Source organism: Zingiber officinale, chromosome 6A (assembly GCF_018446385.1).
Source record: "Zingiber officinale cultivar Zhangliang chromosome 6A, Zo_v1.1, whole genome shotgun sequence".
Taxonomy (NCBI): domain Eukaryota; kingdom Viridiplantae; phylum Streptophyta; class Magnoliopsida; order Zingiberales; family Zingiberaceae; genus Zingiber; species Zingiber officinale.
Genome location: NC_055997.1, coordinates 90,407,155 through 90,479,243, shown reverse-complemented (window position 1 = coordinate 90,479,243; position 72,089 = coordinate 90,407,155). Strand labels below are relative to the sequence as shown.

General features: G+C 42.8%; 2 protein-coding genes and 1 non-coding gene across 4 annotated transcripts; 1 reads left to right on the top strand and 2 right to left on the bottom strand.

Moving 5' to 3' along the window:
• Positions 1 to 12,069: 12,069 nt before the first annotated feature.
• LOC121995021 (probable 3-hydroxyisobutyryl-CoA hydrolase 3) lies at positions 12,070 to 14,033 on the bottom strand (the record flags this gene model as incomplete). The annotated part of the gene is made up of 10 exons (XM_042548877.1): positions 12,070 to 12,368; positions 12,482 to 12,523; positions 12,613 to 12,714; positions 12,840 to 12,938; positions 13,055 to 13,115; positions 13,231 to 13,352; positions 13,460 to 13,545; positions 13,635 to 13,719; positions 13,787 to 13,870; positions 13,953 to 14,033. Coding segments are annotated over 10 exons (903 nt in total), but the record flags the coding sequence as incomplete, so codon positions are not given.
• A 4-nt stretch (positions 14,034 to 14,037) lies between these two features.
• On the bottom strand, positions 14,038 to 26,703 carry LOC121996890 (3-hydroxyisobutyryl-CoA hydrolase 1-like). Of its 2 annotated transcripts, XM_042551053.1 has the most exons (4): positions 26,578 to 26,703; positions 14,790 to 14,870; positions 14,342 to 14,410; positions 14,038 to 14,205 (listed from the first exon to the last, which is right to left on the bottom strand). In XM_042551053.1, the coding sequence occupies exons 1-4, from the start codon at positions 26,614 to 26,616 to the stop codon at positions 14,065 to 14,067; spliced, it is 330 nt and encodes a 109-aa protein (XP_042406987.1). In that variant the 5' UTR covers positions 26,617 to 26,703; the 3' UTR covers positions 14,038 to 14,064. The 2 variants fall into 2 exon arrangements, with proteins under 2 accessions (XP_042406987.1, XP_042406988.1); XM_042551054.1 differs by lacking the exon at positions 14,790 to 14,870 and having other exon boundaries at positions 26,578 to 26,679.
• Positions 26,704 to 40,862: 14,159 nt separating this feature from the next.
• On the top strand, positions 40,863 to 40,968 carry LOC121998824. The gene has a single exon (XR_006116616.1). It is a non-coding gene; the product is annotated as a small nucleolar RNA R71 (small nucleolar RNA).
• Positions 40,969 to 72,089: the final 31,121 nt, after the last annotated feature.

The following is a 72,089-nucleotide window of genomic DNA, read 5'->3' as shown; positions in this document are numbered from 1 at the left end:
GGGATATAAAAAACAGTTGTCATGAGTGGAATCTAGCAAGCCACCCCTTTAAGACTGAGTTAGGTTACTGTGGAAATGACTGCTTAGCTTCCCTTGAGATTGAGCACACCTTTGAGACCTTGGGTTAGTTGAGAAATATGAACCAAGTGAATGGTGAGTAAGTGCCTATCACTGGTTACTTGTCTTTCACTGGAAACATTAGGAATTCAAATTTGATGACGACTTGACTAGGACATGGATTGAAACTTGAAGGGTGTTGAGTTACTTTTACATTGTGCACAAGATTCTTATGCTTGAACCATACTTTACTTGTTTCCATGATCATGCTTGTTAATGAAACATTTTGATAGAATTAGGAAAGTGCACTAGGTTTTATGAATGTGTTGTAGAACATATGAATTTAGACTGCAGCATTTTGCTTGAGGACAAGCAAAGGTTTAAGTCTGGGGGTGTGATGTGCATAGATTATATACTCTTTTATGCATGTTTTTACGCACATTTACATACTTTGAGCATGCTTGATCTATGCATTTTTATACTTCCAGCTTTCCTTTTAGCATATTTACTCTTTTGGTTCGGAGATCTGCTTTTTGTGCATTTTCTGTACACAGGAGTCGAAATTGGTGAAGATTATGCGTCCTCGGGCAAGCTTGGAAGTAATTGAAGGGAGAGAGCATCAGGCCGTGTACCACACATGGCCGTGTAGTCTTAACAGGAAGGGAAGAGGACATGGCCGTGTGAATCTCACACGGCCGTGTCTTGATTTGAAGAAATCAGAGCAGATGCCTTACATGGCCGTGTGGATCTACACGGCCGTGTGAGGTTTCCAGAGGCCAAGCAGGTGGTGGCCGTGTGCATCACACGGCCGTGTGAAGTTTCCAGAGACCAAGCAGGTGGTGGCCGTGTGCACCACACGGCCGTGTAGCATTTCCAGAGAGCAGAAGGGTCTTGGCCGTGTGAACCACACGGCCGTGCAGCTTTGGCAGAGAAGGAACTGGACATGGCCGTGTGAATCTCACACGGCCGTGTCGTGGGGCCGTGTGGCGCCCGATTTCCTCCTCTATTTAAACCTTCCTTCATGAATTGAAAGGGGATCTCTCCTCCTTTAGGAGAAGACAAGATTTGGTGGTTTCCTCCCATTCTTGGGAGGATTTCTGGGCGATTCTAAGGGAGTTCTTGACGATTTCGACTCCGGAGCGAGGATTGGATCCGAAGACGAGGCTTCTTCGTAGATAAGTTTTCTCCTTCCCCTTTTCTTGGTTTCTTGGATTAGGGATTTAAGAAATGCTTGTAATCTTTATTTCTTCAGGTATTCTTCCTCGATTCATGGAGTAGATCTTGTATTCTAGGATTAAGGGAGTATTTGTATGATGGATTGATGTAATCTCATATGGATTTGCCATTTTCTTGTTTCAATGACATTGTCTTGCTTGTATCAATTAGATCTTGAATGATTAATGGTGATTTGTGCTTAATTCTCATTCTTGATTGATTGTTTGGATTTCTTGTGGACTTTGTAAAGATAAACTCTCACTCGATTTTTAAAGATAAACTCTTACTCAAAGAATTTTTTATAGAAATTTTTTAAAAGAATTTCAAATAATTTTTAAAGATTTTTTAAAAGATTTTTCAAATAATTTTTTAAAGAAATTTTTTAAAAGATTTTCAAATAATTTTTAAAGAATTTTTTAAAAGATTTTTCAAATAATTTTTAAAGAATTTTAAAAAGATTTTTCAAATGATTTTTAAAGAATTTTTAAAAGATTTTCAAATAATTTTTAAAGAATTTTTTAAAAGATTTTCCAAATTAAGGTTGATTGGGTTTAGTTGATTTTAATTAAATTTGATTAAATTTTTTAGCAATTTGAACTTATTTGAACCTAGATCCATCTCACCCGATTCTAAATTATCAATTAGGTAATTTTAAGTAATTTTGTGAGATGGTTATCTTTAATTTAGGTTATTTCTAAGTATTAATTTACATTTGAGTTAAACTTAGGTTTTCCAATTAGTCAATTAAATATGTCTTTCCATGATTGATTCTCAGGTCAAGGCGAGGCTCTATGCCTTCTTGGGTATGGGATCATCCACCCCTTCCTAGACAGATTCGCTCAAAGAAATATATATTTAATTTTCTTTTTGAAACCCCTAGATTTAACTAGAAAGTGTAAATTACGCCTAGATCCTTAAGCTATCCTAGTCTAAGCATGTATATTGGAAGGAAAATAAATAAACAAGCATCAATCAATTTTATCTATTTATTGAGATAATTTTTCTATTAACTCCCCATGGATCATAGCCTCGATATGGTCTATCAAGCAAATGGATTTGATCCTTGGGGACCCAATAGTGACCAGGTCCAACTTGATTAATCAAGTTTGACTTAGGGGCCCATGCTTGAATTATGTTTCTATTATTTCTATTTACTAGAGATAGATATGATTTATACTTACTTTTGATTCTGAATTCAAGTCCGGATTTGTTGTAAATGGCTCGCTGTTTTTCAAGAATCAGATCCAGATTCTTCGAACCCAAAGTGAACCGTTCCAACGTGTCTTTGAGTTCTTTAATTTGAGTTTTCAAATTGAAATTTTCTTCCTCAAGTTGTTTAACTTGAGTTGAGTTTCCAATTTGAACTGGCTCATTTAAAGAACTCAAGTCAATCGCCTCCTTAAGGGATGTTACCTCCTTTTAGAGTGACTTGACCCGAACGTTAGATTTAGCCAACTTTTTCAATAAATAAGGAACTATATTTTTTAAGTCGTCTAATTGTGTTTTGGCGAGTAAGGCACTTACAGTGGGGTTTGGTTCTTATGATCCGTTGCTTTGCTCAAACTCAGTTTTTGATTCGTTCTCGGCTTCAGTCTCAGACTCGGTCTCAGTTTCGACGATGTTTGCTTGCACTGGTAATGCAAGGAAGCTCTTCGGTTCTTCTTCATCAGTCTCGGATTCTTCTGACGACTCAGACCAAGTCGCCTTCAACACCTTCCTTCTTTTCTTCTTGTTTGGACAATCTGGCTTATAGTGCCCCTTCTGGTTACAGCCGTAATAGGTGACTCCAGACTTGTCCTTCGTGTTTGTTTGAGTCACCTTTTTCGACTTGCATATCTTTCGTACGAGCTTTATCAGTTCGGAAACAACTTCATCGTCATCATCTGCGTCTAATTTATCTTTGGACTTGGGTTTTGTTTTGCGCCTCGATGTCGGTTCGTGCGTTCTGCTGGTACCTGCAACCAAAGCAACACCTTTCTCGACCGGGCGTGCATTAGTCTGCTCATGCAATTCTAATTCAGAAAAAAGTTGGTCTATTTGATTGAAGAAAGGTCCTTAGAAACCTTGTAAGCATCAACCATGGATGCCCACAAGGTGTTCCTCCGAAAAGCGCTAAGCGCGTACCTTATTATGTCGCGGTTTTCTATTCTTTGGCCGATTGTGTGAAAGTCGTTTAGGAGGTCCTGGATGCGCGCATGGAGTTGGCTGGCCGTCTCACCTTCCTGCATTTTAATATTGTATAATTTATTTAAAATTAAATCGTGCTTACTTACTTTAGCATCGGAGGTGCCCTCATGCAGCTCGATTAGTTTGTTCCACAACTCTTTTGCACTTGAGAATGGTCTAACTCTGTTGAGTTCTTCTTTTGAAAGGCCATATTGTAGCATGCAGGTTGCTTTGGCATCAGCTTCCACCTTCTTCTTTATACTAGCATCCCAGTTGATGCATGAGACGAGTTCTCCGGCGCCGTCGCGTGGAAGCTCGAGACCGGTCTGGATAATAATCTACGTCTCGACTTGCGTCTTGAGGTGGTATTCCATCCGATTCTTCCAATATGCAAAATCATCTCCGGAGAAGAGCGGGGGGCGAGCAGTGCTAAAGCCTTCTTGGAGGGCCATTAAAAAAACTTGCACACAAAGAAGGAAAAAAAAGATGTACCAGGACTTGATCCTGGATTAGCAGTGCGGTAAAAAAAATAAGAAAGAAACGAACTCGAGTGGTGTTGCAACAACTTCGAGCAAAAATTGATTCCGAAAAAAAAATTAGAACGTAGCTATTAAACTAATTCTAATTGACTCCGTAAAACTAAAAGTAACCACGAAAAAGATGCGTGATTGGTGGTTGCACCCGATCAACGTTACCCCGCTCTGATACCAATTGTTGGATCGAGAAGCGCTAGAGGGGGGTGAATAGCGCTCGTGGCTTTCACTCGTTTCGGATTCGTAAAACTCGTTCAGAATAAAGCAGCGGAAAGATTAAAAGAAATAAGCACAAACACAGAAGACACCAAGGGTTTACTTGGTTCGGAGCCTTGAGCGACTCCTACTCCAAGGCCCGCGATCGTTGATCGCTTTCGGTGGGCAACAACCATAATATCGTAAAGTGTACAATTTAGTATTACAGTAAATGCAATAAAAGAAACTATACTGACAACTCAAAAATAGAAATCTCGAAGTTCCAGGTCGTCGGGGACTCGTCGTAGCTCAGCTGGATTGTCTCGTTGGCAGTATATAGCTCAAAGATGTCTTGGAAGGTGATTGAATGAAGTGCTGCTCGAGACTGCCTTTTATAGGCCTTTGGAGGCGCCTCCAATACCCCATGGAGGCGCCTCAAGCTTGAAATGTTATCCCGAATCAAACGCTACGATAAGACTCCGCTGCGTGTTGTTATCCTCGCTTGAGGCGCCTCAAGCACCCATCTGAGGCGCCTCCAAGCAGTAGTGTCACGCCCCCAAAGGAGTCCCTGCCTGACAAAAATCCGGCAGAACCTCCCCTGTACCGGTGACAATCTGAAGCATCACTACAAGCAAAATACATCAGCCACATGCGGCTGGAATATTTATATACACAACCACGCAGTTATAATAACAGCCCACACGGCTGGAATGAAACAATCACAACCACGCAGTTATATATAAAACAGCCCACACGGCTGTACTAAAAACCAACACAGCGGAAAAACGAAAACGGAAAGCCCAATACAACACAATCAACACACTGCTAGCCGGCTAGGCTTATACAACAAATACAACACCAAAACCATAAGATAGCCACATGGCTATACACAAATACAATGCCAAAAATAAGAGAAGAATATACAAAAGAAAACAATCACGATCTTCGGATGTGACGTAGGACCCGGCAGACAGGATACTCCGAGCGACACCAGTCATCTACAAGCTACCTGAAGACATAAATGTATACATGCGGTGGTGAGTATAGGTAACTCAGCGGGTAATAGAAAAGATAGTGCATGGCCTATAAACAATATGGAGATCACAAGTATACAGTCTCAGTAGGGAATATGAACATGGTCATACTATCATAATCAATGCATCTGAACATACCTGACATAATAACCTGACATAAACTGTACAAAGCACAACTAACATAATGACAGATACAAACCCAATCTGGAATCGACCCATGGTACAATGATCAGTAAACTCACCGGATCTGCAACAGATATACCGTGACACCTGTATAAGTACGATCGCATATACATGTAAAATAAATGACATGTATGCAGCATGGCAACCAAGTGCAACAATCATATCTCAAACAAATGCAACAACGACAATCACATGCAACTAGTAACTACTAGGCATGTATGCAAATGCAGATGCACCGCGCATCAAATGCAAGAATAATAATTGCGTATGCATGCTCCATGGTCACCCCCGCCACCTCTCTAGACACCACGACCCCTGTATGGCCGAGAGGCTTGGGTCTGTGACGACTGTACTACCCTCCAGCCCACTATATAGTGGTCGAGGCGGACAGTCCGCTAATAGCTATCTAGCTAAATAGCATCAGGGTCCCTGACTGCTCACAACGCCGGATCTCACTAAACCTCGTGACCGGGTGGCACGACAGGACTAGCGGCAACAGCTCTAGCTACCACTACCCATGAGTGGCCGAGTGTGCGGCGCTAAACCAAACCAACTGATGACTCTCTCACCACAAGGGAGACAATGGTCATCAGATGCAATGAATGATGAACATGATATATATATATAATCATCATCCATGCAACAACCCCAAACCTCATAAATACCTCCAACATGAGTATAATCGTCATGATACCTCCACATATCCCACCAAACATATGTATACAACTACACATGTATAATCAACCAATAATCCCCAATGAACATATCAGACATACATGGACAACCCCACATATACAATCAACATGTATCCTCCAATAAACACATCGGACACGTGTATAAACCACAGACGTGCAATCTACACACTCCTCCAAAAGTACATAACAAATACGGATATACACGCCACATGTAAATGCACGGTCAACCAGATGACTCCTCTACACATACCCACCTATGTACAGTCCACATCATATACCCAATCAGCATGATAATACCAGCCACCCGACAATCCCTACAGGATATACTCTACACGTGTAATCACCATAGAGTAGATATCAAGAGTTGAGACTGTATATGAATTAAATGGAACACCTCAAAGATCAAGCATAAGTCTCTAGCAGGAAGTCAACAAACAGATATGATATAAGGTAAAGCAGTCTAATCCATCGAATAACCACCATGCACTAAGTACAAGAAAATCTACATAGAGGTAAAGGAAGAAATACCCGCCTTTATCTGTCGATCGTGTCCAAAATACATCTCACGTCGTGATAATCGTCCCATATCAAGGTCCTGCATCAATCAATATATATATTTTATTTAGCTAAATTCACATGAATTAAAATAGCTAAATAAAATCCCCACTCAACTAGGATAACTCCACTCAAATCTGCTCTATGATAAATCCTCCAAATAATTCTCAATCTAACTCCTTCTAGATCCAAACGTAATCCACAATCTATTTATCAATCCAAAACTCACTAATCAACATATCTTAAATCCAACTCACATAATTCATCATCAATCAAAACTAACCCAAAAATCATCGTAAATCCTTTTAAATTCACTAATCAATCCACTATCCATCACATAACGATCTATATCAACCAATCTCTATCAACAACTAATTAATTTAAAACAATCTGATTATCAAATCCATGATTTACAACTAAGCACAGTTAAATCCACTAAAATCTCAATTCCAATTCCATCCCCTTTTTATAATCCTTCCACATGTTTCTATGTAATCAAAACTAGACAAAATCTAATAACCACTAGCAATCCTAACAATACAGATCCATAATAGATCAGAAGAAACACACTTATCTTAAGGGAGGCAACAAATCCAGTAGCTCAACAACCCTCTACTAACCTCTGCACGCAACCACCAAGAATTCCTACATCAATTCTGCCCAAGGTCAGTCTCATAGCTAATCTCAACAACCCAAACAAAGTATGAAATCAACCCATGTTAATCAACATTGAGCTTGACTTACCCTTGTACCATATCCAAGATCTCTCCTAGATGGAATACCTTGAATGTTCATCTCCTGGAGGACACTTATCTTAAGAGATGGCAACAAATCCCGTAGCTAACAACCAGCCAGCCACTATCCGGAAACTACAACAGTCAACCCTACACCAACTCTTCTAAGTATCAATCCAGAAAATGGAATCTACAGCAAAGGAATTGCAGAAAACCTAATCCACAATACAAACTCACCTCAACCGACCCTCAATTCTTCACCGAGACCTCCAGCAGCTACAAGAAGTGGAGATGTAGTGATCAACAACAGGGGAAGTCCACCAATGCCTTGATCCGATGAATCCCCTCAAGTCCAGATCAAGAAGAACATCACAAAGGGCAAGATCATTGAAATCACACAATTTCATATGAAGCTTACCTTGATCGGTCGCCTCCAATACTGTCGGCACTTCAATCCGGCTGATGTAGAGCAACCAGTCACTCCCCAGCAAACAAATTGATGAGGAGGAACCATCGATCGGCTAGAAACGCGAGTCAAGGCCCCTCGCTATGCCCTAGATCCGGACCCCATTGATCGGGTGCACTAGATCAGCCCAGAGACGACTGCTCAGCCGGAGGTGGCTGATACCGTCAAGATTCAACGACCCTTTCCCTCCTGGCGACACGACGAAGCTGAGATCGCTGGGGAAGCCGTCGGCGTCCGGTCGTCCGCGCACGAGAGAGAACGAACAGAGGATTGCCAGAGGGAGAACGCCAACTGCTCTCACCCAGCGGATGGAAATCTTTGCCCTAACCTCACGCGAAGGAAGATGGCCGGCAATCACGAGCTCGACGTCGGTGAGGCGAGAAATCGCCGGAGAGGGAAGTCTTCGGGCAGAGGAGTTGTCGGGGAAGAGGATATCGCGCGAGAATGGCTTCGGGAGATGAAATGGGAAATTTAGGGATTAAGGGTATTAATTAATTACTTAGGTCAACTTAATTAAATCCTAAGTTAACCTCTTAATTAACTCCCAACTTAAATGGGTATTCCAAACAGCTCCGCTTAACCCTACCGATTCATCCCCTTAAAACGAGTCATACGGACCCCGTTTAAATCCCGAAAAATTCCTAAAAATTTCTGAAAAATCCAAGATTTTTCGTCCAACAACATTTATTATTTTAATTTTGCGATATCTTACATTCTCCCCCACTAATAAAAATTTGGTCCCCAAATTTACTGATCAACTCAGGGATCCACACTCAAGGGTATCATCCCAGTATAATGAACATATCTCCAACCAAGATGGTCCAGTTCTGACTTCGGATTTTCGACCGGAAATCCTAGGTCGAACCGACGCCTACTGTTCCCTCTGCGGGGAACGCGCCCTCACCTACTCCTCTCAGGAGAGTTTACCTTTTGCCAGTTCAGTCCTCCAGATCGACTGGACTTTTGCTCAGTGTCCGATGCTTCCGGTCTTCATGCTGGATGTCCGGTCCTCGACCCATCCAGACTTCTACCCGGTTCGCGACACCAGGATTTTAACCTAGGGTTACCGCCCCTTAGGATTTTTGCCAGAAGCTCTGACCTGCTAAGACTTTCCGCATAGGGTTACCACCCCCTATGACCTAGGGTTACCACCCCCTAGGGTTTTCTCCTTGCCTAACCACAGCTAGGACTTCCTGAAACACTCAATCATACACATTAGATAGCAATTAAGCTTAACTTTGAATCTCTTTGCCATTATCAAAACTAAGGTTCGATCGTTGGTTGCTTCCCGCACCAACAATGAAGGATCTACGTTCAACATATTGCTTCTTCTACTACTCATATTCCGTGTGCTCAAAAGGAAGGCTACGAGGCGAAGTTTTGCTACCGAGGAAGTTTTAGGAAGGGTGTGCTATGCTCAAGACTTCTAGATTGGCTCAACAAAGTTTTTGTTTGTATTTCTTTTATTACAAGTTGTATTTACTTTATCATTCTTTTATACTTGTATTTGATAAAATGTAAGACGAGTATCTCTACCTCCAGAAAGTTTCTGAAAAGGAGACCACCAGTGGACTCATACTTAAGTGCGTAGGCCTTAGACATACTAACCTTGGGGGGTTGGAAACCAAGTAAATCCCGTAAGTATTATTTTTCCCATACTTTATTTATTCCACTAGTACTAACAACTTTGATAGAAAGAACGAACAAAATAGAAAAGAAAGTGACAAGTCCAGACCAAATGTCATATAGGGTGGCTTTGAATGAAGTTAAGGGTGGGCCCAGGGTAGGTCAGGTTGACCAAATGCTTTCAGGAAGGCCCCGAAATAAGTCAGGGTGATTGGATACTCGTGGGGAAGCCCAGACCAGGTCAGGATAACTAGATGCTTACAAAGAGGCTTGGAGCAAGTCAGGGTGATTGGATACTTGCTGGGAGACGAGTAGGTCAGGGTGATCGGATGCTTGCAAGAAGGCCCGAAGTATGTCAAGGTGACCGAATACTCATGGGGAGACCTGAAGCAGGTCAAGGTGACCAGATATTGATGCTTGCGTGGAGGCCCAGAGCAGATCAAGGTAACCGGATGTTCGCGGGAAAGTCTGGACCATGAGAGTAATTGTGTTCCTTCATTTGAGGGGAGGATTATTCGGATTCAATTAAAGTCTCACATTAGAAAGATTTGATAAAAATCATGGGTTTAAAAGGATGTAGGATATCTCCATTGAAATGAAACCTTTTAGGGAGAGCCCAAGAGCAAAGCCATGAGAGCCTAGACCCAAAGTGGACAATATCATGCCATTGTGGAGATATGTGAAAAATCTAGAAATGTTTTCTTAAAATCTAGAAATTCTTTTCTTAAATTTTTTAAAAAAATCTTTTGAAACACTATTTTAAAAATTTATGTCTTGAAAAATTTATTTTAACTAATCTTTTAATTCAGATCAACCTCTAAGACACATAGGATATATTCCTTGTGGTTAACAAGGTCCTAGGAAAGTGTCAAATTGAGGGGGAGTCCTAATTGAAAGATCAAATATAGTTTTTAAAATTTTTTCAAAGTTAATTTTTAAAATTCCTTAAAACTATGTTTGAAAACTTTTTGACAATCATTTTTTAACTATAATTTTAAAGTGATATTTTTAAAAATGATCCTATTTCAAAAATAATGTTTGAAAATATATACTTTCACAAAGATTTCTCAAAGTATTTTTTAAATTGTTAGTGCAAAACCAAGGGAACCTTAGGTAATCTGTTTGATGTATGTCAAAGGGGGAGAGTAACCTTAAATTTAAAAATATTTTGACTCCCAACTTTGGTATAAAACCCTAAAGACCAAATACCTAACTTAAGAAAATTGTCAAACATAAAAAACGGGGAGATTGTTTGTGCAATCAACCTTAAGAGTTTTGATGTTGGACAATATACGTAAGTATGGTCAATTTGACCAAGGGTTTATCCAAACAAGACTTAATATTTGGAAGAAAGAAGTCTAGTCAGAACTAGATAACTAGCAAAAGTCCTAACTTAGTTAGACAAGGGTAAGTCCTAGTGAGTAAAGCTAAGTCCTAGTGAGTGAAGCTAAGTGGTGAAAATTGTAGGGGGAGGAACCTGAGGTGGTGGAAGTCCTAGTGAGTGAAGCTAGACCCTAGTGAGTGAAGTTAAGTGGTGAAAATCCTAGGGGGAGGTAACTCTAGTTAATGGTAAAGTCTTGGATACAGTCCAAGCATGAAGCCTAGTAGGTCAGGTAGACTTACAAGAGTGCAGCTTGATCCTAAAGGATTGACCCTTAGGTGGTTGACTTGGAGGAGGGACCTCTAAGCAAAAGGTAAGCGTAGTAGGTCGGGTAGACTTACAAGAGTGCGGCTTGATCCTATGAGATTGACCCTTAGGTGGTAGACTTGGAGGAGAGACCTCTAAGTAAAAGGTAAGCCTATTAGGTCAAGTAGATTTACAGGATGAAGGCTAAGGTTGCCTGTTTGTGTATGTTTGGTTGTTTTATAGAAACCTAAAATTGGAATCAAAACAAAGAGAAGACAAACACAAATGGATGAACCGAACTTGACTCGGGTTGAACCGGACCCAAACCGATTCAATAGACTGAACCAACGATTTGGTAGATCGACTGGGCTTGGTCCAAATAGCTGAGTCATGAAATGTTGATATAAAAGACGATGTGGTAAAAGATCTGATTTATCTTTATAATTTGGATGAGGATAAGGATAAGTCAGATGTTGTGGATACAGATAAAACTTGATCCATATATTGCTTTATCCAGATATGCTTCATCGAGATATAACTTCATCCAAATAAGAGTTGATCCAGATAAGGATCTGATCCAACTTTATAAAAGGAGATAAAGGTTCTACGCTCAACATATCGCTTCTTCTACTACTTATATTCCGTGTGCTCAAAAGGGAGGCTATGTTATGAAGCTTTGCTACCGGGGTTCTAGGAAAGGTGCGCTGTGCTCAGGACTTTCGGATCAGCTCAGCAAAGTTTTTATTTGTATTTCTTTTATTACAAGATGTATTTACTTTATCATTCTTTTATTCTTATATTTGATAAATTATAAGACAGGTCTCTCCGTCTCCGAAAAGGAAACCACTAGTGGACTCGCGCTTAAGTGCGCAGGCCTTGAATGTACTGATCTTGGGAGGTTGGGAACCAAGTAAATCTCACCGATCCTACATCTAATTATGCCTATATTAATTAGCTCATCTGCTGAAATTAATCCTTGGGTCTTTGGTGCTCTTTCTGAACTCTTTGTTGCAGATAAATGAATAACAGTCATTGTCTGTCATTGCACATTTTATTCAAACGACAACAATACAGATAAAAACCATCTGTCATTTACTTGCTTATTTTCATTCCTTTTATTTCTGTTCAAGTAAACGAGACATTAGAGTTTAGCTCTGGGTGCCTTCTCACGCATGTCTCTAGGATTAAGTTGGAGTTCTTTCCAGCCTTCATTCTCAGGTATCTTTGTCAGATATGTCTCCACCATATCATTGCTAATCAGTTCCAATTTCGAAGGCTCCCACTGTCAAGTATGATAACAAATTGATAGAAGAATTTAATATGAAAAGAAACAAAAATATATGCAAAAGTTATTTAGAAGCATTTTGGTACAACTTGTGTATGTATATATCTTACCTTTGGTTTGTAATTTTTCTCCAATATTGTTGCCTTAATACCCTACATTCAACAATATATCAGCATTTATTTTCAAAAATGAGATAAAAAAGCAATAAACTCTATCCAAGTAAAGGTAAATTAGCGAATACCGCAAGGAAGTCGTTCGACACTGTTCGTCGAAGAATATGACTAGATATTCTACTTTCTCGAGTTAGGCAGTCTTCTAGTGGTTCAAATCGACCTTTCCTAATCTATGAATAAGATAAGAGATATCCAATTACATATTTATATGTATCTTTTATATCACTTGTCCTTTCCTCTCTATCAAGTAAATAAACTCTTAAAAGAAAAGAAAAGAAAGATATAGATAATTTACCGACATAAGGAAGATCTTAAGATTTATTGGTGATACTGCCTTCATTGATCTTATTGACTTAGTAATCCACTCCTCTTTCAAAGTTGTATTCTCATGTTCCTAAACAATCATAAATAGGAAGTAATGAATACATATCTTTATTTAAATGATGACTCAATTAACAAGGTATATATACAAACATATACATGCATACATGTGTTGGGTTGTATTCTTACCAAAGAAGATAAGATTTCTTCTACTGTTTGTTTTGAGAAAAAGTGGTCGATGAAGTTAAGCCTACAAAATGATATGAATAGAAAGATGTTGAGTGTGTGTATATATATATATATATATATATATATATATATATAGAAAGAAAGAAAAATTGTGTATGTATTGATGTATAGGTCACCTATGAAGAACACTGTCTTCTTTCAATTGCACTTGATGAGTATATTTGTTAATAATTCCCTGGATTGTATTTGGTTCAGCAACATCCATCTCATGCAATGATTTCTCCAACAAAAGTAAATTCTATTCATTGGTTAGAAATAATAGTGGAAGAACATTGATGTTCAAAATAGATTCTGAATTTTGTTAAAGAAAAAAAAATTCTAAATTGGTAAAACAAGAAACAATACTTTTGAAGGAACAAAGTGAGTGGCAAGTCCACATGCTACCATCTCAACACCATTCAGTCTTGCACCAGTAAGGCCAAGATATTCCCCTAAATGAACAATTACAAAGTCTAAAGATCATAATATATTCTCAATATAATCACATATGTAATCATAGAGTTGTTAACTAAGTAGTAACCTAAGAAGCCAGGAAGCTTAGAAAGAAAATAAGATGCTCCAACATCCGGATAATGTCCTATAGCTGCTTCTGGCATTGCAAAGACCTAAAAGCAAATACAAAGCACATGTTCAAAACTACAAATGTTAGCATAAATGGCCGATTGATCATACCGTATTTTCGGTAACGACTCGGTAGCTTGCGTTCATAGAAAGTCCAGCACCACCTCCCATCACTGCCCCATTGATCAGGAAAACCTTCAAGTAGAAATGTGCTTGACCACGGGCTTAATGTATTGTTTCAGTAATTCTATTGTTATATATGATATGATCAACTGACCACGGGCTTAATGTATGTTGCCACTAGGTAGTCCAAGGTGATTTGCTTTTGATAAATTTTAACTGCCAGTGCCCACTCACCTCATATTTAGGTTAACAATTAGTTGCTCGTATCAAATTTCAGATAAAAATGAATAATACAATATCACATAAGCTTCCAGATAATTAATATAACCGTTTTGAATAATACCTGTGAGCGAGTAACGATAGCATTCAATAACATCTCCTCCCACACAAAATACTTTTCCATTTGCCTTCAATCCATGATGAAATATTCGTGAATGAGACACTTATAAATAGTGAATTTGATCCGGAGAATAATAATATTTTCTTCATAAAAGAAGTTGAAAGTTTATGTAAGGCAATTGATTGCATGTAATCTGTATGTACCTTTACAATTACCAACCCAACAGCAGGATCATTTTCCAACTTCTGGAACTCCTCCGACAATTGCAAAACCTCGAAAACAAGATTTGTTTTTAATAGAAATCAGAAACCTAATTTAACATGAATCGAAAATTAAAAGCAAAAAAGAAAAATATAATAACAATGAAATATTTATTACCAGTAGTAAATGTAAGAGTAAATAAGTAAATTTATCTTTAAAATGGTTTTATATATATGTAACGGTATTTGGAATTCTATAAACTGTAGGTACTAACTCTTGGGCAACTTATAAATGGAATGCTTCTAAATGTTTTAAATTGGATGGAAATAAAGAAATCAAACTTTTAATTGATTTGTTTGGCTTAATTTTAAAACATTAATAATGGCATGTAATTTATCAAAAATAATATTTTTAAATGGCTTGTATAATTGAGACTAAGGATGAACGAACCATTTGATAGTTCAGGGCATTCAATTTTAGGGGCCTATTTAATATCACTGTCTTCACATGAGAGTTTCCTTCCACCAAAACCTTGCAAAAATTAGAAACAAAAGGTTAGAAATTTGAAATAAATCTAAAAATATTCAATAATAATCAAGGGAATTAATCCTTTAATTTATTGCTAATTTTCTTATCCTTGTATATGTAATTGATCCGGTGGTAAGAACAGAGACCCTGCCTTCCGAGGGAAGTTAAAGTCACGTGGAAGTCAAAGGGTCAAACGGCCGACCGGAGAAGGGGAGATCGGTCGGACGAACGGGGTCCCAGCGGAATCACAAACAACCCGACGGGGAGTCGGGTCTCCGATGTTCATGGGGAACAGGGTCGCCGGGCCGATCGGGGAGCTCACTCGGCCGAAGGCATAAAGTAGCATTACTATGAACAGTCGGCAGAGCACACGACCGGGAATATCCCGAGCGGACCAGCACATACGACCGCCCGGACTTGAGGGGACGACCGACCGGCCGGACGTTCGGCATGGGGTAAGAAGGGACAAAAGGACAAGGGAATACCTTCTGACAGCGGGTATGTTCAACGATCAGGTCATACGCAGGATCTTATGGCAGAGGGTTCCGCTGTCCCATCAGAGATGTGCTCAGACTGTAGTAGTATGGTGTCAGGTAAGCTCTTCTGACAAGCTCATACTGAGGTATGGACAGAGGACACGTATTCGCCTCGGTATGTGTGCGAGAGCCTCTTCACAGCTCTATATAAAGGACCTCACACTTCGCCTGAGTTACGCATTCTCCGATATTGAGAGCCACTTCTTTATTGTCTGCTTGCCTGACTTGAGCGTCGGAGGGTCGTCGCCGGGAACCCCTTCCCGGCCCGACTTCCTTGCAGGTTCACCGGAGGTTCGTACGACCAGTCGGAGATCTACGTCAGCAGTTCGGAGAGCGACACGTGCCCAGCGTCTGTTGATTCAGCATTCGGACAAGATCAATTTGGCGCCGTCTATGGGAACGCTCCTGCATCCGATCGGAAGCAATGGATGAAGTTAGACGACCGCACTCAGTGATGCTCTCCACAGAGGAGCTCGACGCTCTGATCGAGACAAGAGCAGCTAAGTTTGTGGAACAACAAAGGCAGAAGTCGCAAGCCGAGCGGATTGAGCAGCAAGCGACATCAGCATCAGGGGGCCGAGCGGAAGCACCGCATGCCACGGTTCCATTTCATCGGGCCCTATTCTGCACGCCTCCTGAAGCCGCAGCAATTAATCGTGATCGAGGATCCTCATCAGATGAAGTACCAATACGAGATATCAGAAAAGGCAAGGCCTCCCGAGCGGACGTCTCCCCTGAGCGGATCAACCGTCAATTCTCAGAGGCCATCCTGCGGGACCCTCCGCCAAAGCAATATGTGCCCCCCGCGATCGGTGAATACAACGGAACCACCGACCCGGACGATCATTTGGGTAAGTTCGACAACACAGCTACCCTTCATCAGTACACCGATGGAGTGAAGTGTCGGGTTTTTCTTACCACCCTCTCGGGATCAGCTCAACGGTGGTTTCAGAGGCTGCCGGACGGATCCATCACCAGTTTCAAAGACTTCCGCACGGCCTTCCTCCACCACTTTGCAAGCAGTCGGCGTTATCAGAAGACAAGTGTCAGCCTGTTCGCCATCAAGCAAGAGCCCAGAGAATCGCTCAGAGCTTATATTCAGGGATTCAACCAGGTGGCTATGGACATTCCAACGACCACCTCAGAAACGATGATGAATGCGTTCACGCAAGGCCTCGTGGACGAGGACTTCTTCCGCTCGCTCATTCGAAAGCCGCCCAGAGACTACGATCATATGCTACACCGGGCCAATGAATACATCAATGTGGAGGAAGCCCAAGCGGCCCGAAGGAAGGAAACTCCAACCGAACGGGCGCCCCATGCCGAGCGGAAGCCGCAGACTGCTCATCAGCCGCCTAGAAGACCGCGAGCTGAAGCATCCCGCCCCCAGCAACATGGAAGATCCCACGCCATTCAAGAAGTGTCTGCCGAGCGGCCCAAACCTAAAAAGAAGGTATGGACCCCAATGTTTTGCTCATTTCACCGGACAGACACGCATAATACAAGAGACTGCCGAAGCCTCCCCTTGATCGCCCACCCCGTGCCTCGAGGTGGCCACCGTCGATCGCCATCATCCGACAGGCAACAGCGCCCTCGCGAGGCCGATCGGATGATATCCGACAGGCGGCAGAGACAAATGCCCAAGCGACATCATACTCCGAGGCGTGAGGACAATCCCAGGAGGTCTAGGGAGCAGCCTAGGCCATCTGCTCGGGAAGAAGAAAATAGAAGTAACACTTCCCGAGGCGAAATCAACATCATTGCTGGGGGGGCCGACCGGCGGTGACTCAAACAGAGCAAGGAAGGCGAGCGTAAGACAACTTCAGATCCATGCGGTCGGCTGCAGCCAAGAGCGGGCGAGCGGGCCCGAAATCAGTTTCGGGCCCAGGGACTTGGAGGGAGTCGAAGTGCCACATGACGACGCTCTCCTCATCAAAGCGGTAATAGCCAACTACACTATTCACCGCGTTATCATTGATACAGGAAGCTCGGTCAATATCATATTCAAAAAGGCCTTTGACCAACTACAAATTGATCGAGCCGAGCTGCTGCCCATGACAACCCCCCTCTATGGGTTTACGGGCAATGAAGTTCTGCCGGTCGGACAGGTCCAACTAGCTATCTCGCTGGGAGAGGAGCTGCTCAGAAGGACACGTACTGCAAACTTCGTCGTTGTCGACTCTCCCTCAGCATACAATGTTATCTTGGGGCGATCGGCGCTCAGCGAGTTCCGAGCGGCCGTCTCCACCTTCCACCAGAAAATCAAGTTCCCGGTGGAAGATAAAGTGGGAGAAGTATGAGGAGACCAGCTGGCGGCTCGGTGATGCTACGTCGAGATGGTCCGAGCTAAAGCTAATGCCGCCCGGAAGATGCCACGGATCGAGGTGAACGCTATAACCGAAAAACCACCCTCTTTGGTTTATGAAGAAAAAGAGGAAGTGCAAATTCACCCAATCCGATCGGAGGCTACCACATTCATTGCTACCGATCTGGAGGCGAGCCAGAAAGAGTAAGTGATCAAATACCTCCAGAGAAACTGTGATGCCTTCGTTTGGTCGACGCATGAGCTGCCCGGAATTTCGCCGAGTATAGCGCAGCACGAGCTCCACGTCCGACCGGATGTTCGGCCGGTGAAGCAAAGGAAGAGGGACTTCAGCGCCGAACAAAATGCCGTCATCCGAGCGGAGGTCGAGAAGCTCCTGGAGGCCGGCCACATACGCGAGGTTCAGTTCCCGAGCTGGTTGGCGAACGTGGTACTAGTCTCCAAGCCGGGCAACAAGTGGAGAGTTTGCATCGATTTCTGGGATCTCAACAAAGCATGCCCAAAGGATTTTTATCCTTTACCCCGAATCAATCAACTGGTGGACTCCACAGCCGGCTGCGAGTTGATATGCATGCTCGATGCCTATCAGGGCTACCATCAAGTGCCGCTCGCCCGAGAAGATCAAGAGAAGGTTAGCTTCGTTACAGCCGACGACACGTACTGCTACAATGTGATGCCGTTCGGACTGAAGAACGCGGGAGCAACTTACCAGCGCTTGATGAACAAAGTGTTCAAGGAGCAGATTGGACGTAATTTGGAAGTATACGTGGACGATATCCTCATCAAGTCCGTCTGATCGGCTGATCTCTTCAAAGACATGGAGGAGACTTTCCGAACGCTGAGGAAGTATGGAGTTAAGCTGAACCCTCAGAAGTGTCTGTTCGGAGCAAAAGGCGGGCGTTTCTTGGGTTACATAGTGACCGAGTGGGGCATCGAGGCGAATCCCAGCAAGGTGAAAGCATTACAAGATATGCCGCCCCCGATAAATCTGAGAGAAGTACAATGCTTGACCGGTCGGATAACAGCATTGTCCAGATTCATCTCGAAGACGGCCGATCGGAGTCTCCCGTTTTTCAAAATTTTACGTAAGGCTACCAAGTTCCATTGGGATGAGGAGTGCGATCGGGCGTTCGAAGAATTGAAGACATATCTAAACTCTTTGCTCGTGCTAGCCAAGCCAGCTGTGGGTGAGCTGCTCTGCATTTACTTATCTTCGACCGAGCAAGCAGTAGGCTCGGTATTAGTGAGGGCGAGCGGAGAAGAACCCGTGTATTTCTTAAGTCATATTTTAAAGGATGCAGAATCTCGCTACACCAGGCTCGAGAAGCTGGCTTTTGCCTTGGTCCTCGCCGCTCGGCGCCTCCGTCCCTATTTCTTGGCCCATACTATCATCGTCCGGACGAATAGCCCATTGGGAAGAGTGCTGTTGAATCCAGAAGCGTCCGGACGGCTCATCAAATGGACAACGGAGTTGAGCGAATTTGATATTCAGTACCAACCCCGCTCGGTGATAAAGGCGCAGTCCTTGGCAGATTTTATCACCGAAGTGCAAAGGCTAGAGCCCGAAGCTATGTGGAAAATATTTGTGGACGGATCGTCCACTCGGCTCGGGAGCGGGGTTGGCGTGCTATTACTCTCTCCCCAAGAAGAAAGGATGCATTTATCCGTCCGGCTGGATTACAGAGCTACAAACAACGAAGCCGAGTATGAGGCCCTTATAGCCTGCTTACAGGCCGTCCGACATGTGGGGGCCGGCCGGGTGACGCTGCATTCAGATTCTCAATTGGCTGCTCAACAGCTCTCTAGCACTTTTGAGATTAACAACGCTCGACTCAAGCTCTACGCTGAAGCCTTCAAAAAGCTCAAGGCTAACTTCAGAGAAGTCATTATCCAGAAGATACCCCGAGCGGAAAACTAGGCGGCAGATGAGTTAGCCAAACTAACAAGTTCAATAACGCCGGTCGTCATCCAGCAGCCAATTGAACAAGTATCTTTGGTGGCCCACGTCGACCGGATGGAGGGACTCAAGTTTCCGGGCGATTGGAGGACAGCCATCATAGAATTTCTTCGGTCGGGGGCAACACCATCCGATCGGGAAGTAGCCCAGCAATTAAGGAGGAGAGCCGGTCGGTTCACGCTCATTGGAGACCAACTCTACAAGAAGGCTTTCTCCCGTCCGCTGTTGAAATGTGTGAGCTCGGAAGACGCGACATACATCCTCCAAGAAGTGCATCAAGGATCGTGCGGAGGGCATCCGGGCGGACGATCGTTGGCTAAGAAGATCTTGTTGGCCGGATACTTCTGGCCAACCTTGCAAGCAGACGCCGCTCGGACCTTTGCGACGTGCCTTTCCTACCAGAAGTATCACAACTTCTCCCACCGACCGGCGGAGGAAATGAAAGCAGCTACCGTATCCTGTCCGTTCGACCAGTGGGGAATGGATATTATGGGTCCATTTCCTATGGCGACCGGTCAGCGGAAGTTTCTACTGGTGGCTGTCGACTATTTTTTCAAATGGGTGGAGGCCGAGCCACTGGCCAAGATCACCGAGCAGATGGTCAAGAAGTTTATCTGGCAGCACATAATTTGTCGTTTCGGCATCCCTCGTCGGCTCGTATCTAATAACGAACGACAATTTACGGGGAAGCAGCTCGAAGACTGGTGCAAAAGTTATGACATTGAACAACAATTCACTTCCGTGGCGTATCCACAAAGCAACGGCCAAGCGGAAGTAACCAACAGAGAAATCCTCAGAATTCTTCGAGCTCGACTGGACCACATGGGAGGAAGCTAGGTGGATGAGCTGCCAGGCGTCTTATGGGCCATCCGCATGACCCCAAAGGAAGGAACGGGTGTCACGCCTTTCCATTTGGTGTATGGTGGCGAAGCGGTGGTTCCGGTCGAAGTCGGAGTTGAGTCCGTCCGGATCCAGAATTATGATGATGATAACGCCGAGCGGAGGAACATGGAGCTGGATTTGGTCGACGAAGAGCGAGCCAAAGCGTCCGTCCAGCTGATGGAGTACCGGCAACGGATGAAGCAAAACTACAACCGACGCGTAATCCCCAGAGCATTCCAGGTTGGCGACCTTGTCTGGAAGAAAGTAAAGTCGGTCGGAGACGTTGGCAAGCTGGAGGCTCCTTGGGCGGGCCCCTTCAAAGTCATCGAGAAGCTCCGCTCGGATGCTTATTATTTGGAAGATGAAGACAGATGGCGGCTGGATCGACCATGGAGCGCGAATCATCTCCAGCCGTACCGAGCTGGGTGAGAGGTGCGCTGATGTAATTTTATATATGTTTTGGTCGCCTATATCCTTGTAATGCAGGAAGCAAAATGATATAAGATGACAAATATCTCCGCCGAATGGTAGTGTTAACATTAGCCTTGAAGACCGTCGAGCTCCGACGTTAAAAATCGAGAGTCGAGCCGGCGACTATAAACCCTCCGAGCGGAAGACCGTTGAGCTCCGACGTTAAAAATCGAGAGTCGAGTCGGCGACTATAAACCCTCCGAGTGGAAGACCGTCGAGCTCCGACGTTAAAAATCGAGAGTCAAGCCGGCGACTATAAACCCTCCGAGCAGAAGACCGTCGAGCTCCGACGTTAAAAATCGAGGGTCGAGCCAGCGACTATAAACCCTCCGAGCGGAAGACCGTCGAGCTCCAACGTTAAAAATCGAGAGTCGAGCCGACGACTATAAACCCTCCGAGCGGAAGACCGTCGAGCTCTGACGTTAAAAATCGAGAGTCGAGCCGTCGACTATAAACCCTTCGAGCGGAAGACCGTCGAGCTCCGACGTTAAAAATCGAGAGTCGTGCTGGCGATTATAAACCCTCCGAGCGGAAGACCGTCGAGCTCCGACGTTAAAAATCGAGAGTCGCGCCGGCGACTATAAACCCTCCTGCCGGAAGAAGACATAAAGAGGGACTTTGTAAGTCAATTTGGCCGATCGGTCAACTAACCAAAAGCACTTCGTAAATGTCCGACGGAAATCCCGTTTGCAAAACAGGATATATTCAGCCGGGCGGACTAGCTATCCAAAAGACTTCGTAAAAATCCCTTTCGAACACGAGAAAGGTGGGAGGAAAGGCGAATGACAAGGAGAATTAAGGGAATACGAACGGTAGTTGGTAATCCGAGCGGCTAGCACACATACTGATTAATAAATGAAAAAGCAAGAAAGGATAGCATTGAAGAAATTAAAGCCAAACGACCGAATTACAAAAAGGATAGATTTTGGCCGAGCGGCCGAATTACATATAAACTTCTACTCTAGATAATCGTAAAGGTCCTTCGGGATGTTGTCGAGGAGTGCCACTTGATCTGCGGCCAGGATGAGAGCGGAGTCGGGAAGAAGACCCTTGGACTTCAAATATGTCGTGGTGGCGGTCATAGCGAGGTCGAAGGCAGTGTACATCCGTTCGCAGACTTTCTCTCAAAATTCAGCCGAACGGATGTAGTTTAGCCGCAGGGCTGCGACTCGGCCAGGCTCAGCCTCTTGATATTCTTTGAAAACCGCTTGGGAGGCGGCGAGGGACTCCTGCAGAGTTTGCAGTTCATCCTTATGCTTAGTTGCATCGGCCGAGCGGCCCGCCTTCTCTCCATCGAGTTGCTCCATCAACTCTCACTTTTTGCTCCAGCCCTCGAGCTTTTCCATTCTTCTTCTCCAGGTCAGAGATAGTCGTGTTCTTCCGCTCGGTCGCCAGGCTTATCTTGCGATCCAATGATTTATTCACGCGATCAAGTTCAGCCAGATTGTGAGCCTGGTCGGCCGTCTTATTCCGCTCGGCTTCCAACAGATCTTGGGTCTTTTTGAGCTCCTTCTGAAGATCGGCATATGAAGGGCCTTGGGAAGGAGCGCCGCCCGAACTCCGTAGCCTTTTGAGCTCCTCATCCACCATGGCAAGCCGATTGGAGACAGCAATCTCCTCCACCCATCTCTGATAAAAGAAAAATTGTTAGTAGCCGATCAGAAAGAATGTGTAAACGACTTCAGAAAATGCACTTACCCCGGTGGCCTGTTGCATGTGGCTATTGGCCAAGTTGCTGAGTGGAATCATTGCCACACGCGCCCGAGCGTCGGCCCACATTTCGGCTAAGGGCCCCTTCATTGTGATCATATGCTCGGGCGCGGTGGGTCGATCGGCCTCAGGCAGCAATTCTTCGGTCGGGAGGTGAAGGGAGACTCGGACGGTGCGGCGCCGACCGGGGGTCGTCTGGGCGGAAGCCGAAAAAGGAGCGGAAGCCGGCGTAGAAAACTGGGACAAAATTGTAGAACGATGGACTTGGCTGGGAGCGGGCGGAAGGACGCTGACCGGAACGACCTCAAGAGGGTCCGCAGATGCGTCAAGTTGGGAGGGAGTCCGATCAGACGAAATTGCCTCGATCTCTGGAGCTTTGCCTCGAGAAGCGGCGGTGACCCGTTCGGATGGATGGATCGCAGAAGTAGCCGAGCGGCGTGGCATTTCCGCCCGGCGTCTCTTTTGTCGGAGGGGGCGCTCTTCCTCTTGCGCCGATCCCTCCTCCCGAGCGGAAGGCTCTCGACTAGCAGTTGCGCCAGCTGCTTGCTCTGGAAGAGAAGCCTGAGCGGCCGACTCCCCAGCATTGGTCCCGCTCTCCCCCTCATTAGAGCCGACCGACTGGATGCCGAGCGTCTCCATTTCTTTGGCCGCCGCGGCTTCGAGCGCCGCCGCCTTCCACTTCAAAATACCAGCCATCACCGACTCCATGACAATATTAGCTGCAAGGGAAAAAGGAGAAAATCAGTTAGCAATTAAGGCAAAGGTACGAGTAAAATTCTTACCGAAGCCGCTCGGGAGGGGTGTTCTGATCAGACTCAAGCCGAATATGTACATAACCCCTTCTGGAAGGAATTTGTTGATGTCAAAACGCAGACCGGCAAGCATGTTGGCGGCGTGGAGATAATCCGGCCGGGTTTTGAACCTTTTGAGCTCTGGTGAGGATGGTGGTCCGATCTGCCACTTCGTTAGGAAGGGGGTCCGCTCGGGAAGGCGAATATAAAAGTAAAATTCTTTCCAATACTTATTGGAAGAGGGTAGTTTGTTGAAGAAAACTAAACCGGGCCGAGCCTGGAACATGTAAGTGCCCGGCTCGGACTGTTTAGGGTAATAGAAATAATAGAAGACCTCCGGTCGGAGGGGAATGTTATGGATCTTGAATAAGACGACAACGCCGCACAGGAGGCGGAAGGTATTGGGGACTAGGCTTCCGAGCGGAATGCCAAAAAAGTTGCAAAATTCTACAAAGAAGGGATGGATCGGAAATCGCAAACCGGCTGTAAACTGGTCGCGGAAAACACAAAAAGCTCTGCGCGGCGGTTTGTGTGGCCGAGCGGAATCTGTGGGTAGGATGATTTCAAGGTCGGAGGGGATGTCAAAACTATCAATCAGAATGTCGGCGTCGCGCCAATCAAAGCGCGACTCCATGGTGGTATACCATGGGCCGAGGGCTTGGTCTTGTGGCTGGGAAGAGCTAGCCATTGTACGAGCGGATGAAACTAAAAAAGACGAAATAGGATGAAAGGAAGAAGATGGCAACGAAACAGTACCTCGAGGACGAAAACTTGGGAAAGAAATGCAAAGAAAACACTAGAACCAAGGAGAGAAATAGGAGAGCCTTATAACGAAGAGGAGCATCGAAGGAAGAACACCGAAGATCGTCGGAGAGGAAAGAATCTGGGTCGCCGAAGAACTGAGAACGAGAAGTTGTGAGGCACGCAAGAGCAAGAATGCGGCGAAGGAAGAAAGCGAAACTTTTATAGGGTGCAGCCCGAGCGGCCTCCATCGTCGGATCCAGGTCACGAGAATCGGAGCACGCATCGCGCAGTTCATTTCGAACCGCCTCAGTCTCATCACCCGCGGCGCCGCCGCCGTACGCTGACGACAACAATGCCACGTGGCATTCCACCACGGGAGAGCATTTAATAAGTGCCTTATCGAGGCACAGAGCGTGTGCTTGGCCTTAATGACGGAGATTGGCGCGAATTCCGAGGAGATCCGAGGGATAGGGGCGTTGACTGAGGGCGTACTTATCTCCACACCGGCTGAGCGGGGGGTGGTTTCTTGTATGAGCTGCTCGGCTAAACAATCGTCCAGTCAGTCGGACTAATCACCTCCTTCAACTAGACTTGAAGGGGAGGCAAGTAATCCGGTGGTAAGAACAGAGACCCCCCCTTCTGAGGGAAGTCAAAGCCACGTGGAAGTCAAAGGGTCAAACGGCCGACCGGAGAAGGGCAGACCGGTCGGACGAACGGGGTCCCAGCGGAATCACAAACAACCCGACGGGGAGTCGGGTCTCCGATGCTCATGGGGAACAAGGTCGCCAGGCCGATCGGGGAGCCCACTCGGCCGAAGGCATAAAGTAGCATTACTGTGAACAGTCGGCAGAGCACACGACCGGGAATCTCCCGAGCGGACCAGCACATACGATCGTCCGGACGTGAGGGGACGGCCGACCGGCCGGACGTTCGACATGGGGTAAGAAGGGACAAAAGGACAAGGGAACACCTTCTGACAGCGGGTATGTTCAACGACCAGGCCATACGCAGGATCTTATGACAGAGGATTCCGCTGTCCCATCAGAGATGTACTCGGACTGTAGCAGTATGGTGTCAGGTAAGCTCTTCTGACAAGCCCATACTGAGGTATGGACAGAGGACACGTATTCGCCTCGGTATGTGTGCGAGAGCCTCTTCACAGCTTTATATAATCCGATATTGAGAGCCACTTCTTTGTTGTCCGCTTGCCTGACTTGAGCGTCGGAGGGTCGTCGCCGGGAACCTCTTCCCGGCCCGACTTCCTTGCAGGTTCGCCGGAGGTTCGTACGACCAGTCGGAGATCTACGTCAGCAGTTCGGAGAGCGACACGTGCCCAACGTCTGTTGATTCAGCGTTCGGACAGGATCAGTAATGATCAAGTATCTAATTTTTTATATTGACTAATCATGAAGGTGACTCGTTCAACTCTATGAAAATTTTATACCGATCATCAGGATAAATTTGAAAAGCATAAGTAGGTCTCGGCAGACAGTCCAACATCATGAGTGATTCGAATACTATGGCATGGATGTATGATATATCTTGTGAGAGATTTGAATTCTCATTGCATGAGAGTCCGACCTATTTCTTACCATCATACCATGCCCAGGGACAATAATCTACTTAGTATTGCTATTAGAGATACTATACAAAGGATAATCACTTTACGTCAGATTCGCAAAGTTAGGTAGACTTAAAGGGACACCACTGTATATTGGATCAGATTTGCAAAGTTGGGTAGAACTTTTTCGTCACAATATTTATTTTTTATTATATTAATTTTTATTTAAATAAACATATTTATATTGTTTTTTAAATTTGTTAAGCGTTGAAAATGGAGAATATGTTTTGCTCAAAACACAATTCAACAAAACTAACATTCTGTTGTTTAAATTTAACCCCTGTTAATTCATATTTACTAAGCAACAAAACACAATTATAACAACACTAACACATTGTTTTCTAAGACAGAAGAAAAGATCAAAAAGAAGTATATAGAAATTTTCTTATACAATGATATTTTTTTACTTTATTTTTTTGGACAAAAGAAAAGCTGGATAAAGATTAAACCATTTTTCTATGAAATTAAACAAACAAATTTAGTTTAGTTTAGTTTGTGGAGACATGTCCAGCAGTGCATCTCATCTAATTTATGCAGTATTAGAACAGCAGTAGCATACAGTGGTTCTCCTAGCTCCTTGCAATCTAAAATTACATGCTTAACACTCATTCAAGCTGCTAATCGAGGGCCAAAACAAGAAAAAAGAAATGAAGTTGCAGATAACAATATATATACCTGATCATCCTCGTAATTTGAAGGCCTATTTGGAGCCATGTCTACTCAACAAAGCAAACGAGAAAAAAGGTCGTGCAGTGTCTATATTGTGTTAGTAAAGGTGATGATGATCGCGTTTTATAGAGGGAATTAAAGGCCCTCAAGTTTGGTAGTACTGCACATGGTCAAGTTTAACATGTGTCTCTGAAATGAATGCGTGCTCCATGTGATAAAACTTGAAGGTTTTTTTTATATAATCTTGATATATCGAGGTCTTTGAATTAACTAATTCTTAAAAGTTTCATTTAAATTTTCCATCGATCATCAGAGTAAATTGAAAAATACACACAGCTATTTATCCAAAGCAACCAGCGTTTTTGGGTTTGTCATCCATGGGAGGAAAATGTCTTGTAATATATCATAATTGAGATTCAAATCTTAGGCCTTAAGTAAACCGTTGAAGTACCTAACCACTACACCATTGCCCTATGAGCTTTAGAAAAAGGTTGTTGGATAGACAAGATGCGGAGACTAAGCAATCGGTAAAGCAAGAAACATGTAAATCTGCATTAAAACGTGCTTCTCTCACGGTTGATTTAGAAGAAAAAAAATGTCATTCTTAAACCGCTTAGAAATGATCATTTATAAAATCTTTACTTATCTATCAAAACAGTTAGGGATACCTAATCAGAAATCATATCCCCACTTATACATTTATCATTTATAAAATGTTTACCAAGTACAAATGTTTTTTTTTTCCTTCTGTATGGCCAATTTTGAGATTTCACTTTCATATTTGCAAAGACCTGAGAACATTTATCACACGTTCATTATAAAGTCTAGCATAATGAATTCCTCCTACTCCTAATCATTTGATGGTCAATTTTAAGTTGACTTCATAATTTATCTCCTTTCACATAATCTAGAGACAGGCTATAAGGGACACATAGGATGAGCATAATTATCTTTTGCTACAAAAGAATAGTGAATTAATGAGACTTCCCTAGTTCTAAAAAACTAATTTTTAAATGGTGTAGCTCCATTAGTCAATGTTGTCTAAATTACTATAAACTTAGAAAACTCCGAATCACTTTAAAACAAAATTAGCATATGCCTATGATCCTGTCCGAATCGCCGAACCAAAGGACGCTGGGCACGTGGCGCACTCCTAGTCGATGGTGTAGGCCTCCGTCGGGTCGCACGAATCTCCGGCGAACCTGCACAGAAGTTGGGCCGGGAAGGGGTTCCCGACGGCGACCCTCCGACGCTCAAGTCAGGTAAGCGGACAGCAAAAGGTGGCTCCAAAGCTTGCAGAATGCGTACCTCCGGCGAAGGAAGAGGCTCTTTATATAGAGCGGTGAAAGAACTAATGCACGTCCATCGAGGCGCAGACGTGTCCGCAGCCCATACCTCGGTATGTACCTGTCAGAGAGCTTACCTGACACCATACTGCTACAGTTCAATCATGTCTTCGATGGGACAACAGAACACCTTGTTGTCAGACTTAGAGTATGGCCTAGCCATAGGACTTGACGGCTGTCAGAAAATGTTCCTATCCTTCACCCACCGCCCGGCCGGGACGTCCGTTAGGCCGACCGGCGCGAAGAGCGTCGTCCGGACGGCTTTAATTCCCGGCGCCAGCCGGCCGGTGCGCCCATTACGTCCTGCCTTCTCTTAGGCCTTCCGCTCGGTCATTTACTACTTCATTGAGCGTAGGAAACCCGACCCCTGTCAGGGCGTCTTTCACTATCAGACGTGTACGGGCAGGCCGATCGGCCTGCCCTTTTGTCACTCGTCCGGTCGGCTCACCCTTCTTCTATGGACCACCTGGCCCTTTGACCTCCACGTGGCGTTGACCCCTCGTTAGGGGGTCCCGGGCTCTTATCACCGGATCACTTGCCTCCCCCTCAAGTCTAGTCGAAGGAGGCGAAGTCCGACTGACTGGACTGCCGATCTGACTGAGCAATGATTGCTGCATTGGGCCGCTCGGCCAGGCGTAAGGATGCTCATCCGTTCGGCGGTATCTTGCCCATGCCTTGTGTTTTTCTTGGAATCCATGTCCGATGCTCTCCCCTATTATCCATCACGTGCGCTGCGCACGGTAAGGGGAGCTCATTAAATGCGGCCAATATCCTGCTGACACGTGGCGATCGTGCGTTTGTCAGCGTATGGCGGTGGCGTCACTTCCGATGGGACAGCCGCCGTTTGAAATGAACGGCTGGATGATGACCTCATTAACAACGACCTGGATCGGACGGTGGAGGTTGCTCCCGGGCGGCAATATAAAGCCCACGACTCCGTTTCCGCCGCATTGTTGGTTCCTCCTCCTCCGGCGCTCCTCTGCCCGTTTTTCTCTCCGGCGACCTCGCCCCTCAACTCTTCGGCAACCCCAGGCCCCCGTCGATCATCTTTCTTGCTCGTAAGACCATCTTTCTCGTTCCCAACGTTTTCTTCTTGCTGTTAATCATTTCCTTCAGTCAGTTTTCCTCCATTCCTTGCTTGAACCTTCCCCTTTTGTCCCGCATTCCTGTCCTTCGATCATGACTAGTACTTCGCAGTCAACCGGCGGTGCTCCAGGTCTTTGGTATTCGACCATGGAAAGTCGTTTTGACGAGGAGGACGCGTTGCGTCTTGCTCGGACTTACGACATTCCTTCCGACCACCAAATAGTATTAGCCACACCGGCCGATCGGCCTCATGAACCGCCGATCGGCACAGTTCTTTTTTTCCGAGACCAATTTCTGGCCGGACTACGCTTCCCACCCCATGAATTTTTCCTGCAAGTCTGCAATTACTTCCGCATTCCGCTCGGCCAGGTAGTTCCCAACTCTATTAGGCTGCTGAGCGGAGTAATAGTTTTGTTCAAACTGAACGGCATCCCCTTAGACCCAAAAATTTTTCACTACTTCTACTATCCCAAGCAGGCCGAGTGGGGAACTTTTGTTTTTCAATCTAGGATAGGTTTCGTCCTCTTCGACGGCATGCCGAGCTCCAACAAACACTGGAAGGAGCACTTTTTCTATATACGTTTTCCCGAGTGGCCAACTTTTCGTATCAAGTGGCAGACGGCGATGCCAGCGCAGCCGGAGCTCGGCAAATTTAGAGGCAACGCGGCCTACCTACATGCAGCCGAACGGCTGGTTGGTCAGCGTTATCATATTGACAAGCTGCTCCTTCCGGGAGTAATGCACATATTTGGCTTGTCCTCTACCACAGCCGATCTGCCCTGCAGTATGAGTAAGTTCCCTTATCTTCCCGTTTGTTTTGTTCTAACTGATTTATTTTTTGCTTCTGTAGCTGAAGTCATGTGGCGCGCCAAGGCGACTGAGAAGCTCAAGTTGAAAGCCGCTCAGATTGAGGCGGTGACGAACAAAGAGGTCGCCGAGCGGGGACTTGGTGATCCGACCGACGAAGCAAGTGAGGGGCCTCAGAATGCCCCTGAAGCCGCAGCAGCTACTGCCTCCCTCGAGGAGGCAGCGGGCGACACAGAACCTCCTACCCAAGCTGAGGTGGAGGGCCGTTCGGCCGACGATATTCCGCTAGTCACTCGGAAGCGCCGCCGACCGGAATCTGCGTCTGCCTCCACTCCACTTGATGAGCCACCGCCCGAGCGGGGCGCGGATGCTCCAATGTTGTCCGGGACGATTTCTCTCGAGAGTAGTCCGACCCCACATGGCTCTCCGAGGGCCAGCTCTGAGGTGCCGCCATCCAGCCCTTCTAGAACTCTGCGCCGTATCAGGCGTTTGGGCGACCTTCCCTCCTCGTCCACCGGTAAGGCCGATGCCTCTCAGAGCGAGCTGAGCGGCTCGAATTTAATTAAGACCATTCTGCGCCTCCCCTCAGAGAAATACATGGCCGCTACTGATCGGCCAGTGGTCCCCGAGCAGCAGATCACCTTGACGGGCCACCTTGCAAAAGCTTGGGAGGACGCTCGGCGTCGCATAAAAGAGATGACTCCTGGGCAACTCGGCAACAGCAACCTCCAACAGGCCACCGGGGTATGCTCTTCTTCTTTATTCGTGTAGTTGAATTAAGTTTTTAACCTATTCACCTTTGCTCGTAGAACTGGGTGGAGCAGATTGCCATTAGCAATCGGTTGGCCGAGCTGGAGGACTAACTGAGAAAACTTAAAGCCACCGGGGACAACCAACAATCGACGGCCGCTCTGGAGAAGGCCAAAAAATCACTGGAAGCCGAACGGAAAAGGGCTTCCGATCTGGCGAGCAAGGTCGTTCGGCTTGAGGCGATGATCAAGCAACGAGATAAGGAGATCAAGACGGCGACCACCCGGAAGCTCCAGGCCATCGAGGATATGGACCGGATGAAAGTGGAGATCTGAGGGCTGGAGCAACGCATCAAGGATTTGGATGCTCTGCTGGCTACCGAGAAGGAGAGCCGCTCGGCCGATCTCCAAAGATTTGATGGAGACTTGAAGGATCTCCAAGCCGCCAGCGACGAGGCCCACACCACGCTCAAAGAATATCAAGAGGGGGAGTCGGCCCGTTCTGACGAAGTGAGGAAGGCGTATCTCTGCTTGGAAGATTTCGGAGGGAAGTTCACCGACAAGATATCCCTCACTTTCGAAGAAGTGATCAAGGCGGCGGTGGATTACTTGAAGACCAAGGGCCACCTGCCTGCCGAGCTGGCCATCCCCCCCGAGGACCTCGCGACCGTGATGGACGCCATCCCTGACACTATTTTTGACTTTGACGCGTGATAAGCGTTTTTTCTGTGTATGAACTTTTTTGTATTTCAGCCGTTCGACCCAACTTGTTTGGTTCACCCAGTATATAATAGATAATCTTTTCTATTCCTTCAACTTCTGTTTGGCAAGAAATTTTTCTCTCGTCACGATTGAAGTGTTCTTTAAAACTCTTCCGCTCGACACCACATTCTACCAGACAAGTCGATTGTTTTTAATGTCTTTTATCATGCGACTGAGCAGCCGCTCGGCGTTCTAACGAATCCGCTCGGCGTTTACACGCTAATATCTTTTAACTTCTACTGACCAACTTTTGCTCTATGCCTTACCCCCAAAGGGGTTTTCCGTACACATTTGATAAGCGAGCCGCTCAGCCGTATGTTGGTCTCAACGACCAGGCTGTCGTTGATCGTATCATGTGAATGGCTATCCGCTCGGACGTTTATAGACGCCGGCTCGTCTCAGGATATTTAACGTCGGAGCTCAACGGCCTTCCGCTCGGACGTTTATAGACGTCGGCCCGTCTCTCGATATTTAACGTCGGAGCTCGACGGTCCTCCGCTCGGATGTTTATAGACGCCGGCTCGTCTCTCGATATTTAACGTCGGAGCTCGACGGCCTTCCGCTTGGACGTTTATAGACGCCGGCTCATCTCTCGATATTTAACGTCGGAGCTCGACGGCCTTCCGCTCGGACATTTATAGACGCCTGCCCGTCTCTCGATATTTAACGTCGGAGCTCAACGGCCTTCCACTCGGACGTTTATAGACACCGGCTCGTCTCTCGATATTTAACGTCGGAGCTCGACGGCCTTCCGCTCGGACGTTTATAGATGCCGGCTCATCTCTCGATATTTAACGTCGGAGCTCGACGGCCTTCCGCTCGGACGCTTATAGCCGGCTCGTCTCTCGATATTTAACGCCGGAGCTCGACGGTCTTCCGCCGGACGGTTTATAGACGCCGCTCTCTCGATATTTAACGTCGGAGCTCGACGGTCTTCCGCTCGGACGTTTATAGACGCCGACTCGTCTCTTGATATTTAACGTCGGAGCTCGACGGTCCTCCGCTCGGACGTTTATAGACGCCGGCTTGTCTCTCGATATTTAACGTCGGAGCTCGACGGTCTTCCGCTCGGACGTTTATAGACGCCGGCTCGTCTCTCGATATTTAACGTCGGAGCTCGACGGTCTTCCGCTCGGACGTTTATAGACGCCGGCTCGTCTCTCGATATTTAACGTCGGAGCTCGACGATCCTCCGCTCAGACGTTTATAGACACCGGCTCGTCTCTCGATATTTAACGTCGGAGCTCGACGGCCTTCCGCTCGGACGTTTATAGACGCCGGCTCGTCTCTCGATATTTAACGTCGGAGCTCGACGGCCTTTACGGCTAACTTCGACACTGTTGATCGGCGAAACCCTTGGCCATCCTTTGAATTAATTTTTGCTTCTTGCATTACAAGGACATGGACAACTAACATATACAAAAATGATTTACATTCGTGCACCTTTCACCCCGCTCGATAAGGCTGGAGATGATTCGCACTCCACGGTCGATCCAGCTGCCGCCCGTCTTCATCCTCCAAATAATATGCTCCCGATCGGAGCTTCTCAATAACCTTGAAGGGACCCGCCCAGGGAGCTTCTAACTTGCCGACATCGTCGACCGGCTTGACTTTCTTCCAGACAAGAACGCCGACCTGGAATAATCTGGGGATTACACGGCGGTTGTAATTTTGCTTCATCCGCTGCCGGTACGCCATCAGCCGAATGGACGCCTTGGCTCGCTCCTCGTCGACCAAATCCAACTCGATGTTCCTCCGTTCGGCGTTGCCATCATCATAACTCTGAATCCGAACGGACTCGACGCCGACTTCGACTGGAATAACTGCCTCGCCACAATACACCAAATGGAATGGTGTGACGCCCGTCCCTTCCTTCGGAGTTGTCCGGATGGCCCACAAGACGCCCAGCACTTCATCCGGCCAACTTCCTCCCAAATGGTCTAGCCGAGCGCGCAGAATACGAAGAATTTCCCGATTGGCTACTTCGGCTTGACCGTTGCTTTGGGATAAGCCACGGACGTGAAGTGTTGCTCGATGCCATAGCTCTTGCACCAATCCTCCAGCACCTTCCATGTGAATTGCCGTCCGTTGTCGGAAATCAGTCGGCGAGGGATGCCGAACTGACAAATGATGTGTTGCCATATGAACTTTTTGACCATTTGTTCGGTGATCCTGGCTAGCGGCTCGGCCTCCACCCACTTGGAAAAATAATCTACCGCCACTAGTAGAAATTTCCGCTGTCCGGTCGCCATAGGAAATGGACCAACAATATCCATTCCCCACTGGTCGAACGGACACGAGACTGTAGATGTCTTCATTTCCTCGGCCGGTCGGTGGTAGAAGTTATGGTACTTCTGGCATGAAAGGCACGTCGACACGGTCCGAGCGGCATCTGCTTGTAAAGTCGGCCAAAAGTACCTGGCCAGGAGGATCTTCTTGGCCAACGATCGTCCGCCCGGATGCCCTCCGCACGATCCTTGATGTACTTCTTGGAGGATGTAAGCCGAGTCCTCCGAGCTCACGCATTTCAACAACGGGCGTGAGAAAGCCTTTTTGTAAAGCTGATCGCCGATGAGTGTGAACCGACCGGCTCTTCTCCTTAGCAGCTGAGCTTCATACTCATTGGATGGTGTGGCGCTCGAGCAGAGGAACTCTATGATGGGTGTTCTCCAGTCGCTCGGAATCGTGAGGCCTGCCATCCGGTCGACATGCGCCACCAACAATACTTTTTCAATTGGCTGCTGAATGGCAATCAGCGTTATTGAGCTCGCGAGCTTGGCTAACTCATTGGCCGCTTGATTTTCTGCTCTGGGCATCTTCTGAACAATAACTTCTCTAAAATCGGCTTTGAGCTTTTCGAAGGCTTCAGCGTAGAGCTTGAGTTGAGCATTATTAATTTCGAAGGTACCAGAGAGCTGCTGAGCGGCCAACTGTGAATCCGAATGAAGTGTTACCCGACCGGCTCCCACATGCCGAGCAGCCTGCAAGCTAGCTATGAGGGCCTCATATTCTGTTTCATTGTTGGTAGCTTTATAATCCAGCCGGACGGATAAGTGCATCTTTTCTTCTTGAGGGGAGAGCAACAATATTCCAATCCCGCTTCCGAGCCGAGTGGACGACCCATCCACATATATTCTCCACATAGCTTCCGGCTCCGGCCTTTGCACCTCAGTCACGAAATCGACCAAGGATTGCACTTTGATCGCCGAGCGGGGCTGGTATTGGATATCGAACTCACTTAATTCCGTCATCCATTTGATGAGCCGTCCGGATGCCTCTGGATTTAGTAGGACACGCCCGAGCGAGCTATTAGTTTTAACAATTATCGTGTGCGCTAGGAAGTATGGACGAAGGCGCCGAGTGGCCAGTACCAAAGCGAAAGCCAGCTTCTCGAGCCCAGTGTAGCGAGATTCAGCATCTTTTAAAATATGGCTAAGGAAATATACAGACTCTTCTCCGCTCGACCTCACTAAAGCTGAGTCGATTGCATGCTCGGTTGAAGACAAGTACATATGAAGTGGCTCACCCGCAGTCGGCTTGGCTAATATCGGGAGAGAGTTCAGAAATGCCTTCAAATCTTCGAACGCCCGGTCGCATTCTTCGTCCCAGTAAAATTTTGTAGCTTTGCGTAAGATCTTGAAAAAAGGAAGGCTCCGGTCGGCGGTTTTGGAGATGAACCTGGACAGAGCGGTGATCTGACCGGTCAAACGCTGCACTTCTCTTGTATTTCTTGGAGGCGGCATATCTTGTAGAGCTTTCACCTTGCTGGGATTTGCTTCGATTCCCCGCTCGGTCACTATGTACCCCAGAAAGCGCCCTCCTTTTGCTCCGAACAGGCACTTCTGGGGATTTAGCTTGACTCCATATTTACGCAGCGTTCGGAAGGTTTCCTCCATGTCTTTGAAGAGATCGGCCGCTCGGCGGGACTTAATGAGAATATCGTCCACATAAACTTCTAGATTCCGCCCGATCTGCTCTCTGAATACTTTATTATCAAGCGCTGATATGTGGCTCCCGCATTCTTCAATCCGAACGACATTACATTATAGCAATAAGTGCCGTCGGCCGTCATGAAGCTAACCTTTTCTTGATCTTCACGGGCGAGCGGCACTTGGTGATAGCCCTGGTAGGCGTCGAGCATACAGATTAATTCGCAGCCGGCCGTAGAGTCCACCAGCTGATCTATCCGGGGTAGGGGATAAAAATCTTTCGGGCAAGCTTTGTTGAGATCCCGAAAATCAACGCACACTCTCCACTTGTTGCCTGGCTTAGAGACTAATAATACGTTAGCCAGCCAACTCGGGAACTGCACCTCGCGTATATGGCCGCTTTCAAAAGCTTTTTCACCTCCGCCCGGATGATGGCATTCTGCTCGGCGCTGAAGTCCCTTTTTCTTTGCTTCACTGGCCGAGCGTCCGGTCAGACATGCAACTCGTGCTGCGCTATGATCGGCGAAATTCCGGGCAGCTCATGTGTCGACCAGATGAAGACATCATGATTTCTTCGGAGGCATTGGATAAGCTCATCTTTCTGTTTCTCCTCCAGATCGGACGCAATAAAAGTCGTGGCATCCGATCGGGTTGGGTGAATCTGCACTTCCTCTTTTTCTTCATAAATTAAAGAGGGTGGCTTTTCGATGATGGCGTTTACCTCAATCCGGGACGCCTTCCGAGCGGAATTGGCTTCTGCTCGGACCATCTCGATGTAGCATCGCCGAGCAGCTAGCTGATCTCCCCGTACCTCTCCCACTTTGTCCTCCACTGGGAACTTGATCTTCTGATGGAAGGTTGAGACGACCGCTCGAAATTCGCTGAGCGCCGATGTTCGCTCTCCGCAAGTGTACGGAAATGTCACAAGTAATATAAAAGATTATCGTATCCACAGGGACTGGAATAAGCACTAGAAATGTCTCAATGTGAATTAGCTAAACAACTATCCAATCGTTTCAAAAGCAAAGTAAGGTAAACAAATCTAATCTTAAAGATCAACAAACAAGAATTTAGTGTTTTGGGTTATGATAAAGGAGGTTCTAGGAGTTTCGGTTTCTTTGTAGGATTTCTCGAATGTAAATCGTCCACCAATTCTTATCCCTCAATTGCCAAACATGTAGAAAGTTGCCGGTTCTCTCTTGCAATAGACAACCGGCTAAGGACTGAGAAATGTATCTAAATATGATTAATTAGACATGAACCTACGTTGTCCTTACACAGAAGCGCACCTATTACTATGCCTTCCTCGGATATCAACATAGAAGCCCACAACTTATTAATCTATCAAGATACAAGAAACTAATCACAAGATCCATCCTACTCTCTTGAATATTCCCATTTCCTCTTCAAGATTATCTCTTAAACGTCCTTACACGGGCTTGCACCTGTCACGTGGATCCCTCGGATGATCGAGTGAGAGTTTATCTTTACAAAGTCCACAAGAAATCCAATCAATCAATCAAGAATGAGAATTAAGCACAAATCACCATTAATCATTCAAGATCTAATTGATACAAGCAAGACAATGTCATTGAAATAAGAAAATGGCAAATCCATAAGAGATTACATCAATCCACCATACAAATACTCCCTTAATCCTAGAATACAATATCTACTCCATGAATCGAGGAAGAAAACCCGAAGAAATAGAGATTACAAGCATTTCTTAAATCCCCAATCCAAGAAATCAAGAAGAGGGGGAAAGAGAAAACTTATCTACGAAGAAGCCTCGTCTTCGGATCCAATCCTCGCTCCGGAGTCGAAATCGTCGAGATCTCCCTTAGAATCGCCCAGAAATCCTCCCAAGAATGGGAGGAAACCACCAAATCTTGCCTTCTCCCAAAGGGGGAGAGATCCCCTTTCAATTCATGAAGGAAGGTTTAAATAGAGGAGGAAATCGGGCGCCACACGGCCCCTCGACACGGCCGTGTGAGATCCACACGGCCATGTCCAGTTCCTTCTCTGCCGATGCTGCACGGCCGTGTGGTGCACACGGCCAAGGCCCTCCTGCTCTCTGGAAATGCTACACGGCCGTGTGGTGCACACGGCCACCACCTGCTTGGCCTCTGGAAACCTCACACGGCCGTGTAGAGGTCACACCCCCTTGCATGGCCCTTGCACACCCCCTTGCCTGACCCTTGTCATAGCTCTAAATTGCAATGCTTCATTTCAGCGTCTTTTACACCATCAAGATGGGGTTTTCTATGGTTGAAGTCTTCATCTAAGTTGCAGATCTTGAAGTTATCTACAACCCGGTATAAAGAACAGCCCAAATCTCCAACCGAGCACAAAGTTATGACCGTTTTAGTTTTAGTCTGCAGTGCAGAAAACCTCACACGGCCGTGTGAGGTTCACACGGCCTTCACACGGCCATGTGAAGTTCACACGGCCCCAACATGACCCCTACACGGCCTTAACACTCCCATGTGAGTTCTACACGGCCAGAACATGAAGAAAACATAGTTTTGCATGCCCATGTCACTCTGGAAGCTCTAGACTTCATTTAAACTCTGTTTTTACTCCCAAAAACGTCCTGTCAATCAAAATAAGCAAAGAGTAGATCTCCGAACAGAATATAATGAAAGTATGATATTCTAATGAAATAGGGTGCAATAAACATAGATTATGCCAATGAAATACAAGTAGATGTGCATCAAAGTATGCATAAAAGAGTATATAATCTACGCACATCACACCCCCAGACTTAAACCTTTGCTTGTCCTCAAGCAAAATGCTGCAGTCTAAATTCATATGTTCTACTACATATTCATAAAACCTAGTGCACTTTCCTAATTCTATCAAAAAGTTTCATTAACAAGCGTGATCATGGAAACAAGTAAAGTATGGTTCAAGCATAAGAATCTTGTGCACAGTGTAAAAGTAACTCAACACCCTTCAAGTCTCAATCCATGTCCTAGTCAAGTCGTCATCAAATTTGAATTCCTAATGTTTCCAGTGAAAGACAAGTAACCAGTGATAGGCACTTACTCACCATTCACTTGGTTCATATTTCTCAACTAACCCAAGGTCTCAAAGGTGTGCTCAATCTCAAGGGAAGCTAAGCAGTCATTTCCCCAGTAACCTAACTCGGTCTCAAAGGGGTGACTGATTTTCATATCCCTCTTTTTTTCTTTTTTTTTTTAAGTGTTTGCATTGTGCAAAACTTATTCACAAATGTACTTTTAGCACACATGTTGGGATATTTTGATTTTTCCAAATGAGCTTTAATGATTTGAGCCTCATCCAGTAACCAAAATGAAAGTTGAGAAATCACCATGGAAACCAAGTACTAAGCAAACAAGATGAATCATGACTATTTCAATGACATCAACTATTCAAGCATCAAGCACAAGTGTAGTGAAAATAAAATCCTTAAGGTTGAACCAAAACTAAAACTCATCACCATAAGATTCTTAGCTTATTAATGCTTCCCAAGATAGAAAAAAAGAACTACACAAAGTTTACTACTAGCACCATTCGAACATCATGAATCAAGACAATAATCATGCTAACATTTCACTTGAATCCAAGAAAGCATATAAGTGAAGATTTGATGTTCTCAAGATGTATGCCACAAAAAATCAAAACAAAATGCAAGACATAAGCAAAAACAAAAACAAACAAAGCAAATCAAATGCATCTAATGCATCCCCCCAGACTTAAATTTTTCATCGTCCTAATGAAAACTAAAAACAATGTGGAGGAGATTTTAAGAGAAGTTACCAAGTGATGAGCTCCAAATGGTTGACATTCATGTTTTTAAAGATACTCCTCCATCCAATACTCACATTCCTCCACAACTTTGAATTCTACAACAATAAGATAGACAAGAAAAATTAAGTAGAGGATACATGTTTATTATAATGAGAGAACTAAAGACATAAAAGAAAATAAGGAAAATGAACTTGGGTTGCCTCCCAAGAAGCGCTTGTTTAAGGTCATTAGCTCGACCACCTCATTAGATTCATCTAAATCTTGCTCTTGGAGGGGTAAGATATTTTAGAACCCTCCTACCAAGGGCTCTTATTATGGAGGGAGCTTTCATCAAAGGAGCTACAAAGTAAAGTATAACTCTCTCCATCTTCGTCTTCTTGGAAATTTTTTCATGTGGTCGAAGACGGTTCAGATTGAGCTTCCAATTATTGGCCCATGTGAAATCTGCACATCCAAAAGAAAAACAAATCTCCCACAAGCATATTATATAGTATAGAGCTAGAACCATATCAAGATAAGATGAATAAGTAATAAAAACTGAATCACATCCAACAAAGCCAATTATAGGTACCTCCATAAAGTTTTCCAAAAGATCACAAGAAATACTAACCTTACTTTGCTGAGAAATACCTGAAATTTCTAAACATGTAAATGTGACTTCCTCTGAATCAAATGATGGTTCTGGCTCTAGCTTAGGTGTTGATGATATCAATGATGGTGATTCTTGAGACTCTACTAGCTCTGTATAAGTCCCTACACATTGTTCCACAACATGATCAATTCTTAGATCCTCTAAGGGTTGTCTTGACAAAGGTAGTGATCCTTGAGATGCTGCTTCCACAACACAGCTCCCTACACATTCTTCCATATCATCATCATCAACACATATATCAAAAAATAAACCAACATCTATGTCCTCAATAGGAGAATCAATAACAAGAGGATCAATAACTTCACTTGCAGTTTTAAGTTGATCTACCACATCACATTCATCATCTGAAAATTCAATGTCACTATAACACCTTATAAAATTTTGAGGTAGATTTGAAAACTTATTTACCACTACATTATCAATAAAATCCTCATCTGAAAAATCTTCATCTTCATATATATTTAAAAATCTACACTCAACCATATTAGTGTCACAGGATTTGCAGAAGTCTTTATTTTCATTGACCCCCACTAACCTTTGTGGAAAATGAACCCTTAGTGAAGGTCCTGGGAAAGACTGAACTCCCTTTTTCCCAAATTCCCTTTGAGCTTTTGGAGGAGGTCCAACTTGCTTATCTAATGTTGGTGTGATTAATCGTTGAGGGAAAGGTGCTTCTGGCCTTTGGGAACTTCTTAGAGAAATGGAATTGAGTTCTTGTGATCTTCTATTATTCTTCTCCTCAATTCTAAACATGTCATTCTTCAGAAGTTCTTCATGATTTTTGCCACTTCTCAACCCCACATCATCACACTTTTCATTGGATCTTGACTGTGTAGGAGGGGGATCTTCTTTAAACCATTTTGAAACAATACTATTAAGCTTTGCCCCTAAATGTTTGAACTCCTCACTCTGTGACTTGTGAATTTCAACATTTTTAGGTGGTTGAATTTCATTTTGTTTGACAGGCTCTCTTACATTTATGGCTTTCACTTCTTGAATATCTGAGGGAAATTCCATCCAACTTTTGTTCGACCATTCATGGAGGTTCAATGTCACTTGATCAATTAATGAATAAGCTTCATCTACACTTTTGTCCATAAAAGAACCTCCAGCTGATGAATCCAATAAAGTCTTGTCTGAGAAAGAAATTCCCCCATAGAATATGTGCAAAATCAACCATTTTTCAAAATCATGATGAGGGAACTGTCTTTGAAGACTCTTGAATCTATCCCATGCTTCAAATAATGATTCTCCATATGCCTGAGCAAAATTTGTTATGCAATTCCTCATATACACCGTTCTACTTGGAGGGAAAAAATGATTCAGAAATTGCTTCTCCAATTGTTCCCAACTTGTGATGCTTTGAGGACAGAGAGAATATAGCCAAGTCCTTGCTTTATCCTTGATACTGAAAGGAAATGTCATCAATCGAACTGCATCTGCTGATACTCCTTCACATTTCACCAAATCACAAATCTCTAAAAATGTTTCAAGATACAGATAAGGACTTTCTGATACTTCTCCTCCAAATTTGTGACCTTGTATCATGAAAATTAGCTCTGGGTCTAGTTGGAAACTTTCTGCTTCAATTTGAGGTTGCACAATGGGAGATAAAAATCTTGCAGAAAAGGGTGTAGAAAAATTTCTCATGAGCCTGCTTGACATGTTAGTGCTCATGGATATTCAAGAAGAAAAAGAAAATTATCAAGAATCAAAAACAAGAAATAAAATGCAATATGAAAAGCAAGAAAGCAAATGCAGAATTTAAATTGCAAGAAAGAAAGTGCATAATGAAAACAAGAAAGAAAAGATAAAAGGAAAAAGAAAAATATCTAGAATAATTCATATGCTAAAGATTGCAAGATATATTTACAAAAGAAAAGAAGAAAGAAACTAGATCAAAAGAGAAAACAGAGAAAAGTTAGATTAGAGTGCGAGAAATCAAGAATGCAAAGTTAGAATTAGAATTAGAATTGCAACAAAAAGAATTGTCAAGAATGTTATTCAAGAAAAGAAAAGCTTATAGAAACAGAATTCTAAAGTTACAACTATGAAAATGTAAAGAAAGAAAGAAAAGTTATGTTTAGTCTAACTCAATTGATAATTCCTAATGTTATAGCGCAGTCCCCGGCAACGACGCCAAAAACTTGTTCGCTCTCTGCAAGTGTACGGAAATGTCGCAAGTAATATAAAAGATTATCGTATCCACAGGGACTGGAATAAGCACTAGAAATGTCTCAATACGAATTAGCTAAACAACTATCTAATCGTTTCAAAAGCAAAGTAAGGTAAACAAATCTAATCTTAAAGATCAACAAACAAGAATTTAGTGTTTTGGGTTATGATAAAGGAGGTTCTAGGAGTTTCGGTTTCTTTGTAGGATTTCTCGAATGTAAATCGTCCACCAATTCTTATCCCTCAATTGCCAAACATGTAGAAAGTTGCCGGTTCTCTCTTGCAATAGACAACCGGCTAAGGACTGAGAAATGTATCTAAATATGATTAATTAGATATGAACCTACGTTGTCCTTACACAGAAGCGCACCTATTACTATGCCTTCCTCGGATATCAACATAGAAGCCCACAACTTATTAATCTATCAAGATACAAGAAACTAATCACAAGATCCATCCTACTCTCTTGAATATTCCCATTTCCTCTTCAAGATTATCTCTTAAACGTCCTTACACGGGCTTGCACCTGTCACGTGGATCCCTCGGATGATCGAGTGAGAGTTTATCTTTACAAAGTCCACAAGAAATCCAATCAATCAATCAAGAATGAGAATTAAGCACAAATCACCATTAATCATTCAAGATCTAATTGATACAAGCAAGACAATGTCATTGAAACAAGAAAATGGCAAATCCATAAGAGATTACATCAATCCACCATACAAATACTCCCTTAATCCTAGAATACAATATCTACTCCATGAATCGAGGAAGAAAACCCGAAGAAATAGAGATTACAAGCATTTCTTAAATCCCCAATCCAAGAAATCAAGAAGAGGGGGAAAGAGAAAACTTATCTACGAAGAAGCCTCGTCTTCGGATCCAATCCTCGCTCCGGAGTCGAAATCGTCGAGATCTCCCTTAGAATCGCCCAGAAATCCTCCCAAGAATGGGAGGAAACCACCAAATCTTGCCTTCTCCCAAAGGGGGAGAGATCCCCTTTCAATTCATGAAGGAAGGTTTAAATAGAGGAGGAAATCGAGCGCCACACGGCCCCTCGACACGGCCGTGTGAGATCCACACGGCCATGTCCAGTTCCTTCTCTGCCGATGCTGCACGACCATGTGGTGCACACGGCCAAGGCCCTCCTGCTCTCTGGAAATGCTACACGGCCGTGTGGTGCACACGGCCACCACCTGCTTGGCCTCTGGAAACCTCACACGGCCGTGTAGAGGTCACACCCCCTTGCATGGCCCTTGCACACCCCCTTGCCTGACCCTTGTCATAGCTCTAAATTGCAATGCTTCATTTCAGCGTCTTTTACACCATCAAGATGGGGTTTTCTATGGTTTAAGTCTTCATCTAAGTTGCAGAACTTGAAGTTATCTACAACCCGGTACAAAGAACAGCCCAAATCTCCAACCGAGCACAAAGTTATGGCCGTTTTAGTTTTAGTCTGCAGTGCAGAAAACCTCACACGGCCGTGTGAGGTTCACACGGCCGTGTGAGGTTCACACGGCCTTCACACGGCCATGTGAAGTTCACACGGCCCCAACATGACCCCTACACGGCCTTAACACTCCCATGTGAGTTCTACACGGCCAGAACATGAAGAAAACATAGTTTTGCATGCCCATGTCACTCTGGAAGCTCTAGACTTCATTTAAACTCTGTTTTTACTCCAAAAAACGTCCTGTCAATCAAAATAAGCAAAGAGTAGATCTCCGAACAGAATATAATGAAAGTATGATATTCTAATGAAATAGGGTGCAATAAACATAGATTATGCCAATGAAATACAAGTAGATGTGCGTCAAAGTATGCATAAAAGAGTATATAATCTACGCACATCAGCCGGTCGTCCCAAAATGACATTGTAGAAAGAGGGAGAGTCGACTACCACGAAGTTTGTTGTTCTTATCCTCCTGAGCGGCTCTTCTCCCAGCGAGGTGGCAAGCCGGATCTGTCCGACCGGCTGAACTTCGTTACCAGTGAACCCATAGAGCGGAGTTGTCATGGATAGCAGCTCGGCTCGATCAATTTGCAACTGATCGAACGCCTTCTTGAATATGATGTTGACTGAGCTACCTGTGTCAACAAATACACGGTAGTGTAATTGGCTATTACCGCTTTGATGAGCAGAGCATCGTCATGGGGTACTTCAACTCCTTCCAAGTCCCCGGGTCCGAAACTAATTTCGGGTCCTTCCGCTTGTTCTTGGCTACAGCCGACCGCATGAATCTGGAGCTGCCGGATGCTCGCCTTTCTAGCTCGGTTGGAGTCTCCTCCGGTCGGCCCGCCAGCAATAACGTTGATCTCGCCTCGGGAAGTATTGCTTCTATTTTTCTCTTCCCGAGCGGATGGTCGAGACCGTTCTCTGGACGCTCGGCGATTCTCCTTCCTCGGGGAATGGTGCCGATCGGGAGTCTGTTGCTGTGGCCTATCAGTTCGCGTCCGATTGGCGTCATGAGTTCTCCGTTGCCTGTCGACTGAGGGAGACCGTCGTCCGGCATTCCGGGGCGCAGGATGAGCCACGAAGGGAAGACTTCGACAATCCCTTGTGTTGTGCATATCCGTCCGGTGGAAGGAGCAAAACATCGGGGTCCATTTCTTTTTTGGCTTGGGCCGGGCGGCGGCTACCTCTTGCACGTGGGACCTGGCATGAGAGGATCGGATTACTTCAACCCTTGGTCCTCTGGGCGGCTGATGAACGGCGTGCTGTTTCCGCTCGGCTGGAGGAGCCCGCTCGGTTGGAGTTTCTTTTTTCCTAGCCGCTTGTGCCTCTTCCACGTTGATGTATTTGTTCGCTCGGTGTAGCATGTGATCATAGTCTCGGGGCGGCTTTCGGATGAGCGATCGGAAGAAATCCCCATCCACCAGGCCTTGTGTGAAGGCATTCATCATGGTTTCCGAGGTGGCCGTTGGAATGTCCATCGCCATTTGGTTGAACCGCTGGATGTAAGCTCGAAGCGATTCACGGGCTTCTTGCTTGATGGCGAACAGGCTCACGCTCGTTTTCTGGTAGTGTCGACTGCTCGCAAAATGGTGGAGGAAGGCCGTTCGGAAGTCCTTGAAGCTTGTGATGGATCCGTCCTGCAGCCTCTGGAACCACCGTTGAGCCCATCCCGAGAGAGTGGTAAGAAAAACTCGGCACTTTACTCCATCTGTGTATTGATGGAGAGTGGCTGTATTATCAAACTTACCCAGATGATCATCTGGGTCGGTTGTCCCATTGTACTCGCCGATCGTCGGAGGTGCGTAGTGCTTTGGCAGAGGGTCTCGTAGAATAGCCTCTGAGAATTGGCGATTGATCCGCTCGGGAGATGCGTCCGCTCGGGGGGCTTTCCCCTTTCTGTCATCTCGCCTAGGCATTTCCTCCGAAGAAGATCCCCTATCCCTATGAGCTGGTACGGCTTCAGGGGTGCGGAATAGGGCTCGATGAAATGCAACGGTGGTCGGTGGTGCTTCCGCTCGACCACCAGACGCCGATGTTGCTTGCTGCTCCAGCCGCTCGGCTGTGGCTTTTTGCTTTTGCTCCACGAGCTTGGCGGCTCTTATCTCGATCAGAGCGTCAAGTTCCTCGTTCGAGAGCGTCACCAAGTGTTGTCGTCCAGCCTCGTCCATGGCTGCCGATCGGATGCAGGAGCGTTCCCACAGACGGCGCCAAATTGATCTTGTCCAAATCGCCGAACCAAAGGACGCTGGGCACGTGGTGCACTCCTAGTCGATGGTGTAGGCCTCCGTCGGGTCGCACGAATCTTCGGCGAACCTGTACAGAAGTCGGGCCGGGAAGGGGTTCCCGGCGGCGACCCTCCGACGCTCAAGTCAGGTAAGAGGACAGCAAAAGGTGGCTCCAAAGCTTGCAGAATGCGTACCTCCGGCGAAGGAAGAGGCTCTTTATATAGAGCGGTGAAAGAACTAATGCACGTCCACTGAGGCACAGACGTGTCCGTAGCCCATACCTCGGTATGTACTTGTCAGAGAGATTACCTGACACCATACTGCTACAGTTCAATCATGTCTTCGATGGGACAACAGAACACCTTGTTGTCAGACTTAGAGTATGGCCTAGCCATAGGACTTGACGGCTGTCAGAAGATGTTCCTATCCTTCACCCACCGCCCGGCCGGGACGTCCGTCCGGCCGACCGGCGCGAAGAGCGTCGTCCGGACGGCCTTAATTCCCGGCGCCAGCCGGCCGGCGCGCCCATTACGTCCTGCCTTCTCTTAGGCCTTCCGCTCGGTCATTTACTACTTCATTGAGCGTCGGAACCCCGACCCCTGTCAGGGCGTCTTTCACTATCAGACGTGTACGGGCAGGCCGATTGGCCTGCCCTTTTGTCACGCGTCCGGTCGGCTCACCCTTCTTCGACGGACCACCTGGCCCTTTGACCTTCAGGTGGCGTTGACCCCTCGTTAGGGGGTCCCGGGCTCTTACCACCGGATCAGCCTACAAGTCTCCTTAATATATCCATGCTCTCAAATCTAAATTTGATAGTATAAATGGAGAACAGTAAATTTTTGAACTGGCAAAGTAAAATATAAAGATGCACGCATGTAAATCCAAGTAATTATTTCATAAGTACAAGGAATGTGATATATGTTCTTGGAATTATGAAAGTTAAATACATTTTATGGATAATATTGAAATTTACTTGTGCAGTTCAATAAAATATCATATTAACAATAATAGTTAATACAATATTTTACAATGTCAATTTTTATGATAGTCTTAGTGTCGTAGACCCATGTTACAAGTTGTTAGAATGTTAATTTTTATGATGCATTTGGAAGTGATAGGATTTTTTTTTTTCTAAACAAGGGTGTGTGGATCCAAAAATGATAATAACCTTGAAGTTATGGGTCACAATCAACATGTGCCATGTATATCTATAATTAATTGAATCCAAAGTACAGATACTTAGATTATAATAAAAAAACAAGTGCCCTGGAATTTTATATTAGTTTACTTTTACAGAATGGATGCAAATTAACTTGTGATCAAAATATGATAAATTGTAATTTTTTATTCATTACTTTAATTCAAGTCTTTCCAATTTTATATGTTAAAAATTATGAATTTATGGGCGCAAGCTGAGTTCAGCTTTGCACCCTAAAACTTGATCGGACACAAGCTCATTTCCTATTAAATTGCAATTCAAATTTTGAGAAATCATAAGTTTTTGAATTTTTTGACTTTAAAAGAGTAGTAACATGTATTTGTAACTTTAATATTGTTATTGAAACATCTATAACTTATAAGACAGGATCTAATTTATAAATTAGCTTTCACCTTGGAGGTAACTAATTGTCACGCTTCGCATGCTAAGCTTGGCCATGAAACTGGCTTCTATTATCGTTCATGAATTGCAACAGTATCAAAGCAAAAACATGCAACTAATCAAACTAAATGCAAATGCATACCTTAAAAGAAAATTTATAATTGTGAGATATGCATAATGTAAAATATTAATAAGGAAAATAACAAATAAGTAAGGTTATCATATTCTATTAATTTAGCATCATTAATATCTGAATTTTTTTCTCTTACTCGGTTTATCACCTAATAAAAATGTATTGTATTTATATAACGTCAGATTAAGGATTATCTTGCAGGCTAACGAGAAGGGGGTTTGAGAAGAAGACAAGAAAAGATAATTGATGTCCTCCAATTTTTTTCAAAAAAAATATTTTATTTTATATTCGACGATAATTACTCAAATAGCTAACACATGTTTATATAAACTCTAAATCTTAAGACACAAAGAAAGGAAATAAATCCCAATATTGACTACAATTTCTAACTCGTAAAGAAATTAGGAAAGGAACTCTAAGGAATTGTACTTGTTACAGCTTCATGTTGGTCATGCCAATTGTTAGTAATAAAATTCATAGGTTGTAACGAATAATTTACTATTTCTAACTCCCTTTGAATCAGAACTAGTTCAAATAGATTATCTTGATTGATTGTATTTTTCCCCTTTCTCATTCTTCTTCTTCCATAAATCCATAAAGGACGAGCAGGCTTCCTTTAAACGTGAGGCACCGAAATTTTCAGAAAAATATATCAAATCTTGGAAAGGGTCCATGTCAAAACCAGCAGCTGCAGTAACTTGGTATCCATCATCAGCAATGATGCCTTCATTCAGATCAAAGTCGAGTTTAATAGCAGAGTCTGATGCAGACGCAACGATGAGGTTTTTGTAGGTGATGAGACAATCTTTAGCACCTTCTATAGCCTCAGATAACAGAAAATCTGTAGATTTTGATACTTGTGCAGTTTCTTTGGACATACAATTTGATGGCCCAACCTATTCGGTTCTCTTACTGATTCATCAGCGTTAGACAGGATGGGGTTGTTATTCCATCGTTACCATTCAACTCCGTGTCACGACACTCCATGTTATCAGCCATACAATTTTTGGATTTATAGTGATTTTCAGGAAACAGAACATCTGGAGTGTCAGATTAAATAACCACTTTACTCCCTTGCAAAGGTTTTTTCAGGTCATATGAAAAACCAATCTCGATCATCTCTTTAGTTGGAGTATGTGATTGACATTCACCAACGACTTACTTTTCTGATTCTTCATGATGTGTGTAAATTATATACACTTTTATGTATACTTTGTCGCATATTCATTTATCTTTTAAGTATATTCTATGTTATTATACTCCTCTTTATTATATGTCAGCATAATTACACTTTTTGTCGGAGATATGCTCGTTCTTGTTTTGTTGTTGACGGGATGCATTTCTGGAGTAAAAATGGAGTTAAGGTGTACTGCGGAACGACCCTAGAAGAAAAACAGAGTCCGGTCGTGCCCCTTGGCACGACCGTGTCTCCCTTCACCCAAGAGCAAGAAAACCACAGTCGTGCCCCCTAACACGGTCGTGCCCTCCTGACATGGTCGTGCCCTTTCACCAGAGCTCATTCAAGGGCAGGTCGTGTGGTTTCACAGGCCATGTCTCCCAACCAGAGCTCAATCAAGGTCAAGCCATGAGGAAACACACGACCGTGTGCTTCTTCTAGAGATGCTTCAAGGTGTGATCTTGCCAAAAGGCACAACCATGACACGACCCATGCCAAAAGGCACGGTTGTGACACGGTCCATGCTTGGGGTCGTGCCCTGCTCTATAAAAAGGGAGTTCTTCCGCTTTTCAAAGGGAGGAAGGTCTTCCCTTGGGGAGACTGATTTTGGTCCAGATCTACTCATCCTTCATCCTCTGATTGATGATCCGAAGCCAATTCCGTCCTGTCCTTCAACTCCGAAAGCATAGGATTGGATCTGAAAACCTCTTGATGTCGTGACTAAGCTTTTCTTCCTCTTCTTCTTAGATTGGGGGTTTAAGCTTGCAATTTCTATGTCTTTGGATTCATCTCCTCTTGTCATGGAGTATATTCATTTGTTCTAGGATTAAGAGAGTAGTTGTGATGTGTAATTGATGTATACTCTTTGAATTTTCTATTTTCCTATCCGTATGATATGTTTATGCCTTGTATCAATTTGATTAAATGTGTATGTGGATTATTTGTGGTTAGATATCATGTTTTATTGAATGATTGTATTGATTTTTTTACCCCGTAAAGGGGATGCTCTAAATCGTATGACCAGGGGACCCTAGTGACAAGGGTGTCCCTTTTACCGGACATCTAGAGTGTCGCCTTGAAAGGGAGGATAATTCTCCACAAGGAAGCATTGAATTAGGCTTAATGGGTTATTTCTAATCCAATGTTATTAAGTGTCCTGCATAATCTAATGAATGTATGACTGAGAAGCCTTAGTGATAAGAGTATTCTTTTAACCGGACTTCCTAGGTTACCCCTTACTTGGTGGCATTTGATACCATTAGAGATAGCACTCCAACATGATCATCGCGGGGTAGTGTTGGTATTGAGTTAGACTTCATACATATGCATTAAGAATAGAGGATCAGTGATGGACAAGTCATAGTATATTAATTAGCATTACAACAAAACCGAACTCTTAGAACGCTTCACTAGACCAAATTTCCTCGACCAACTCTCTTTCCTAGATCTCTCATTTCTTTACTTCTCTCTTGACTTTAGTGCATAAATTCACAACATTTAATGGTTTAGCTAATTCACCATGCTAAGTTTCTAGTGCTTAAACCCAATCTCTATGGTTTTAATATCTTTTATTACTGATGACGTAGTTATGCACTTGTCGCTTCTCACAACTTAAAACGACATTCTCAAGTTGACATCCATCTTTGGGAGGAACTTTAGAGGAACATATATTGGTTTTAATGGTTTGACAAGTGTAATCATTTTGTTTGTTGATAAGCTTGTTTCTGTAAGCTTGGAATCTGTGTGATGCTCTAGCACTTCTCTATCTTCTATCAATTTTTCCTCAAGCTGAGAGGTTTCACCAATATCCTGTTTCAACACATCAGATGGTATGTGCTCAGAGAAAGTTCCATCTTTTTCATCCTGCTCCTCTTCATCAAACTCTTCTTCATTTTAGTACTCTTCTGGGTCAAATTCTTCTTCAAATCATCTTCGAATCCGTTTGGATCATCTTGGCCGTCGAAGCTATCGTCCTCCATGGCAAATTATAATCATCCTTGAAATGAAGTTTGATTGTAACAAAAGGGAAGAAAGTGACATTTCATCTTCTTCTTCATCTTCTCCCAATGTTTGATCTTGGTCTTGCCTTGCCAGTCTTATGAGCACCGTAAGTGCTCCCACCATGCTGATATTGAAACCTTTTTTATCAATGGCAGCAAAACAAGATGAATTTGAAGCCTCAAATTTGAGAGGAAATAAGTTGTTAGAGGTCCCACCAATCTTTGCAATAACCTGATTGCCTTTTGAAATAGTGCAAGCATTATAATACATATGCAAATCATACTCTTTCTTCATTATAAGATGACCAACACTAATCAAGTTGCTTTTTAAAACGAAAACAAAATAAACTTTATATATTTTCTCAATATTTCCAAACTTAGTTTTAAAGCAAATCTCACCAATGCTTCAATTTTGTGAGTACTAGCATCACCAATCATCACTTCACCATGATCTATTTTAGATAAACTAGAAAATAATTTTTTGTTACTTGTCATGTGTTTGCTGGCCCCACTATCTAGGTACCACATTTCATTAACTTTGCTATCATTGGAAGCAAGCAACAAAGTTCTTCAATTTTTTACTTTGATGAATAAGGCCACTTTCACTTTGCTTGTCACCTTCTTGCTTAAACCAATAATTTGCAGCTTTATGTGTAGGCTTGTGGCAGTGGTTATACTTGATATAATAATTTTTCTTATCACCTATTTGTTTGTGCCAATAATCTATATCTTTATGTCTTAGTTTTTGACAATAACTAAATATAACCACATCCTTGGCCTCTTTGATAACCATCATCTCCTCTTCCTCTTTGAAACTTGAAGCTTTGAATTTCATTGTTGCCATTTTGATGATATTGTTGATTATTTCTTCCTCTTCCATGAGACATTGAATCACCGCACCCTCTGAAATTTTTGCCCTTGTCGCGATAGGATGAAACACGATGACCTCTAATAGAAACTTGAGATTTAAGAGGTTGACCAGTGTTGTGATGAGGGAAATAATAAATTAATCTTCACTTAATTGTCTTTCAGAATGCCTATAGATCCTCCAAAGTCATGTTCTTCAAATATCGTGTTTGCTCAATAATAGTAACAAGATAAAAATATTTTTTAGGAAGAGAACGAAGTACCTTTTGTACAATTATGAGATCATCCAAAGCTTCACCATTCGAAGACATTTGATTCACTATAGAACCAGCTTTTGTTAAATACTCGGCAATACTATCATTTTCTTTCATCTCCAATTTTTCAAATTTTATTCTTAAAATTTGAAGTTGAACATTCTTCACTTGTTCATCACCTTTATAAGCGTTTTGTAGAATTTCCCAAGCTTATTTTGTTGTTGTTGCTTTGTGGATTTTCTTGTACACCCCTTTGTCTATTGCGAGATTGATCTAATTGAGAGCATGTGTGTCCTACTTCTGATCCACCAAAACTTTCTTTTCAGCATCACTTAAGGCTTCTTCATCTTTAGGCTCAATAAACCCTTTATTGACTGTATTCCATAAGTCGAATGTTTTCAGTCAAACTTCAAATCTGTTGCTCCAATAATCATAATCTTCTCCATTGAAAGTATGAGGAAATGCCATTTTGCTTGACCCTCACCTCACTCAGTTACCAATTGAAGGGGGGAGAAGATATGATATTTTGGGATAGAAGAGGAGTGTTACAATTAGAGAAGGATTATAACTAAGGAAGAAATGTAATTTTTTTTCTGTTAATATGTTTTTTCATATCACAACTTGGCTTATATAGCCATAACAAAAGAAGTCCAAAGATCAATTTGGATCTTCTTACATTAAACACGCCATTACATTTTTCTAATCAAATGCTTGTACTTGACAATTTAATTCAACATGATAACTTAATTAGCCATTACATAATTCAATCAAACTTGACTTGATAAAGACCAAAGCAATTTGGTTTAAACTTCCAAAAAGAAGGGCGTGAGATTACCGGGTGAGGAGAAAGCAGACGTGGAAACACTTATAAGAGTGGCAAAAGGTAGAAGATCCCTAGTTGCCATGAGGACACACATTTTTGAGGGATCAATGTGGAAAAGGAAAAGTCGATTAGGTTGGTTTTTAAAATAAAATATACAATTAAAGAAATCAACAACAAATAAAATTGAAATAGTCTAAAAATTAAAAATGGATGTTTTTAAAAATCAATCTAAAATTTAAAATAAATATTTTATTAAAAAAATAAACATAAATAATATTAAAATAAACAAAAATTAGGGTCGCGATAAAGATTGGGGCCTAGGCATACGCCTTAGCGACCTATGCCTTGAGCTTGCAATGAATATATACACTGCACATTTTTTTTCTCCCTTGCTTTTTTAAGTAGATATGGCGATAAATGGGCGTTTAAATCTTCAAATTACAAGGATGATCAGGTATATATTGTAGGATCGAAAGCGTTGGAGGGGGGGTGGGGGTGGATAGTACTAGTGGCTTTTTTATATTTTTTGTTAAAACACTCGGAGTAAATGCATCGGAAAGTAAAGGAAAAGAAGTCACTAACACTTTATTTTTTACTTGTTCGAAGTCTGTGATAACTCCTACTCAAAGGCTCGCACTCGTTGAGTGCTTTCGTTGGACAATCCACTAAAACTTTGAATGATTACAAATGTATGGCATTGAAAGTACAATAAAAAAATTGATTATATCAACAACTTGGAGTAGTATCTTAGGTGTTGTTATCGGAGCAGTGTTTGAGCATCGATGAGAGCTTTTTGAAGCAGCGCGCAAGAATGGAAGTCGTTGAAGAAGGTATTGTTCAGCTGCTGGTCAAACCCTCATTTTATTTCCAAGTTGAACCTGATTCGATCCACTAATCTTGGGATCATTGTTCGTGACTTGACTTTTATCGATCGACTAATCCTCCCTAATTGGTTGACTGATCCTTTTGAATCAACCCAGATTCCCATCTAGATGTTGCCACTTCGAATAAAATCTTTGTTCAGTCAACTGATCCCACCATTCGGTTGACCGATCCTTTGATCCTCCTCGGCTTATTTGGTTCAATCAACCCATTGTTTATCCACCATTCGGTCTACCGAACCTCCCTATTCGGTCGACCGATCTCTCGATCGAAACTTCACCGTGAGTTGAAATCCTGCTATGATTATTGGGATTCAGTCGACTAATCTGGGCGTTCGGTCTACCGAACAAGGTAAAATCCTAACTTACAAAATGTTAGTCTTCCTACGACACATAGTTAGAATAATAAGCAAAATATAGTATTTTGACAGTCTCGGGATTGTCCGGTTCTAACTGTCGGAATTTTCATAAAATCCTAGGTCAAACCAACTCCTACTATTCCCTCAACAGAGAACGTGTCATAACCTACTCCTCTTAGGAGAGTTTACCTGATACCAAACTGGTCCTCCAGATCGTTTGGACTGTTGCCCAGCATCTGAGACTTCAGGACTTTCTGCTGGATGTCAGATCCCCGGCTCGTTCAATCTTCCGTCTGGTGTCTGCATGAAAGATATGATAATTAAATAATAAGTGTTATTGGATAAATAGCCTTATTGAATTTTCTAAGTATTTTTAGAAATTTTTCATAATTTAAATGGAGTCTGTATGACACGTTTTAAGGGATGGATCTATTGGGTTAGGAGAAAGCCGGTTTAGAATAACCATTTAAGTAGGAGTTGATTGAGAAATTAATTTAGTGTTTAATTGATTAAAACTAAGTATACAACAGAAAACCTAATTTCATTTTCCCTATTCTACCTCTCCTGATTTCCTCTCACATCGATCCTCCTTGTAATGTTGCGCCGCTCGATCTCTTGGTGTTGCCTCATCCACAACAGCGTGTGCGTGCATAGTCGCCGGAAGCTCATCTGCCGACCATGACCGTCAGCATCATGCCCCTCTCCTCCCTTGATGTTGTCGCTTGTCAGCATCCTTACCATGGCCGCACGACTCCTTAGCCGTGACTGCATCCACGCAATGCCACCACCGATGCCTTTTCCTCGCACATGACGTGGTGCGTTCCAACACCATCATGATCCGCCAAACGAAGATTGTGTCACCACCGGAGAACTGAGCCACCACTAGCCACCTCCCTTCACCCGAGGCTGGGTTAGCGACGCTACAACCATTGGTCGAGTGAGAGCTGCTATCGCCCTCAGGTTCCTAAAGTCGCAGCTGCAGCTGGCTATTGATGGTGTTGCCTCCCACTCCTTGTCATCACCAATTCCATTCTTGCTCCACTGCAAGCTTCTGTGCAACAACCGTCGTTGCAAGTAGCTGCAAAATCCAGCATCCCACCAATCTCCGGTCTTACCTTGTACCATCACCACTTGCAAGCTACCTTCTTGCATTGCCACCACTTAAGGAGTAGCGGTGCATTGTTGCCAGAGAACAAGAAACATGGGTAACAATGATCTTTTAGTAATCCTATTGATTCATCATGTTTAGTAGTTGATTCAATGGATTGAAGGTTAATTATCAGATTGATAGGTTAGCAAATTTGATCATGATGTTAAATTGGATGTTGGATCAAATAATGAATGGAATTCTACATAGACCACTTAAGGAGTTCATGGTTATGGGTAAAACCTAATTCAATGGATAGATGAATTAAGGGTTAACCAAGGATTGATACAATTAGGGTTTCCTAATTGAATTTGAATTTGGGATTAGCTCTTGGATGCATGATGTAAGTAGCTAAATTTCATATGTTGATACAGGACTCTGAATGAGATGAGCAACATGACGTGGGAGTCATTTGGCACGGACTACATATAGAGGTGGGTACTTCTTGCTTTAATTCTTTAGTACTTTGACCTTAGTGCATAAGCTATATTTGGATAGTTATTGTATTTACCTTAACTCCACTTATATTTTACCTGAGCTTGATACTTACATACTTGATCCTTGAGATGATAGATTTGATATCTATACAGTCTCTCGTTGTCATTCATGATAGTTTACTTTCATCGATTGCTATATATTCATGTGTGCTATTGAGCATGCTGGTTTTACTGTAGCATAGTTGATTTCTATTTATGTATCTGTGGTGATAGTTGTTCATATCTTGTTCATCATATCATTGCATGCATGACGACGACTATATATCCCTTGTGGTTGAGAGAGTCGTTGGCCAGTGTCGTACACTCGACGACTCATGGGTAGTAGTAATTGGGGTACATGCCGCTTATCCTGTCGTACCCACTCAACCACTCATGGATAGTGGTAGATGAAGTTGCGAGTAGCATGGACTCCCATTTCTATGTATCTAGTAAGCTACTATGCAAATTGTCCACTCGACCACTCGAGAGTAGTGGTAGCTGGAGTGTCATACAGTTGTCATTGTCTCTGCCTCTCGACCATACAAGGGTCATGGGGCTGAGCGGTGGGCAGGAGTGACCATGTCATGCATATACATATGATATTGTGTTTGCATATGCTGTTGTTTTATTGTATCCATATAACCATGATATGTTTACATATGATTGAAATATGTTTGCTGCATGTGCATCGACACTGACTTACTTATTGGTAGTTATAAGTAGTACTATTGCAGATCTTCACTTACACATGACTTTCTATTACTTGCTTAATGTATGAGTTCAGGTATGGATATTTATTATGATATTACTATTGTTGCTATTATAATTTTCCTATGAAACTATATACCTTTGAATCTCTAGATATATTATGTTTATGCACTATCTGTCTTCGACCCACTGAGTCATTTGGACTCACCACCCCCATGTATACTTTTATTTTTCCAGGTAATAGGTAGATGATACAAGTCACTTGGAATATCCTGATTGTTGGTCCCATGTCACATTCGAGGATGATTTTCTAGTTGTGCTTTATGCTTTACTTGTGTTTTGAATTTGTGGAATTGGCATTATAATAATTCGATTTGGTCTTTGATTTTAGCCTTGTAGCTTCTTGTATTTGCTTTGATGTTGTTGTATAAAGCTGGGCCAACTTGCAGTCAGTTGTTTATATGTTTTATCTTATGTCTTCTACTGTGTTTTTATTCTATCCGTGTGGCCTGCATATTATATTGTGTAATTGTGTTTGATTCCAGCCATGTTGGCTGTAGAAACTGTCCTTGTACTGCATTGTGGCATTGTATACAGGTTTCATATGTTGTCATAAGGGGGGAGATTCTGTCTGTTTGTCGAGCAAGGGCTCCTTCGAGGCGTAACACCGTGACGTTCAGGACTTTCACCTACTGTCCTCGGCACGTAGAATTTTTTACCCGATGTCCTTGACCTACTAAGTGTTGGTTCCTTGGCGATTGGCTAGAGGGCGGTGAATAGCCTGCATAATAAAAAATAAATAAAATCCCTTCTCGAACTTTACAGCTTAATTAAATCATACACTTGCATAAAAAGAAACTGATTAATTAAAGAAATAAAAGAGGCAAAAAAGAGATTAGTTGGTTATAGCCGGGGAGGTTGTTGATCCAAAGAAAATGAAAAGCTCACTAATGTCTCCTCTGGGCAAAAAAGCCTCTTACAGTAGTCAAGACTCACAACTCCAAAGCTAAAGTCAAATGGAATCAATTACAAGTGTTCTATTTAGCTCCTTGTATCCGAGTTATATTTATAGTGCTGTTGGGGGCACTTGGAATGGTTCAGGGGCCTGGACACGGATAGAATTTTATCTGCATCGCAACGGCTCGTGACACCTGGCATGTCAATAACTTTTTCAGTTCGGGCGCTTAGACTAGTTTCAGGTGCCTGGACCGGGTTAAACCCGTTCATGAAGCTGCTCGACCGAGGCACCCCCGGGGGATCCCCGGGGTCCGGGCGCTTGGACCGGTCTGGGCACCCGGACTTAGATCCGGGTGCTTAGACCGGTCCGGGCGGTTGGACCAGAAAATCAACCTAGTGTTGACTTTTTGATCTAGTCTTATACTCCGGTTCAGCTCGTATTGGTTAGGATCTTCTGCTTCGGTTCCACTCGCTTGGGTGATTTTAGCTATCTAGAATAAAGCTCACCCGAATCCAACTTCCGGCCTTCGAGCAGTCTTTCGCTCCGGCTTCTCATCCCTCAGAAACATAGTGTGCCTCCTTCTCGTCTGCCAGCGTACTCTTCCGCAATACCACGTCATTCGGACGCACCGAGCCCGTCGACCCTCTCCTATGTCGTCCTTCTCGCTAGCTACATATTTCACTTGACTTCCTGTGCTCCTAAGTTCCTGCACACTTAGACGCAGGGGTCAAATACCAATAGGACCTAACTTGACTTGGTTGATAACATCAAAACTACCTTGGGGTACTAACAATCTCCTTTTGATGTGAGCAACCCCAAGTTAAGTTAATGTAAACAACAAACAAAAATTAACATGATACCTCCAGTAATACTCACCCGACCTGTATGCACATACATCATGAGTATATTCAACATAATACTTTCAATTAAACATATTGGACAGGGTGCACACACCACAACACAGGTTTAATCAATATAATACCTCCAATAGCACATATCCGACATGTGTGAATACTCAACATAGGTATAATCAACACAAAACCTCTAATAATGCTCACCAGATATATATATACATACAACATAAATATAATCAACAAGATACTTCCAACTACTAATGTGGGGCACGTGTGCACATAACAATATAGGTATAATTGATATATACTTCCAACTAAATATGCTGGACACGTATGTACATAACAACATAGGTATAATCGACAGATACTTCCAACTAAATATGCTGGACACGTGTGCACATAACAATATAGGTATAATTGATATATACTTCCAACTAAATATGCTGGACACGTATGTACATAACAACATAGGTATAATCGACAGATACTTCCAACTAAATATGCTGGACACGTATGTACATAACAACATAGGTATAATCGACAAGATACTTCTAACTAAACATTTTGGACACGTGTGAACATAACAACATAGGTATATCCAGAAATATGATCCATCAATCACGTGTACCTATATGCATGAAAATACCCAACATGTGCCTACCAATAACTACAATACGTAGCATCATTTATACACGCATGCACACTAATATATGCATAAACAGCATAATAACTCCTATAGTACAAATCATACACGTGTATACGCTACTACATATTAATAATCTTAATCCAAATTCCTATCGTACACACCATACACATGTGTACCCTATAGAATAATATCAAACAATGAGATTGTATAGATAATAAAAAGAGTATATTAAAGATCAAGCATATAAGTATCAAACACAGATAAAATACAAGTGGAGTCAAGATATACCAACCTAATCCATTAGATAATCCATGCACTAAGTTCAAAGAACTATGGATGTTAAGGAAGAAGTATCTGCCTTTATTGTAAGTCACACTGAATATCTTCAAGTCCAGGAGTCTGCTTCAAATCGAATCAAAACTCTGCAACATATAACATAAATCAATCCAATCTACTATAATCCGAATAACCAAACTCAATCCCATCCACAGCCCAAACACCAACAAAATTGTGTATTCTATGTCATCATTTCATTTCTCACTTGCTTCCCATGTTGACCCATTCAATCTGAAAACTTGTTTTTGACTTTAGCATCCCTTAACCATTATAGGTTTGTAGAACTCGATCTGCAACCACACGAGTTACAAACTCAATAAACCCACAACATTCAGCCAACCCAATTTGCCTATTGTAGATCAATTTCACATAAATTACCTCTCCGATTTGAACAAGGCGACTATAGATGTAGCTCTCATCCATTCAATACTGTAGGTCACCAATCCAAAATGTGCATACCTCATCAGCCACAACTGATTGCGGAGACAAATCTTGGGCTAGTAGACGCTGGTTACTACATCTGAGGCAAAAATGAAACTAGGGGATGACACTGCGGCTACTATTGTCCCATGGGGGCAGTTCCATAGAAGGCTGAAGTGGGATTTTCGGAGCTCAATCAGAGGGTCGTGTAGAGACTGGGCATTAGCGATGGAGGGGAATTAGGAACGATGAGGCGTTCCTCGTTGAGTGAAGGCAACAATGGACCCACAGGTGCTCGATGTCATCCCCGGTGTCACCATATTCTAGATCCACCGCGCTTGGTGGCCACCAATGATTTGATGAGCAACATGAGTTGGTGAGACAACAGCACTGACTAAGCGATAGCGTCGGGGTAGTGGTAGAGGTCTAGGGAAAAATCACGAGAGGGGAAATCGGGAGATGGCACTGAGTCTACCCCAAAGCATCCTACTCGTGGCCGGCGGCGATGAAGAGAGGCAATGGAAGAAGGAGATCGAGAGAGGAGATGAGAATCGGTGGTAGTATGACGATAATCTTGTGGTGGCGACGATAGCTGAGGTTGTTCCGGCGACGGCTAAGACGCATCATCGGCTATCGGCAATGAAGGGGGTTGGCGGCATGATCGCAAATGCGAGAGTGAGGGAGAGAGGTGGAGTCCAAGGAATGCTAAGGCTAGGGAACGGTGAGAAGAAAAAGAAAAGAAAACATTTAAGGAAATTAAACATTTCTTCATTCAAATAGGCTAGCTTATAGTGATTTTCCCCTAGTCTAATAAATTCATCCGTTTAAATGTGTCACACGGGCTCCGTTTAAATTCTATTTTTTTTTTAATTCCTGAAAAATCTAATAGTATTATTTCTCCAATAACACTTATTATTTAATTATCATATCTTACATTCTCTCCACTAATAAAATTTAGTCTCTAAATTTACTTCTCAAACTCAAGGATCCTCATCCAAGGGCAACAACTGCACAACACGCTCATATACTAGTCCATCCTTGCATCATGAACAAATCCCTAACTGCAAAAGATTAAAGGTTCTCTTATAGAACTACATGATGATTCACTTCCAAGTTGGTAATGATAACTTTGTGGATTATGGGCTCACCATGCTTCCACTACTCCCTCATAGCTGCCAATTGTGATAAATCCACTGCCTCTGTAATCTATATCGTACACTATCAGCAGATCTTTTAACATTTGTATAATGCTCTTAGACTATCCATCTATCTGAGGATGAACAATTGTACTAAAACAGAGCTCTATACTCATGGCCTGTTATAAACTCCGCCAGAACCATGATGTGAATCATGAATCTCTACCGGTATGATACTTGGAGATATACCATGAGATCTAGTGATCTCTCTATAGTACAACAAATCGATCTAAAGAATCTATCCTACGGATCGGTAAAAAGTGAGAAGATTTGGTTAACCGATCATCGATTACCCAAATTGCATCACACCCTCTCTATGTCCTAGCTAATCTCACAACAAAGTCTAAAGGGTTACTTAACCTATTGACTGAGAGTCTATCCATTAAGAGGGCATCTCTACAACTCTCATAATCATGTCCGTAAATGTCCCTTGACAAATGTCGACAAAAGGTCAAACACTTTGCTATGACATATAGACTTCAAGACCTTAGATAAATAATCATGTGGTTAAGGTCTTGAGCTACTTGATGGAGACAATGCTCGTTGAGTTGACTAACCATTGCCTTATAATCCATCATACTACGATTGCTCTACTTAAGGTTCGTGAACCTCTAGCGATGAGCAATAGAAAAGGAGGCAAAGAAATACTAGCTCTCCATGGAATCTCAAAATCAACACTAAATGATGCTTTGCCCCTCGAAGATCATCTTTTATACCTTATCACTAAGCATTGTCATGGTCTCGTAAGTGATAAGTAAATAACTTCGCCTTCTCCACACCATTGTGGGTCATATATCTCAATACACCATCGAAGAAATCTAACCATATCCGATGGATCCATGAGTCAGGATCTCTCATGGAATAGCGTTAGTCGAGTCAACTAACCATCGCCTTGTTAACCATTATGCCTCGATTCCTCCTTTTTCAAATTCAAGAACATTTGTTATTGAGCTATATAGAAAGAGGTAGAGGAATACTATCTCTCATCTCAAAATCATCAATAAGAGATGCTTAGTTTCCCCGAAAGTCATCCTTTGCATTTTCCACCAAGAAATGATCTTATCTCATAGATGGGATGCAGCTAAATCGGCCTTCCCTACATTTTTACAAATTATGTACTCATATGTGCCTTCTAGGTTATCTAACTAGGCATGAGGAAACCAAGGATCGAAATCTCTATGAAATAAAGTAAGCCAGTTATCTACTAATATAACTATCATGAGTAAATCGGTCCTCTACTGCTCAAGTCAACAAGGTCATATAAGCCCTATCTTCCACCCAGCAGGTAATGGTCGGGGTTGGTATAACTGGTGGTATTTCCTGAGACTATAAACTTTGAACTCCAATAAGTTGCTGACGGACCTGACCCCTATTTCCCAACTCGATATCAGTTGATGCCACTGTCACGCCCCGGAGGAGTCCCTGTCTGAAGAAATTTCGACAGCATTTCCCCTGTACGGCGGACAATCTGAAACTTTACTACATCACCATATACCTCAGCCACATGCGGCTGGAATAAATAATAATAATAAACAAACCACAACATATAGACATCCACGCAGTTTAATAGGCAATGATAATAAGACTAAAAAATCCACCCTACTCAACTACACTCATAAAGCTCAAAACCGATATCCTACTCCACTACACTCATAAAACACAAATCTAATGATCAAATCAACTTACCTCTTCTGCCGTCTAGGCAGGCATGTAGTAAAACAAATTCAAATTCAAACCCATCGATAAGTAAAACAATCCATACACAAGATCCAAGTATCAAAACGTAACAAGTCTAAATACAATCTAATAAAGAAAATCACAAGATCAATGCTCATCCTCGTGGACTGTAGGGGACTAGCAACTGGAACTCTCTCCTGACAGCATCAACCTGAAAATAGTAAATATCCACAGGGTGAGTCAACTCCTCCGCGGGTAACAACTGATATACATAGTAAGGAAATAACATCTAGCACTAATCATGCGTACAGTCTCCTGACGTAATAAAGGTAAATGCAAACAGAAATAAATAGGAGAATACTGTACTAACCAGGACCTGGTACAAGGATAAACAGTCCGAGAGGTATAGAAATCCTGTATGCATGACAAGTATTACCATCCAATCAAAATGCAGCAAATAAATACAGCAAACACAATCACAAGAAACAAATGCATCAATGCGTATGATGCCAATGATGCGTCCTGGTCACCCCTGACGCCAGTCAACCATCTCACACACAATAGTGAAACAGAATAGGTAGAGCTGTGACAACTGTGCACTCTGTCGTCATTGCTCCTGATGAGTGACTGGGTGGACGGGATGCTGTCGGAGTACACCTATCCTCCTACCCCAAATCATAAATGGGGGAGCGCAATGCTCTCAACTCCCGGTACACGATGACGGGGAGGAATCTCTGCCGGCTACCACGCTGCGTCACACTACCCATGAGCGGACCAACGAAGCCAAACAAAGTCCCTGCTGCAACACACTCTGCCTGTATCGACCACTAACCCATGAGTGGTAGTGTGTGCAGATCCATGTAACTGGCGATGTGCTCAACAATAATGGAGCGGACTATTGCACAGCATGCAATCATGCGAATGGTGCATGACACTAACCATGGAAATATCCTCAGCTAATCCATATATATATAGAAGGTGCACCTTAGGTCAATGAATCAAATCAAAGGTACATAGATAAGATAAGGTATAAAACCTAGGTCCTGAACATGGTGAAGCATGATATATCACTACCCCCTATAAACATGTATAAGCAGGTAAGAAATAACATGATATGCAAAACAAGTATCAACCAAGCATGTAACAAGTATCGTGTAGTGATTAACCGAAACATATAAGAAACATAATTATTGCAATTTGTTAAATTCACTACTATGCATATCAAACGACATAAAGTCAGAAGTACCCGCCTCCAATAGGAATGTCCAAATCCGACATCGAGATACTCGTCTCGCGTCAAAGTCGTGTATCCAATAGATATACGATTATTTAGCTAAATTCCTATAAATAGCTAAATAAATTCTTTAACCCTAAATTAGGGCAACACCCAAATTTCAAAAACACATAAACCTAATCAACATTCGACAACTAATTACAACTTCCAATTCAAACCTACACATAATCATGTAATTAAATCATTCCTAAATCAATCCATTATCCACTACAACATGTAGCCAAATTCCTACAACATACCTCAACTCACAGCTATAAACAAGGTGGCTGCTGGAAATCCACCTCACTACCCTAAAGCTTCTGTCGACAACTACCTAAAGAACAACAAAACATACATTCCTCTTAGAATCAGTCCAAACAACTGAATTACAGCAAGAAAACTTCTGATACCTAAATCTTACCTCAATTCACAACCCCTCTTGATGCTGGAACAAGGGGAGCTGCTCACCGGAGTGCTGCCAGAACCAAACGAAGACCCCACAGTGGAATTAGGGCACAGAAAGGGACACCAAGGCTTGGGTTGCTGCTCCTAACCGAAGACCTACTCAAGCTTCCAGATTCCAGTGATCTAGGGCAAAGTGAAAGGCTGCTGCCGGCGCTAGGGCACAGGGAAAATGGTAGTCAACACTAAGGCAAGAGGAAAGAGAGCCTCGGCTCCGTGCTCCTTGCTCCTGTCCAAAACCAATCTGAGTAGAGACACGGCGGTGAGAAACTGAGAACAGAGGGGAGAAGCAAACTCACCCTCGGTAGTGGCACGCAAAGGAAAACTAGGGCTCAGCTCGGCCCTTGGTTGAAGGTTTGCACCGACGACCGTGAGTCGGAACTAGGGCAGAGGGAAGATGGTTGCCGACGCTAGGGTTTCCTTGGCCGAAGGCTTGTACGCGGAAAAGGGCAGCGTCGGCGCTGGGTCGGCGCTGGGTCGGCACTGCTTAGTGCGGTGTTGGCTGTGGCGACGGCTCGGGAAGGAAATAGAGGAAGAGAAAAGGGAAGAAACCGCTCGGCGGTTAGGGCTCGGAGGAGGGCGTCGGGCGCTCGGGGGGAGGAGGAGAAGTCGGGCACGGGTTCGGCGTCGAGGGAAGGAAACAACGGGGAAAAATAAAAATAAGGAAAAGGAAATAGAAAAAGAAAAATAAATCCAACTTTTCCTCGCTTAAATGGGTCGCCTAAACAGGCTTTTTCCCGGGCCCATTTTTATCCCTGTTAACTCGTTCGTACGAGCTCCGAAAAATTCTCGAAAATTTTTCAAAAATTCTGAAAAATTTCCTTATTAATATTCACCTATTTTTGGTATTTTACAGCCACAGAAAATTCTACATTCTCTGCATCAGGTTCGAGTCTCTAAGTGTTAACTAGTCGGGTCCATGGTCGTCTTTAACCTCGACTATAAATAAGGTTGACTCACTAAGTGTCACCATTCTAACACCAAGTCAATGGATACCTAACAAACATGTATAAAAAATAGCTATACAATCTAGCATAACTAAATAAGGTAATGATTGAACCCAAATAAGTATGATAACCACTAAAACATACCTTATTTTCCTATAACTTGGAGATGTTCTATCGCAGCCTACTCCCAAAACTTGAAAAGTCACATAGAGAAAATAAATCACAAAATTCGAAACATGAAAAATAGGCCTCGTAAACCTATGGCTTTGATACCAACAAATTGTCATACCCTGAGGGTAAGGTTGTCCGACGAAAATCGGATATCACCTCCCTTATAGTAGTGACAAATGAAATATGTATACAATGCCACAAGGCTACTTACAAGCTATCAACAGCCCACATGGCTAGATGTAAATACAACCACACAGTTTATAAGTAGATCACATGACTGGAAGTAAATATAACCACGTAGTTGATAAATAGCCCACATGGCTGAATCAAAACACAACATAAGTCTTAAAAACTACACAGCCTACACGACTGGTACAAACACAAAACCATGCAAGATAATACACTAACTGCATGCCGGTATGACTTACACAACCACAACACATAACAAAAATAAGGTTGCCACAAGGCTAAAATCTAAAAGCAAGACGAATCATTACACGCCAAGTTCGAAAAACAAAGTAATAATAACATGGTGCGAAATAACCAAGAAAATAGATCTCTGATATGACATGGGATTAGTAGCCAGAATCCTCCAAGAAACTTCGTAGGCAGCATAGGGTATAACAACCACTATCGACTGGCTTTAATCTCAACCCACAATGGGAGAGAGCCCTAGTTGATAAGATATATGAAAGTCCAGATGTATAACAATCACTATCAACTGGCTCCGACTACAAGGAAGTAATGGTCGTTAATTGGAGCAATGGTCATCAAACTAGCTCATACTACAAAGGAATAAGACATTGACACTCATCTTTGCTAATTTTTATTGGCCCAAGTTGACAAGTGATGTGTCTCACTTTGTAGATTGATGTTTTGTATGCCATTGGTCTAAGGGGGTTATTACCAATACAGACTTATACAATCTCTTACCTATTCTTGAAGCTCCTTGTTTAGATGTTAGCATGTATTTTGTATTGGGACTACCCCGTACCTAACGAATCTTGGATTATATTCTAGTTGTGGTTGACAAATTTTCAAAGATGACACATTTGTAGCTTTTAAAGATGGAACATTTTGTACCCAATAAATCTTGGATTCTATTTTAGGAAGACTATGGATGATGTTCGGATTGCCCATCTTTACTTCAAGGAGATGGTGCGTTTATATGACATTCCTTAATCCATGATTTCAGACTGTGATACCAAGTTCATCAACCATTTTTGGAAGAGCTTATGGGGAAAACTGGGAACATAATTGAACTTTAGCGGTCCCTTCCCCCTAGATCGATGATCAGACTAAGGTAGTGAATTAGATTTTGGGTAATCTTCTGAGGTGTTTGACAGGAACTAAGCTAAATCAGTTTGACTTTCCATTAAGTCAAGCAGAGTTTGTCTACAATAGATTGAGAAATATGACTTCAGGTTTGAGTCCTTTTAAGGTTGTTTATGGGCTGAATCCAACCAGGGTACTAGATTTAGCCCCTATCCCACATATAAGATGATTCAATTCCAAAGCAAATGAGATGACAGAGCATCTTTGAGATATTCATGAGCAAGTAAAGCTAGCTAAACACCAAGTACAAGACTCAGGTTGATCTCCATCGTCGTCAAATACTATTTGATGTGATAACTTTATTTGGGCTCTATTGACTCGTGATCGTTTCCTTGTGGGCGAGTATAACAAGCTCAAAGATTGAAATATTTAACTGTGTGAGATACCATAGAAGATAAATGATAACGCATAATGATTGCACCTTCCTAGTCATTTGAAGATTTTTGATATCTTCAATATAAAACACTCAACTCCTTATTTGGTAGATGCTGTTGAGGCTATTATAAACTTAAGGGAAAATTCTTTTCAACCCTGGGTGACTGATACAAGATCAACTCAATAAGATCTCTTGAACTTCAAAGGGTCATAACTTTTGACTCGGGACTCAGAATCAGGCTCTATCTATGCCAATGCTTACAGAATTTAGAAATCTATATTTGTTATGAGGGAATACATAACAGCCAAGCTTTGGGCCAAAAACCCACCATTTAGGTCCTTTTTGGAGGATTTGAACATCTTTTTGGTATTTTTAATAATTTCTATTTTATAGTATTTAGGACATTTTTGGTATGTTACGTTGGGTTTGTAAATATAAGCATCTTGTTTAGCTGTTTGAGAAATTATCCTCTATTTTTTTAAAAAAATTACATTGTTTTGGTAAAACAATGGTTTTCTCTTTATTTTTAGTGGTTTCTCTTCTTGTTTTCTCTTCAATTTTCCCTTCTCGTCAGCCTGCAAGATAATTGCTATCTTTCCTTATAAGAGGAACTGAAGATTTATTTTTATTTTTTTTATTTTATTTTTTTTTAGTATTTAAGGTATAAGGTATTTTTAGTAATTTTTACCTTTTATATTTTTTAGATTTTAAGTTCGTTTAGGGATTTTAGGGTTGTGAGTCTTTTTCCTTTTTATTAGTATTCCTTTCCTTTCTTTATAAGTTAGAAATTAGGGTATATATATTGGAATTTATTTCTTTTTGTTTGTATGTTAAGGTTTAGTCTATATAAACATGTATTTAACTGTTTGAGGAACTATTCTCAAATATTAAATAATTTTTTTTTCAGAAAAATCTGGAGGACATTGTTATCTCTTCTGACCTTCTCCTCAAATCTCCCTTCTCGTTAGCCTGTAGGATAATCACTATCTTATCCTGTGTCAGTTGGTATCAATATTGGCAGGTTCCAATTGAGGAAGTCGAGCATCAGATCCAATGAAAGATTGTCATAGTCATGTTTGTGGTCATAATAGGCAAGTTCTGGCTGAGGAAGCCTCTCACCATGTTCGTAGCACCCAGAATAAAATTGAGGATTTACAAAGACAAGTTGTAGATTTAACCTAGCGTCTAGCGGCACAAGATATTGAAGATCGTAAGATCTCAGATCATGGATCTAAGTCTACCTTCGAGAACCCTTATTACCAGTGGGCTATATACCAGGAACTTCATGGTAGGAATAAGCCTTATGGAGGCCTAGGTTTTCAAGCTAATTTTCCTATATTTTCTAGTACATTACTAGCAGAGAGCTTTGTTAATCGGATCAACAAAGTGGAGAGGATATTTTTATGAAGAAGTTCATGATTGTAAAAGTAAAATTGTTGTGGCATGATAGGTTTGGACACTTGAATATAGAGTTTAAAGTTGTTATCAACAAAAAAGATGATTAGAGTACTGCCAAAGATCGACCAATTTGAAGATGTTTTCGAAGCATGCTAACTTGGAAAGCAACATAGAGATCCATTCCCACAACAAGTAACATAGAGATCAATTCCCACGACAAACAACTTGGAGAACAAAAAGGCCATTACAGCTTATTCAGTCTAACCTTTGTGCAAATATACCAACAAAATCACAAGGTGGGAGTAAGTTTTTCATTACTTTCATTGATAATTTCATAAGGTATGGATTAAATTTCTCAAAGAAAAGTTATAAACATTTCAAGCTTTTAAGGATTTTAAAGTTGAAGTTGAGAATTATACTCGACTTCATATAAAACTTTAAGAATTGATCGTTATGATGAATATATTTCAAATGATGCTGAGAAATATTTTAGAGAACATGGTATAAGGCATGAGTTCACAGCTCATTTTACACCACAACAAAATGGATTAAGTGAAAGAAAAAATAGAACAACTATTGAAAGTATGAGATGCATGGTCAAAATAAAAAATTATCAAATGAATTTTGTGCAGAAGTTGTTTCTTGTGTAGGTTATCTTATTAATTGTTCTCCAACAAAAAGCTTGAAAGATTGCACACCACATGAGGCATGGTATGGAAGAAAGTCTAATATTCAACATTTAAATGTGTTTGGGAGCATTTCTTATTCACTCATTCCACAAACAAATAGAAACAAGTTTGATGACAAATCTAAAAAGTGCATCTTCATCCGACACTGTAAAAGAAACAAAGCCTATATGCTCTATAATCCAAACACCAAAAATGTTTGATAAGCCGTGGTATTCATTTTGATGAAGATGCAAGTTTTGAAGATCCAAAAGTCAAAGAAAATGAGATGTCATTCCTTCAATTAGTGAACAAGAATCAGAAGAAGACAATTCTTCTCATTAACCAAGTTCTTCAACAAGCCCTCCTCCAAGGAAAATGTGAAGTGTGCAGAAACTCCTAGACTCAACTAAGCCTATTGAATATGAAGATTCTATATTCTTTGCTTTCTTTGTGGGAGAAGAACCAATTTCCTTTAATGATGCAAATAAGGAAGAAGTAAGGAAAAAAAATCTTGAAAGAGGAGTTATTACCATTGAAAAAAATGGAACTTGGGGAGCTTACTAATGTTCTTCCATATAAAAAATCATTGGTATTACATTGATATACAAGATAAAATTGAATGTAGATTGCTCCTTCAACAAGCATAAAGCAAGGCTTGTAGCAAAAGGATACAAACAAAAAGTAGGAGAAGATTTTACAGAGGTATTTGTTCCTATGTTAAGACTTGATATTGTTTGATTAATGATCTCTCTTACAAATCAAAATAATTTGATTTTTTGAAATGAATGTCAAATCGGCATTCCTAAATGGTGTTCTTCAAGAAGAAGTCTATCTTGAACAACCTCCTAGTTTTATTAAAAAGTGAGGAGAAGAGAAAATCTACAAGTTGAAAAAGGCTTTGTATGGACCAAAGTAATCACCAAGGTCTTGGTATAGTTGCATCAATTATTACTTTGAGAAGAATGGTTTTCTAAAATTCCCATTAGAGCATACTCTCTTCACCAAATCCAATCCATCTGGAGGCTTTATATTTGTAAGTCTTTATGTTAATGATCTTATTTTATGGTAATGATTTAAAGATGCTAGATGATTTCGAACTCTCAATGAATAATAAATTTAAGATGACTGATTTGAGAGAACTACACCATTTTCTTAGAATTGAAGTTCTAAGATCTAAGCATGGAATTTTGATGACTCAAGAGAGTTATGCAAAGGGAATTTTGAAAACAAAATAGAATGGAGAATGCAAATCCTATTTCAACTCCTTGTGTTGTAGGATTAAAGTTGAGCAATCATGGTGAAGGGAAATTGGTTAATCCAATTATGTTTTGAAGTTTGGTTGGAAACTTGATGTATTTGACAGTTACAAGGTCAAATTTGATCTGAGGCCCACATGCCTTTCATAGATGTCAAGAAGTCCCATAACAATTTCTTGTTCATTGAAGCATTTAACATGATTTGATCAGAAAGGACAAGAAAAGTTAGTTGGTAACAAGGGAAATCTAATAGAAGCAACACCTTACTTAGTTTGTTGTCCAGTGTGACTACATTCAGACTCAGCCCAGCCCGGTAGAGTAAGACTTCATTCTCCACTAGCTTATTTACATCAAACTTCAAATAGCCTAGGGTCTCTGTTGCCTCTAAGTATCTCATACCAACCTGTACTGCCCAAGTTGCGGCTAAGTCGGTAAGTCGGCTCGCTAGGCAGTTGGCCCTATGTATGGCTAAGGAGGCTAAATAAAAAATGAAGCAACCCTTCCACCCCTTGTGCAAGTAAGGGTATTCACTGAGGAAGTTGAACCCCCAACTTTGTCGCGAAGTAAAAGAACCCAGGCTCTCCTTATCTCGAGTAAAATAAATAATGAAAAGGCATGGGATCAAGAGGCACTTGATACAATTAAAAGATAATGACTATACCACATATCAAGTGATAAGAATTAGGGGGAACTGGACCAGGAAACTTGGAAGTAGGTGGCAAGTTCTTGTAAAAAAGGTAGGGTAAACCTAAGGCCAATCATTAATTATCTAAGGAAGTAGGTGATGTAACCCAGTGGCGACTCATGAGGTCGATGCTCCGATGCTGGAATCTGGATCTTATGGTCGGAAGGAATGTCGAACTATAGCTGGAGCTGCAATTCAACACCCTCATGTATATGGTCCAGTATGCCTCATACCAAAGGTTCGATGAGTCATCAGTGGCCATGGACTCAAAGGCAAAAGGGTTAATAATATAAGAAAAAGGCATGGCGAACCTGCAGCATCGTCAAAATCAAAGAAGAAGATGAAGGCACTGGAAGCAGCAAAAGCAAATAAAGGCGGCATCACTTTTTTATAGCCTAATATACCTTGGCGGCAGCATAGTAGGGTTGTCGCATCAGCCCACCGAACCATTTGTTAGCTAGAGCCCTAGAGCCAATCATTAGATGATTGTATTTTGGACTTATTGTATCATATTCTATATAAATAAAGGCATTTGGATTTTGGTTATTATACTTACTTGTATTTGTGCCAAATAAACTAAGTATAATAATGTCCTTGAGTAGATGGTTCTCACCTATATCAATCGGTTAGTTGAACCGATAGTGAGATGATATAGGGAACACTACTCTTAATCATTCCTAGTAGAGTATTAACATTCAGGGACAATGTTAATGAAATAAGACTAGCATGTAGGTCAACTCGATGACTTGATCTCACAAGTCATGGATATAGAGATATCAAGTTGACACATGGGTATACATCAGAGAATGTATACTGAATGACCCGCCATGAGAAAGTATCATGGATCGTTATATGAGTGTCATATACTTTCTCATGTGGCTATTAGTATGACTACTAGTCCTTAGACCTGAAGTCACCATAGATCCCTACATAAGGAGTTATGTACTTTAGTTTCGTCAAACGTCATCCGTATAACTGGGTGGACTATAAAGGCGATTACTGGGTATGTAACAAATTATGCGGAGGGATGTGAGTGATGTAGATGGGATCTATCCCTCCTATATGACAGGAGTGACATCGGTATTCTTGATAGAGTGAGACCACGAAGTGCATGGCCATGCCCAAATGAGTCAATATAGGATATTGAGCTCATTTGATTTAGTGTGTCTACTTGGAGTTCAGATTTAGATTGATTAGAGGATGACACGGTCTATGCCTCATATTGATCAATCTAGATGTCTAGGATAGAAGGACACTTGTCATATATTGTGAGGAGTCACAATTAGTAGTCACAAGGTGATGTTGGATCTCGACATTCTTGTAACTTGGGTAGTAATGACGTGTTGCTAGATACCGCTCATTACTTATGCTCCTAAATGGGTTTAGGGCATTGCCAACGTTACAAGAACCTATAGGGTCACACACTTAGGACAATTAGATGGAGATTAGGTTCATATGATGAACCAAGAGGACT

What these genes read in the sequence shown, in the direction of transcription:
- LOC121996890 (XM_042551053.1), bottom strand. Translation starts at nt 26,616, where the DNA reads ATGGCTCCAAATAGGCCTTCAAATTACGAGGATGATCAG. An exon ending in CAAATTACGAGGATGATCAG is followed by an intron (nt 14,871 to 26,577) that starts GTATATATATTG and finishes AATTTTTGCAAG; the next exon opens with GTTTTGGTGGAAGGAAACTC. An exon ending in ATGCCCTGAACTATCAAATG is followed by an intron (nt 14,411 to 14,789) that starts GTTCGTTCATCC and finishes CTTGTTTTCGAG; the next exon opens with GTTTTGCAATTGTCGGAGGA.